General features: G+C 36.6%; 1 protein-coding gene across 3 annotated transcripts; it reads right to left on the reverse strand.

Moving 5' to 3' along the window:
* Positions 1-416: 416 nt before the first annotated feature.
* Positions 417-36304, reverse strand: LOC123564808 (phosphomannomutase 2-like). Of its 3 annotated transcripts, none has more exons than XM_045358635.2 (7): positions 36163-36304; positions 22886-23000; positions 20911-20987; positions 7562-7653; positions 5724-5823; positions 3839-4030; positions 417-3244 (listed from the first exon to the last, which is right to left on the reverse strand). In XM_045358635.2, exons 1-7 carry the CDS (start codon positions 36226-36228, stop codon positions 3131-3133), a joined length of 756 nt encoding a protein of 251 aa, XP_045214570.1. In that variant the 5' UTR covers positions 36229-36304; the 3' UTR covers positions 417-3130. The 3 variants fall into 3 exon arrangements, with proteins under 3 accessions (XP_045214570.1, XP_053393408.1, XP_045214571.1); XM_053537433.1 differs by lacking the exon at positions 36163-36304 and adding an exon at positions 30743-30883; XM_045358636.2 differs by lacking the exon at positions 36163-36304 and adding an exon at positions 24040-24117.
* Between the last annotated feature and the right edge of the window lie 35785 nt (positions 36305-72089).

A 72089-nucleotide genomic window follows, 5' to 3' on the forward strand; every position in this document is an offset into this window, starting at 1 on the left:
GGCCAAAATTGTGACCTTTAGAGTGTTAACAAGCTTTTCCTTTGATCTGATCTAGTGACCTAGTTTTTGAACCCAGATGACCCAATATCAAACTTGTCCAAGATTTTATTGAGGGTAACATTCTGACCAACTTTCATTAAGATTGGGCCAAAATTGTGACCTCTGGAGTGTTAATAGTCAAATTGTTGATGGAAGACGGACACAAGGCGATTACAAAAGCTCACCTTTGAGCACTTCGTGCTCAGGTGAGCTAAAAAGTGAAGCATTGAGGTTGATCTGTAAACTTTATTACATTTTCTATATTCTGAAGATGTATTTAACTTCTATTTCTTAAATTTGACCATTTTAATTAACAAGACACATTTCTGCATATGGCATCTTTCAAAGATAATGAAATAAAGACAAGATGACGACCATAACCGTTAATAAAGTTTAATATAAAAAATTCAACTGTGCTTGTTTAACCACAAAATTTCACCACACCAGAAATGGTAATGCAATGCCCTAACCAATGACCCTACCCCACATAATGCACATCCAACATTAGACTGTGTGAATGAAACTGGTACACAAAGAACTTCATTGTATCACTGTTGGTACTTTCTTACGAAAGCTTGTAGGTGGGGTAGGCTGTCGTAATACAATTACTCCCATATTTAAAGTTACCAATCAGTCGTGGTCCTGGTAAAAAGTCAAACTAGCTCCCACCCTGCTTATTTTGTGCAAACTTTACAAGCTGGGAGCCTGTCAGCCGTGCCTAAAAGCAGTTGCTGGTGCTAAGTAATCCCTCACTGGACTGGTGAGTAATAATTAAATAAGGATAGGAAGGCTTTTTCATGTTGCAACATCGCACAAATGTTTAATTCCACACAGTTTTCTTTAAATGCACTGACACAGGATATTTTGGCTCTGTGTTGTCCAGCAACAAAATGTATCGCTAAACATATTTGTGAGTAATACTTTATAAAGGGCCTAAACTTATATCATTCTTAATTCCTTTTTTTTATATGAAAATGGCCCATAAATAGGGATAAAAAAAAATTTTCACAAGTAAATTTTCATCTTGTAAAATACATCCATTTAGTATATCACTATCAATGTATGCTCAGGATGCTTGGATATGATAAAACCAGAAACACTATACAATTCCCATTTTATATAAATAAACTGCAACAAATTGGACCCTACTTTAGTTAGTTGTTACATGTATAAAAGAATGTTAACACAATGTATAGCATACATAATATCCACACTATGTCAAGTATAGAAATTATTTTTAAACGCATACAATCCTTGTAACAATGTATAATTAATAACTTACATTCCAGCATATATTGTAGACTGTATCACAGGCAACAGCTCATGAGAGATATTCCATTATATGTTTTCTTTTTATTTCCCAGAGTATATACAAATATCCCCTTTTGACACCAGATTACAAAAACAGAATTTGCAACAAGAGCAAGATGTAATTACCTCCCCTGGTATATTGTAGAAATGCATAGCTTCAACAACAGCTATCACTGAGGACAGGTTCCATTCACATGCAACAAAACTAGTTGAAATACAAAGTCCTCTTTACTCAATGATGGCAAATATTGACTTGCAAATAAATGTTGTTAATACTAGTTAACCTATATAATTATATAAATTTATCACTGGTGTCTAAATGATATACAATATAAAAATCTATACAGGTTGTCTATTTGGGGAGAAAAAAAGTATCAAACTCTTTTTGAGATATTTTCTCTTCAGCGGTGTCAATAACATTAGTTCTAGTGTATCTATTGCAACCTTAGTACTTTCAAACAATACTGAGTAGATGCCCTCTAAATCATAAAGAACAAGCAAATTCAATGAATTGGTATCCCCCGACGAAAGGGACTGTGGTGAGGAACAGCAAAAAAATATATCCAGCAAAACGTTAAGAATGTTACAAAGAAGCAAATAATTTCATTAGTCAAATCAAATTAACAGAAAATGAATGGTTTTTTTGGTAGGGGTGCCGGTACAAAACTTCACATGTTGATTATAAATATTGATGGAAAATTAAAAATTAAAAAAAAAAATGGGGGGTGGGGGGGTGGGTGGGTTGGGGAGGGAGGGGGAGCGGGTGTGACCAAGGCAAGGTGGCAACCAGGTGTGGGTACACAACTTCACATGTTTATAATAAATGTTCATGGAAAAGAATGAAAGAAGTTTAATGAAATTCTTCCAATTGGTTGGTTTGTTATGTACAAATCTGTGGATTTTTAAACAAAGGGCAATAACTGTATGGAAAATCGACCAATAAAAAAAGAAAATGACGAGCATCATCAAAGTATGTTGGTTCACATTTATTTCAAGTTTCATGAAATTCTACAAACTTGTTACTGAGAAATGGCTGCAGACGTGTATTTTTCATTAAATCAAGGGCAATAACTCTATGTTGGCTCATGTTTATTTCAAGTTTGATGAAATTCTACCTGCTAGTTACTCAGAAATGGCTGGAGACGGACATTTTTGTGCATTTTTCATTTAATCAAGGGCAATAACTCTAAGGGAAATTGACAAATCGAAAAAAAAACTTGAAGGGCACCATCGCAGTATCTTGGTTCATGTCTGTTTCAAGTTTGATGACATTCTACCAGCTAGTTACTGAGAAATGGCTGCGGACGGACATTTTTCATTAAATCAAGGGCAATAACTCTTAGGGAAATTGACCAATCCAAAAAAAACTTGACGGGCATCATCGCAGTATATTAGTTCATGTTTTTTTTTAAGTTTCATGAAATTCTACCAGGTAGTTACTGAGAAATGGCTGCGGACGGACGGATGTACTGACGGACGGACAATGCCATTTCAATACCCCCCTCACGATTTCATCGGCGGGGGATAATAACAACCAGACGAACACTTTGGAGGAGTTTTGACCTTAAATAAATTTTGAGGCAGACCAACAATGGAAGTAAAACATTTAGGGACAAGACAGACTTATAGCTCTATTTTTTAATGAAAAATTTGATGGTCAACTTGAAGTTTCATTGAATTTGAACATGATGGACAGAAGGAATTCAAGACCAGATAAATAGATGTACACAGTCATGTGAAGATGCAATAATTCAATATAAAATCCTAGGATCAGTTATTGTTAAAGTCCAAGCCCGTTAAGGGTTTCTGTGACTTGTTTTATTGTATCAGCTGGGCTTGTCACTGTATGTCCGATTGTTCGTGCATCTTCAAAGATTTCATGATCATTCCCTCCCTGAAATAAAGATATTGAATCATTTAACTGCTACAGCAGTTTGCAACTAAGAATCTAAAACAATCATAAACATATACTTGTGATAAAGAGGGTCAATATCAGCTGGCATATAAAGGCAAAAGACTACAACATCTTCAGTTCTGCAGACAAATAACCAAACAACAATCCTTTAAAAATGACTGATTTCTCAAGATTATGTGAGAAATTGTTTTCGATTACAACTTGTTACAACTGCTGGTTATGACTGCTATTACGATTACGATTACTGATTATGATTACTATTACTGAATATGACTGTCATTACTCCATTACTGATTGTGATTGTTATTACTGATTGTGATTAGTATTATTACCATTACTGATTAATTACAATTACCATTACTGATGATTACCTCAGATTTGACAAGGGAAAAGACTTGTACACTTACTTCAAGACTGGAAATTTCCATACATTACCCACCATTTAGCTTATGGAAATAACACAAGAACATTTACTTTTAGGAATTCTATCAGTAAAGCAGGCTTTTCATGGTAAAGGTTTACATATGTATATTTCAAATACATTGCAATACAGAATAAATTCTCATCAAGTACCTTTGCAGTTTTATCACCAAAGAAATGCATTGTTTCAAAGCTGTCTTTCTCTAGAAACTGTAAACAGAATGTTTTATTCCATCCTACTGGAAAAATATCGAGACTGATTTGTCCTCCTATTGCAAACTGAAGCCCAGCATTACCAAACTCCTTCTCCAGGGCTGCTTTAAACTTCTCGCGTATTTTATGTTCCTGAAAGAATGACATTAATAAATCTATTTACCTTACAGCATAAAGCTACAGTTGAAATTACATTGCAAAACTATTTGCTTGTAAGTCCCTTTTGACCTAGTCAGGGCCAATTTCCATACCAAGTTTGAGGGTCCTAGGCTCAAATGCTGCATTTTTGTACTAGCATGACTATTCCTTACCCTGGAAGACTTAAATAACATTTAAAACCAATCTCATTAGATGCTGCTGAGATATATTCATTTACATAAAATAAAGGGAGGTAATTTGTCATAAATGCAGTCAAAAGTTACCTACCCTGATTGTCCGAGTCCATCTGATGGCATAAATGACATTTCAAATCAGTATCTTCATTGGTTACTGAGATACACCCATTTTAATTTGAAACAAAGGAAGGTAATTTGACACAATATCAGTCCATAGCTATCTACCCTGATTGCCTCAGTACAACTAAAGACAATAATAAAATTTAAAACGAGTTCTATAAATATTTACCGAGATAAATCCATTTTTATTAAAATCAGGGGAGATAATCATGCATTGGTATATGCATGTAGAAGATACAGAGTACATCAATATATACAACAATATATTAGAAAAGTATTTATATCGATAAATGTTCAATCAAGAGTTATCTAATATGACTATTTCTTACCGTGGGAAACAACCTATGATTGGATCTGACAGATTCGTCATGGAATCCAAGATTTATTGTTGTCGAAGATATTTTGCAAGTTTGTATCAAATCAAACCATAAATGAAGTCTCTATATGGCTGCAAAAGCCAAAATAGCAAATTTTGGACCTTTAAAGGGCCATAACTCTGGAACCCATGATGGGATCTGGCCAGTTTTCGAAAGGAACCGAGATATTATGCCAGTACAAGTTGTGTGCAAGTTTGATTAAAATTGATTGCAAACTGTGGAGACTATCGTGTTCACAAGAAATTGTGGACGGACGGCGGACGGACGACGGACAATCACAAAAGCTCACCTTGTCACTAAGTGACAGGTGAGCTAAAAAGGGGTAAAAATTGTAAAGTAAGATCATTTGACCAAACTTCTGACATTAAATTATTATATACAGTCGTTGGGCTTCCTGTTCTTGTGGTAGGGTCATATGGAATGATTTGTAAATCAGTTCAATACCTTGATAAAATTATTCTGTTTTCTTGTTTTATTAGCTGGAAACTCAAGTCTCTCAATTAAAGGAATGGTGTTTTATTCATACATTTTTTTGCCTCAAATGACATAACATACATGAATTCTTAGGGATAAAAACTAGGTTTCCACTGAAAGGGAAACTTATTTTCTTCCCATCAAATGCATATTCTTAAATCTTATTGCTACTGTTCCATTATATACATATTTTTTCTATTCCTTTCTTTTACACTGGGGCCTCCGTGGCCGAGTGGTTAAGGTTGCTGACTTCAAATCACATGCTCCTCACCAATGTGTGTTCAAGCCTGGGACAATGAATTCTTCATGTAAGAAGCCATCCAGCTGGCTTACGAAGGTCTCTGGGTTTACCCTGATGCCTGCTTGTGAATAAACAATGCAAAGAGTGGCACCAGGGGTCTTCCTGCAACATCAAAACTGAAAAGTTGCTATATGACACATGTGTCGGTGCAACCTTAAACCCAACAAAAAAAATCTTTTACACTGTTTTACTTTGTATAAAATTGATAGAACCATTACCTGGTCATAAGCTGAAAACTCATCTCTCTCAGCCTGACTACAACTTCTCCCCACTGGACAAATATTTAACATACTGCTGCGGAATTCTACAAATGTCCCCCTGGAATGTTTCAATAATATCAATACATTAGTTCCAACTGTTCCATTTGTATAAATAGGACATTTCTAACAGAAAAACTAACTGGTAAACAACTGGCAAAAATTTCTGAATTGAAATGGGTTAACAATTTTCACAAAAAGAAACATTTTAGAGATTTCCAATCAATACAATAGGAGGGTAGATAAAAAAGCTTGCAAAAAATTCTGTTAATAATTATTAATAATACTGTAAACAACACTGCTACCACATAGCTGGAAATTATAAGGTATGTATTTTATTTTATTTGGCACATTACCACAATTTAATGTAATGTTCTATCAGGCTTTTGATGTTGAAGGAAGACAGTCACCACAGTTGCCCCTTTAGGTACTATTTCAGGCACAAGCTGTCACCTGGGTAAATTCTGTCAGCTAGCTAGAAGGCTTCAACAAGTGAAAAAATTCTACACCCCATGTGAGGTTTAAAACATACAGCATGTATGATCTCTGCATCAACTTACACTGCGAATGTGCTTCTTCCCCTACTCTGCTACAGAAGTCAAAATTTCCTTAGCCCAGGGCAAAGATCTAGATCTTTAACTTGATCAGCTGCATGCCGTCTTAAGGTGTTAGATCACTAATAGTAATGTTTACAAAATGGCCTTTGCCTGGTATATTCTGAAAGGTAACCGTGTTTTGCACTATTTTGCAATTTTTAAACAACTTTTACTGTGCCGTTTTTTATAAATTTTGTATAACTTATGGTATCTCCTCAAGCTCAAGTAGAGACAAATTTCAAAGTGATAGCCACTATCCAAAACGTTTGCAGAGAACTCATTTTACCATTAATTTTAATAAAAGAAACATCAAACTATTGGTAAACAATTATAAAACACAAAATAAAAATGTCAATATCATTTTTTCTATGGTGCCTCAAGTAAACGGATTTAATGAAACAGAATTCATACTTCAACATTGAAAAAATAAGGTCGAATGCTGTGTTTCTGTTTTGAATTTTGCTGACTCCATTTTAAAAATAACCTTAGGGCAGACGTAAAACCTACATAAATTTCTTCCACAATATATAATCTAAGAGTGAAAGCAAAATAGAGAACTTTCACTGCATGTAACTCTATATTTTTAAAGATGTGTAACTCTACCCCTTCTGTTTAAGTAGTAAATTCATTTTGAACACCAAGAAATCGCTTATAAGATCTTTTTCCATTTTTGTACAAGAAATCAATAATAAGTCTTGAAAGAAGTAAAAACTTACTAGAAAAAAAGGAAAATAAGGAAAAAAAAGTTTGGTCCCAGTAGGGCTTGAACCTACACCCCCTAAGAATTGCAGTAAAAGTAGGTTTATGGTAGGAATTGAATACTCTTCAAAAAGGAGGTTCTCTATCAGTGATCTAATACCTTAAGGTCAAGAAAACTCCATTTTTTTATTTGACTAAATGTGCACACATTGATATTTATACAAAGCTGCCATGGTCTAATGAATAAAGCATCTGCCCTGCAATTGGGAGGTTGAAGGTTCGAGCACTGTCAGTGACGGGTCTTGTAACTGGGATAGACTGGTTGGTGAGCCACAAGCAACTTAAATAATGGTTCCTGGCATTAAAAACTAGAAATCGGGAAGTAATGTTGTTCAATGTATGTAGGAGTCTCATTAGCCAAAATGACTGGTCCTTTCAGAAGGGGTGACACTATAATAAACAAACACTTTACTTTTTTTAAGTTTTATACCAGAAAGTAATTACCTTTTAACTGGAAGTGTTAACTGCGACATGTAATGTAGACAAAAATTGATGACTTTTTGTAATATATCATCTCCCATATGTTTTTGCAAATTCTGAAATTGAAATAAAGTTATATTATAACTAAGTCTTTATCTGTATCTTTTGGGTTTTATTGTAACTGTTATGAAATGGAAATTTATACTAAAAGATGTAATTTCTTATGTTGATTCAGTGGGTTTTTTCCCCAATGATTTGGGAATGGGGCTGGGGCCTTTATAATTGGGAAAAATATGTCGTAAAACATCTTAATTGGGAATTGTTAAGATTGTTAAGTCATATATTTTTTTATTAAAATATTACATTTAAGAAACAAGAGGGTCATGATGACCCTGAATCGCTCACCTGAGTAATATCAGCCACATGTTTAAAATGGCACACTGATGCTAAAATATTAGAAAGTAGGTCAGTAGGTCACAGTCATGGTCACTGAAAGTCAGTTTTAAGATCGGTGTGCAAAACTGTACATGTCATCCAAATTTCAAGGCTGTATCTTAAAGAACAAGAAAGTAGGTCAGTAGGTCAAGGTCACAGCCAAGTGACCCCTAATCGCTTGTGGTCATCAGGTAATTATAATCAAACAGTTTAGGAAATGTGATCTGATAATTTGTTAAGTATTTATTCCTATATAACTCATAAAACAAGTGACCCCCAGGGCCTCTTTTCACCCCAGGGGCATAATTTGAACGATCTTGTTAGAAATCCACTAGGCGATGCTACATATCAAATGTCAAAGGCCTAGGCCTTGAACTTTCAGACAAGAAGATTTTTTTTCTCTCCATACATATGTCTATGTTAAATTTGGGACCCCCAGGGACAGGCCCCTTTTCACCCCAGGGTCATAATTTTGAACAATTTTGGTAGAGGACCACAAGGTAATGCAACATACCAAATATCAAAAGCCTAGGCCTTGCAGTTTAAGGCAAGAAGACTTTTTAAGTTTTTTCCTATTTAAGTCTATGTAAAACTTGAGACCCCCCTGGGCTGGGCCTCTTTTCACCCCAGGGTTATAATTTGAATAATTTTGGTAGAGGACCACAAGGCAATGCTTCATACCAAATATCAAAGGCCTAGGTCTTTTGGTTTTAGACTAGAAAAAGTTTTTTCCTATATAAGTCTATGTAAAACTTGTAACCCCCAGGGACAGGGCCTCTATTACCCCAGGGGCAAAATTTGAACAATCTTTATAGAGGACCATTAGATGATGTCACATGCCAAATCTCAAGGCTCTATGCCTTGCGGATTTGGACAAGAAGATTTTTAAAGTTTTCTCCTATATAAAGCTATGTAAAACTTGAGACCCCCCGGGACTTGGCCTCTTTTCATCCCAGGGTTATAATTTGAACAATTTTGGTAGAGGACCACAAGGCAATGCTACAAACCAAATATCAAAGGCCTAGGTCTTGTGGTTTCAGACAAAAAGATTTTTTTTAAAAATTCCTATATAAGTCTAGTATGTAAAACTTGTGACCCCCAGGGGCACAATTTGAAAAATCTTCATAGAGGACCATTAGATGATGTCACATGTCAAATATCAAGACTCTGTGCCTTGCAGTTTTGGACAAGAAGATTTTTAAAGTTTTTCCTTTCGGTTGCCATGGCAACTAGAGTTCTGCATGGAATTCAATTCCTTGAACAATTTTGAAAGGAGGCCACCCAAGGATCATTCCTGTGAAGTTTGGTGTAATTCTGCCCAGTGGTTTTCAAGAAGAAGACTTTTTAGAAATTGTTGACGGACGCACGACACACAACTGACGACGGACATTGAGCCTTTGGCTCAGGTGAGCTAAAAATGGCCATAAATGCATCAAGTTAGCATACTGTCTTACATTTCAAATGTTTAAGACTTCATAGATACGATCTTGGTTGAAAAAGTAAAAAAAAAAAAAATTGAGAAGGGGGTGGGATTGGGGCTCAATATCCACCCCAAATTGGCCTGAGAACAAGCAAATTCGATGAACTGGTATCCCCCGCCGAAAGGGTTTGTGGTGAGGAATGGCAAAACAGTATATCTGGCAAAAGTTAAGGATGTTACTAAGACGCAAGTAATTTCATTAGTCAAAATCAATTTTACAGAAAATGAATGCTATTTTTGGTGGGGGGGGGGGAGGCAGCGAGGGTGACTGGGTGTGGGTACAAAACATCATATGTTGATTATAAATATTGATGGAAAATTAAAAATCAAAAAAAAAAAAAATAAATGGGAGGGGCGAGGTGATGCATGCTTTGGGTGGAGGGCATGACTGGGTGGAGGAGTGAGGTGGGGGAATGGAACAACTTTGCATATTGCAACTTTGCATATTGATAAATATTTATAGAAGGTTTGAAAAAAAATTAAAAAGGAATGAAAAAGTATCTCTTTTTTTTTTATTGGGGGGGGGGGGGAAGGGGGTGTGACCAAGGCAAGGTGGTGACCAGGTGTGGGTACACAACTTCACATGTTTATAATAAATGTTCATGGAAAGAATGAAAGTCGTTTAATGAAATTCTACCAATTGGTTGGTTTGTTATGTACAGATCTGTAGATTTTTAAACAATTAAAGGGCAATAACTCTAAGGAAAATTGACTAATTAAAAAACAAGAGGACCATGATGGTCCTGAATCGCTCACCTTTCCCCACATGACCCAGTTTTGAACTGAGTATGATGTCGTTTTTTCTATTATTTGACATAGTGACCTAGTTTTTGAGCTCATGTGACCCAATTTTGAACATGATCTAGATATCATCAAGATAAAAATTCTGACCAATTTTCATGAAGATCCATTGAAAAATATGACCCCTAGAGCGGTCACAAGGTTTTTTATTATTTCACCTACTGACCTAGTTATTGCCGGGACGTGACCCAGCTTCGAATCTGACCTAGATATCATCAAGGTGAACATTCTGACCAATTTTCATGAAGATCCATTCAAAAGTATGGCGTCTAGAGAGGTCACATGGTTTTTCTATTTTTAGACCTACTGACCTTTTTTTTCATTGCAGTTGACCCAGTTTCGAACATGACCTAGATATCATCAAGATGAACATTCAGACCAACTTTCATACAGATCCCATGAAAAATATGGCCTCTAGAGAGGTCACAAGGGTTTTTTTATTATTTGACCTACTGACCTAGTTATTGACTGCACATGACCCAGTTTCAATCTTGACCTAGATATCATCAAGGTGAACATCCTAACCAAATTTCATGAAGATCCATTCAAAAGTATGGCTTTTAGAGAGGTCAAAAGGTTTTTCTATTTTTAGACCTACTGACCTAGTTTTTGACCGCAGTTGACCCAGTTTCGAACCATACCTAGATATCATCAATATGGCCTCTAGACAGGTCACAAGGATGTTTTATTTTTTGACCTACTGACCTAGTTATTGATGCCACGTAACCCAATTTCGAACCTGACCTAGATATCATCAAGGTTATTATTTATGGTTGGGTTTAACATCGCACCGACACAATTATAGGTCATATGGCGACTTTCCAGCTTTGATGGTGGAGGAAGACCCCAGGTGCCCCTCCGTGCATTATTTCATCACGAGCGGGCACCTGGGTAGAACCACCGACCTTCCGTAAGCCAGCTGGATGGCTTCCTCACATGAAGAATTCAACGCACCGAGTGAGGCTCGAACCCACATCGCTGAGGGGCAAGTGATTTGAAGTCAGCGACCTTAACCACTCGGCCACGGAGGCCCCATCATCAAGGTTAACATTCTGACCAATTTTTATGAAGATCCATTCATAAGAATGGCCTCTAGAAAGGTCACAAGGTTTTTTATTTTTAGACCTACTGACCAAGTTTTTGACCGCATGTGACCCAGTTTCGAACTTGACCTAGATATCATCAAGATAAACATTCAGACCAATTTTCATACAGATCCCATGAAAAATATGGCCTTTAGTGAGGTCACAAGGTTTTTCTTTTATTTGACCTACTGACCTAATTTATGAAGGCACGTGACCCAGTTTCGAAGGACATTTTTGGGCATTTTTTCATTAAATCAAGGGCAATAACTCTAAGGAAAATTGACCAAACAAAAAAAAACTTGACAGGCATCATGGCAGTATGTTGGTTCATGTTTATTTCAAGTTTTATGAAATTCTACCTGCTAGTTACTGAGATATGTCTGCGGACGGACGGACGCATGCACGGACATGACAGACGGACAACGCCATTTCAATACACCCCTCCCGATTTCATCGACGCGGGATAAAAAGCACTGTGATTGTCTAGGCTATGTTATGAAATGTGACCAGTTGGTTCTACATGTATATTTAGTTCAACACCTTTACAGGTGGTTATTCAGATTTCAATGTAGTAATGGATCTGTTCCAAACTTCAGCAACTGACCTCTTACACTTTTTTATGTTCATTGAGTGCTTAATACCAGTTAGACTTTCAGAAGAGGTATTTTTAAAATTTTCATATCATATGATTTTCCTATCCTGGTTACCAGAACAAGATAAGTTATTTTAGCATATGTATAAATTTATTTAAACAAAAAAAGGAATGATATGAATATAAGATTACAATTTACTCGTCAAATTTTTTTATTGACAAATAATTATAATATTCAGCCAAAAAATTTAAGAGATGCATGTCTGTTAAATTATCTTAACATCCCTTTACCTATCAACCAAAATAGCTTGGAAATAAATAAATCTAGCAGCTACATGTCATTTTAAAATTTGCTTTAAGGTTCAACTTGTTGAAATACTATCTATCAAACACAAATGTAAAAGAAGAAATTATACTGAAATTAAACAACATAGTCCCCTTTTTGAATACTCTCATATTAAAGGGGGAGTAATCAAATATTATACTTTCATTAAAAAAAGACGAGGGCCATGATGGCCCTATATCGCTCACCTGAGTATCTGTTTGCTTGAACAAATTTCTTAGCTAAAGCTTTAAAAACAAGAAAATTAGGAGAGTCGGTCAATGTAAAGATTATGCAAGATTACTTTTGAAATCTGTAAAAAGAATATTACAAGTGGTCCAAATCCTTTTGCTATAGCTTAGAAAACAAGAAAGTAGGTCAGTAGGTCATATTGATGGTCACTGAAAATCTGTTTAAAGATCGGCATGCAAAACTGTACATGTCATCCAAATTTCAAAGCTGTGTCTTAAAAAACAAGAAAGTAGGTCAGTAGGTCATATTCAAGGTCACTGAAAATCAGTTTTAAGATCGGTGTGCAAAACTGTACATGTCATCCAAATTTCAAGGCTGTATCTTAAAAAACAAGAAAGTAGGTCAGTAGATCAAGGTTACAGTCAAGTGACCCATAATTACTTGGGGTCATAAAGTAATTATAATTAACCAGTAAAATCAAAATTAAACAGGAAATATGATCAGATAATTTTTGAAGTATTTTTTCCTATATAACTCATATAAAAACTATGTGACACTCGGGGCGGGGCCTCTTTTCACCCCAGGGGCATAATTTGAATAATCTTATTAGACACCTACTAGGCAATGCTACATACTGAATATCAAAAGCTTAGGCCTTGAACTTTCAGTCAAGAAGATTTTTTTTTAAACAATTTCTATGTAAGTCTATTTAAAACTTGGGACCCCCAGGGCAGGGCCTCTTTTTACCCCAGAGGCATAATTTGAACAATCTTGGTAAAGGACCACTAGGCCCTGCAGTTCCAGACAAGAAGATTTTTTTTAAATTTCCTATATAAGTCTATGTAAAACTCTATGTAAAAGACCCCCGGGGCGGAGCCTCTTTTCACCCCAGGGACATAAACTGAACAATCTTGGTAGAGAACCACAAGGCAATGCTACATACCATACATCAAAGGCCTAGGTCTTGTGGTTTCAGACAAGAAGATTTTTTTTTTAAATTCCTATTTAAGTCTATGTAAAACTTGAGACCCCCGGGGTGGGGCCTCTTTTCAACCTAGGGGCATAATTTGAATAATTTTGGTAGGGAACCAAAAGGCAATGCTACATACCAAATATCAAAGGCCTAGGTCTTTTGGTTTCAGACAAGAAGATTTTTAAAAGTTTTCTCCTATATAAGTCTATGTAAAACTTGGGACCCCCGGGACAGGGCCTCTTTTCACCCCAGGAGCATAATTTGAATAATTAGAGGACCATTAGATGATGTCACATGCCAAATATTGAGGCTCTATGCCTTGTGGTTTTTGACAAGAAGATTTTCAGAGTTTTCCCTGTATAAGTCTAAGTAAACCATGTGACCCCCAGGACGGGGCCATATTTGACCCTAATGGAATAATTTGAATAATCTTGGTAGAGGACCACTAGAAGATGCCACATACCAAATATAAAAGCCCTATGACCTGTGGTTTTGGACAAGAAGATTTTTAAAGTTTTTCCTTTCGGTTGCCATGGCAACCAGAGTTCTATATGGAATTAAATTCTTTGAACAATTTTTAAAGAATACCATCCAAGGAACATCCCTGTGAAGTTTCATCAAAATTGGCCTGATGGTTTAGGAGGAGATGTTGTTCAAAGGAAAGTGTGGACAGACGGACAGACAACAGACAGCGAGCGATCACAATAGCTCACCCTGAGGCTTTGGCTCAGATGAGCTAAAAACATAACAAGAGGGCCATGATGGCCCTATATCGCTCACCTGAGTAGAGTTACTTGCTTGAACAAATTTCTTAGCTAAAGCTTTAAAAACAAAAAAAATTAGAAGAGTGGGTCAAGGTAAAAATTATGCAAAATTACTTTTGAAATCTATAAAAAAAATATTACAGGTGGTCCAAATCCTTTTGCTGTAGCTTAGAAAACAAGAAAGTAGGTCAATAGGTCACACTGATGGTCACTGAAAGTCTGTTCAAAGATCAGCATGCAAAACTATACATGTCCTCAAAATTTCAAAGCTGTATCTTAAAACAAGAGGGTCATTGACCCTAAAGCACTCACATGTGTACAAGGCTTCAAGTGTGTTTGTATAAGTACAGAGTTAGGTTTCTTCTGTGTTAGCCTATATTATATACATGTCACACACACTTTTGAACCTAGGGCAATAACTTGAACAATTATGGTAGGTTTTACAAATCTGATATCACACGCCAAATATCAAGGCTCTAGCTATTATTGTTTAAGAGAAGAAAAGTGACCACGCCCCCTGACAGCCATGTTTTTGACAAATCGAAATAATCTGAACAATCTTGGTAGAGGCTCACACAAGAACCATTTGTGAAAAATTATTTTAAAATTGGGCAAGCAGTTTCACACAAAAAAGATTTTAAAAGTTTCCACTATATACATATAGGGAAAAGTGACCACACCCTCTAGCGGCCATGTTTTTTGACGAATCAAAATAATTTGAACAATATTGGTAGAGGGTCACACAAGGACCATTTGTGATAAATAATTTTAAAATCAGGCCAGCAGTTTCACACAAGAAGATTTTTAAAGTTTCCACTATATACATATAGGGAAAAGTGACCACGCCCTCTGGTGGCCATGTTTTTTGACAAATCAAAATAATTTTACAATCTTGGTAGAGGGTCACACAAGGACCATTTGTAAAAAATTGTTCTAAAATCGGGCAAGCAGTTTCACACAAGGAGATTTTTAAAGTTTCCACTATATACATATAGGGAAAACTGACCACGCCCTCTGGTGGCCATGTTTTTTGACAAATCAAAATAATTTTAACAATCTTGGTAGAGGGTCACACAAGGACCATTTGTGTAAAATTATTCTAAAGTCGGGAAAGCAGTTTCACACAAGAAGATTTTCAAAGTTTCCACTATATACATATAGGGAAAAGTGACCACGCCCTCTGGCGGCCATGTTTTTGATGAATCAAAATAATTTGAACAATCTTGGTAGAAGGTCACACAAGGACCATTTGTGTAAAATTATTTTAAAATTTGGCAAACAGTTTCATACAAGAAGATTTTTAAAGTTTCCATTATATATAAATATAGGGAAAAATGACCATGCCCCCTAGCAGCCATGTTTTTTGACGAATCGGTATAATTTGAATAATCTTGGTAGAGGGTGACATAAGGACCATTTGTGTGAAATTATTTCAAAATCGTACCATCGGTTTAGGAAGAGATGTTGTTTGATGTTTTGTCTATTTTAAGCTCTGGCAGCCCCTATGTGCAACAAAGCAGAACTGTTTGAACAATTTTGGTAGAGGACCACCCAAGGAACATCATAGCCAAGTTCCATCAAAATCCATTCAGTGGTTTTGGAGGAGATGTCATTTAAACACAAATGTTGACAAAGGACGACTTAACGCACGGACGGACGCATGGACGGACGACGGATACAGCGTGATCACAATACCTCACCATAAGCACTTTGTGCTCAGGTGAGCTAAAAACAAGAAAGTAGGTCAGTAGGTCATATTCAAGGTCACTGAAAATCAGTTTTAAGTTGGTGTGCAAAACTGTACATGTCATCCAAATTTCAAGGCTGTATCTTAAAACACAAGAAATTAGGTCAGTAGGTCACATTCATGGTCACTGAAAGTCAGTTTTAAGGTCAGTGTGCAAAACTGTACATGTCATCCAAAGTTCCAGGCTGTATCTTAAAAACAATAAAGTAGGTCAGTAGATCAAGGTTACAGTCAAATGACCCCTAATTACTTGGGGGTCATTATGGTAATTATAATTAAACAGTCTAGGAGATATGATCAGATATTTCTTGAAGTATTTTTTCCTTTATAACTCATATAAAAACTATGTGACCCTTGGGGTGGGGCCTCTTTTCACCCCAGGGGCATAATTCGAACAATCTTGTTAGAGAGCCACTAAGCAATGTTACATACTGAATATCAAAAGCATAGGCCTTGAACTTTCAGTCAAGAAGATTTTTTAAAGATTTTTCCTATGCAAGTCTATGTAAAACTTTGGACCCCAGGGCAGGGCCTCTTTTTACCCCAGAAGCATAATTTCAACAATCTTGGTAAAGAACCACTAGGCAATGCAACATACCAAAAATCAAAAGCCTAGGCCTTGCAGTTTCAGACAAGAAGATTTTTAAAATTTTTTCCTATATAAGTCTATTTAAAACTTGGAACCCCCTGGGAGGGGCCTCTTTTTAACCCAGGGGCATAATTTGAACAACCTTGGTACTGAACCACAAGGCAATGCTACATACCGAACATCAAAGGCCTAGGTCTTGTGGTTTCTGACAAGAAGATTTTTAAAAAAATTTCCTATTTAAGTCTATGTAAAACTTGAGACCCCCGGGGCGGGGCCTCTTTTCACCCCTTGGGCATAATTTGAACAATTTTGGTAGGGAACAAAAAGGCAATGCTACACACCAAATATCAAAGGCCTAGGTCTTTTGGTTTCAGACAAGAAGATTTTTTAAGTTTTTTCCTATATAAGCCTATGTAAAACTTGGGACCCCCGGGACGGGGCCTCTTTTCACCCAAGGGGCATAATTTGAAAAAGCTTTATAGAGGATCATTAGATGATGTCACATGCCAAATATTGAGGCTCTATGCCTTGTGGTTTTGGACAAGAAGGTTTTCAAAGTTTTCCCTATATAAGTCTATGTAAACCATGTTACCCCCAGGGCGGGGCCATATTTAACCCTAGGGGAATAATTTGAATAATCTTGGTAGAGGATCACTAGATGATGCTACATACCAAATATAAAAGCCCTATGACCTGTGGTTTTGGACAAGAAGATTTTTAAAGTTTTTCCTTTCGGTTGCCATGGCAACCAGAGTTCTATATGGAATTCAATTCTTTGAATATTTTTAAAGAAGACCATCCAAGGAACATCCCTGTGAAGTTTCATCAAAATTGTCCAGATGGTTTAGGAGGAGATGTTGTTTAAAGGAAAGTGTGGACGGATGGCCGGCCGGACGGTGAGTGATCACAAAAGCTCATCCTGAGCCTTTGGCTCAGGTGAGCTAAAAACCCATAAATTTCTAATAGGGATAAAACTCTATATAACTGGTATTTTTTATCATTAAATAAATCTTTAACAGAATATACAAACAAGAGGGTCATTGACCTAAAGGGCTAACTTGTGTACAATACTTCAAGTGTGTTTGTATAAGTACAGTGTTTGGTTTCTTCTATGTTAGCCTATATTATCTACATGTCACACTCACTTTGAACCTAGAGCAATAATTTGAACAAATATGGTAGACATTACAAATCTGATATCACACGCCAAATATCAAGGCTCTAGCTATTATTGATTCAGAGAAGAAGTGACCATACCCCCTGGCAGCAATGTTTTTTGACAAATCGGAATAATTTGAACAATCTTGGTAGAGGATCACACAAGAACCATTTGTGTAAAATTATTTTAATATCGGGCTTGCAGTTTCAAACAAGAAGATTTTTGAAGTTTCCACTATATACATATAGGGAAAAGTGACCACGCCCTCTGGCGGCCATGTTTTTTGACAAATCAAAATAATTTGTATAATCTTGGTAGAGAGTCAAACAAGGACCATTTGTGTAAAATTATTCTAAAATCGGGCTACCAGTTTCACACAAGAAGATCTTTAAAGTTTCCACTATATACATTTGTACATATCTATGGGAAAAGTGACCACGCCCTCTGGCGGCCATGTTTTTTGACAAATCAAAATAATTTGAACAATCTTGGTAGAGGGTCACACAAGGACCATTTATGTAAAACTAGAAAATGCTTTTGTAAAAAAGCGCATGTCTCCCCCAATGCAAAGTCCTATAGGCAAGAAGTCAATAGGGGTCAGGAGCAAAAGTCAAAGAGACACTGATGGTTGGCTGCAATAGGGATCATCTACTTTGCATGTCCAATCATCCCGCTAAATTTCAACACTCTTGGCCTAGTGGTTCTCAAGTCACTGTTCAGGCTTCTGTGACCTTGACCTTTGATCAAGTGACCTCAAAATAAATAGGGGTCATCTACTCTGCAAGTCCAATCATCCTATTAAGTTTCAACATTGTAGGTCAAGTGGTTCTCAAGTTATTTCCAAAAAATAATTTTACATGAACAGGCCACTGTGGCCTTGACCTTTAATAGACTGACCCCAAAATCAATAGGGGTCATATACTCTGCATGTTCAATCATCCTATGAAGTTTCAACATCCTGGGTCAAGTGGTTCTCAAGTTATTGATTGGAACTGGTTATCAATGTTCAGGCCCCTGTGACCTTGACCTTTAACGGAGTGACCCCAAAAACAATAGGGGTCATTTACTCTGCATGAACAATCATCATATGAAGTTTCAACATTCTGGGTCGAGAGGTTCTCAAGTTATTAATTGGAAATGGTTTTCCATGTTCAGGCCCCTGTGGCCTTGACCTTTAACAGAGTGACCCTAAAATCATTAGGGGTCATCTACTCTGTATGACCAATCATCCTATGAAATTTCATCATTCTGGGTCAAGTGGTTCTCAAGTTACTGACCGGAAATGGTTTTCAATGTTCAGGCCCCTGTGACCTTGACCTTTCACAGAGTGACCCCAAAATTGTTAGGGGTCATCTACTCTGCATGACCAATCATCCTATTAAGTTTCAACATTCTGGGTCAAGTGGTTCTAAAGTTACTGACCGGAAATGGTTTTCGATGTTCAGGTCCCTGTGACCTTGACCTTTAATTGAGTGACCCCAAAATCGATAGGGGTCATCTACTTTGCATGTACAATCATCCTATGAAGTTTCAACATTCTGGGTCAAATGGTTCTCTAGTTATTGATCGGAAATGGTTTTCGATGTTCAGGTCCCTGTGACCTTGACCTTTAATTGAGTGACCCCAAAATCGATAGGGGTCATCTACTTTGCATGTACAATCATCCTATGAAGTTTCAACATTCTGGGTCAAATGGTTCTCTAGTTATTGATCGGAAATGGTTTTCCATGTTCAGGCCCCTGTGACCTTGACCTTTAACGGAGTGACCCCAAAATCAATAGGGGTCATCTACTCTTCATGACCAATCATCCTATGAAGTTTCAACATTCTGGGTCAAGTGGTTCTCAAGTTACTGACCGGAAATGGTTTTCAATGTTCGGGCCCCTGTGACCTTGACCTTTAATGGAGTGACCCCAAAATCGATAGGGGTCATCTACTTTGCATGTACAATCATCCTATGAAGTTTCAACATTCTGGGTCAAGTGGTTCTCAAGTTACTGACCGGAAAAGGTTTTCAATGTTCGGGCCCCTGTGACCTTGACCTTTAATGGAGTGACCCCAAAATCGATAGGGGTCATCTACTTTGCATGTACAATCATCCTTTGAAGTTTCAACATTCTGGGTCAAGTGGTTCTCTAGTTATTGATCGGAAATGGTTTTCCATGTTCAGGCCCCTGTGACCTTGACCTTTGATGGAGTGACCCCAAAATCAATTGGGGTCATCTACTCTTTATGACCAATCATCCTATGAAGTTTCAACATTCTGGGTCAAGTGGTTCTCTAGTTACTGATCGGAAATGGTTTTCAATGTTCGGGCCCCTGTGACCTTGACCTTTGACGGAGTGACCCCAAAAACAATAGGGGTCGTCTACTCCAGCAGCCCTATAACCCTATGAAGTTTGAAGGTTCTAGGTCAAATGGTTCTCCAGTTATTGCTCGGAAATGAAGTGTGACGTACGGACGGACGGACAGGGGGCAAAAACAATATGTCTCCTGGGGGAGACATAATTATTCTAAAATAGGGCTAGCAGTTTCACACATGATTTTTAAAATTTTCACTATATACATATAGGGAAAAGTGACCACGCCCTCCAGCAACCATGTTTTTCAAGTGGTTCTCAAGTTATTGATCGGAATTGGTTTTCCATATTCAGGCCCCTGTGAGGGGAGAAATAATTACTTTTGATTGACATTCAAACTGACAATGACAACTCAAAGAATCTGATTGGTGCACTGATTGAAGAATCGGTATAATTTGAACAATCTTGGTAGAGGGTGACATGAGGACCATTTGCGTGAAATTATTTCAAAATCAGATCATCGGTTTAGGAGGAGATGTTTGAAGCTTGAAGTTTCATCATAATCCATTCATTGGTTTTGGGAGGAGATATCGTTTAAACACAAATGTTGACGATGGATGGACGACTTGACGCACGCACGACGGACACAGCATGATCACAACAGCTCACCATGAGCACTTTGGTAACTGAAGTGTTGTAATATGTTGCTCAAATATGATTCACCTACATACAGGGTTTCCATGGCAGAGTGGTTAAGGCCGCTGACTTTGAATCCTTTGCCCCTCCCTGATGTGGGCTTTAACCTCGCTCGGGGCATTAAATTCTTCATATGACGAAGCAATCAAGCTGGCTTACAGAAGGTCAGTGGATCTACCCAGGTGCCCATCTGTTAAATACAACTGAAATTTCCTAAACATTGAATCTAGTAACTAACCTCTTGTCCTATCTGTTTTCCATCTTTAAATGCAACCAGGCCATTCTCAGCAAATACATAGTCAAACTTATCTATCACTGAAAAAAAAGAGTGGAATTGTTACTGAACTTTGTAGAAAAGCACATGTCTCCCCAAATGCAAATTCGTACGGGCCAGAAGTCAATAGGGGACAGTAGCAAAAGTCAAAGAGACACTAATGGTTGGCTGCAATAAGGATCATCAACTTGGCATGTCCATTCAACATTCTGGGCCTAGAGGTTCTCAAGTTATGTACTGGAAATGGTTTTCAATGTTCAGGCCCCTGTGACCTTGACCTTTGATCGAGTGAATCCAAAATCAGTAGGGGTCATCTGCTCTGCATGTCCAATCATCCTATTAAGTTTCAACATTCTTGGTAAAGTGGTTCTCAAGTTATTGATCAGAAATAGTTTTCCATGTTCAGGCCCCTGTGACCTTCACCTTTAACAGAGTGACCCCAAAATCAATAGGGGTCATCTACTCTGCAAAACTAATCATCCCATGAAGTTTCAACATTCTGGGTCAAATGGTCCTCAGCTTACTGACAGGAAAATGTTTTCCATGTTCAGGCCCCTGTGGCCTTGACCTTTAACACAGTGACCCTAAAATCAACAGGGGTCATCTAATCTGCATGTCCAATCATCCTATGATGTTTCAACATTCTGGGTCAAGTGGTTCTGTGGTTCTCAAGTTATTGATCGGAAATGGTTTTCCATGTTCAGGCCCCTGTGACCTTGACCTTTAACAGAGTGACCCTAAAACCAATAGTGGTGATCTTTTTTTTTTTTTTGGGGGGGGGGGTTTAACGTCGCATCGTCACAATTTTAGGTCATATGGCGACTTTCCAGCTTTGATGGTGGAGGAAGACCCCAGGTGCCCCTACGTGCATTATTTCATCCAGAGCGGGCACCTGGGTAGAACTACCGACCTTCGGTAAGCCAGCTGGATGGCTTCCTCACATGAAGAATTCAACCAATCATCCTATGAAGTTTCAACATTCTGGGTCAAATGGTTCTCAAGTTACTGAGCGGAAAATGTTTTCCATGTTCAGGCCCCTGTAACCTTGATCTTTAACAGAGTGACCCCAAAATCAATAGGGGTCATCAACTCTGCATAACCAATCATCCTAAGAAGTTTCAACATTCTGGGTCAAGTGGTTCTCAAGTTATTGATCCAAAATGCTTTTCCATGTTCAGGCCCCTGTGACCTTTACCTTTGATGGAGTGACACCAAAATCAATAGGGGTCATCTACTCTGCATAACCAATCATCCTATGAAGTTTCAACATTCTGGGTCAAGTGGTTCTCAAGTTATTGATCGGAAATGGTTTTCAATATTCAGGCCCCTGTGGCCTTGACCTTTAACTGAGTGGCCCTAAAATCAATAGGGGTCATCTAATCTGCATAAACAATCATCCTATAAAGTTTCAACATTCTGGGTCAAGTGGTTCTCAAGTTATTGATCGGAAATGGTTTTTCATGTTCAGGCCCTTGTGACCTTGACCTTTGCTGGAATGACCCAAAAAACAATAGGGGTCGTCTACTCCATAAGCCCTGCCAGCCTATGAAGTCTGAATGTTCTAGATCAAATGGTTCTCCAGTTATTGATTGGAAATGAAGTGTGACAGACAGATGGAAGGAGTCAGGACAGACGGACAGGGCAAACACAATATGTCTCCCCCTGTGAGGGGAGTCATAATTACTTTTGATTGACATTCAAACTGACAATGACAACTCAAAGAATCTGATTGGTGCACTGACTGATTACATAAACCTCGTGTGACTTTTACATATTTGTTGAAACACAACTCAAAGATTATTTCCAACAATTATTGCTACAAGTATTTGGTAAGAAGCAAGGATTATTTTCGAAATTCCCCTTTCCAAAATTGTTCTTACATTTCTTAATTGTACTTAATATGTAAGAATATAAAAGTTTCATGAAGATCAGCACATACCATCATCTCCACCCATCTGTTCAGCTATTTTATGAAGGTCAGATCCTCCAACCAAAGCAACCTTCACCTTTGACCTCAACTTCTGCAGGAACTGCTCCATGTCCGACTCCACTCTCTGAGGTAAAAAAAAAGCAAATTAATACCAACTTTTAAATATTCAAAACATTTTAGTAATAGGATGTATATATAGAAGATATTTGTTTGTTTCAGTGTAAGATTGAAAAATCTTTTACGAGCGAACACCAAATGCAATATTTTCACGAGTGGCATAGCCACGAGTGAAAATGTAATATACGGTGTTCATGAGCGACAGATATTTTGATCTTACATGTAAAACAAACAATCTTTTTATTTCATTTTAGACTAAATTTACCCATTTTATCGTTTCTTACCAGTGGAAAATATATCTGATATTTTTCTCTGTGAAAATACGAGACGTATTTCATAATTTATTTCAATAATTCACTGAAAAACATTAAATTTTAACACATCTATTGAATACTCTAGACTGGGTCATTTTGAATCACTTTTAGTTCAGTGAGAACAAACTTATTCCTTTTATTATGAAATTTGTGCTTCATAGTAGCTAATATTATTCGAGATAATGCTTCATGGAGTACTGTAGTCAAAATCATTCGACAGTCAGACTGTTTAATATTTGTGACGGACGAGTGGAGATATTGCCCATATGAAAATATTATCTCAACATTTCCTAGGATCGTGTCAAATTAGTTTGACTAGGAGTACTGAATCTGAGTATTGCTCAGACAGTGAAAACTTGTGAAAATAAACCCTCACAAATATTAATCTCTCTACATTAATTGTTTATGACTCAGAAATACATGTAGCATTTAACCCTTACCCTGCTAAACTTCTATCATGAACTTGTCCATCTTTCAATTTGGACAATACCATTAACTGTTCAAAGGAGTGCTTACCAAAAAGATACTGACTGAATGGCGAACAGTGCAGATCATGATCAGATTGCATGGATGTGCAGGCTGACCATGATCTACACTGGTTGCAATTAAAGGCAGACTCGGTCGTGTCCATCATGATAAGGGTTAAGAATAGTTGTAAGAAATCTGAAATCTATTAAAAAGTATTGAGTTAGAGTTTAAACCTATCTGAAGAGTTATTTAAACCAGCCATACCTTTCTATGAGGAGTTAAAGTGGTGTCAACATCAAACATAAATATCATTTTCTTTGACTCCATGATTAGGATGCTAGATGAATATTAAACTATACTGCAAGTACTGGTATATACCCAAATAATGACCTAAATCAGAATATCTTAATACACCGGTCAATATATTCAAGTCTCTACCTCACTGATAACAGCAATGTCACATATGGTACATCTCATTGATTTTCTCAGATCAAAAGATATTTGTGCAATTTTGCAAAATAATGTTCAACTCTACCATTGTATAAGTATTGATGCTATATTTTTTTCTTGTCTGGAAAGTGGCATGATCGAATCTGGCTGAGTGATTCAGGTTGCAGCCTTCAAGGTTATTGGTGAAGAATAGTAAAGGTATGACACAGAAATACATTCTTTTAGACAGGCATAGTTTAAAATTTACTCCTGCAGTCTTCTCCTTTTATGTGACTACTGATAATGTTCAATTTATTTCAGATGTTTTTCAATGACTCAGTTGCTCAAAAGCTGAATTGAAAGCAGGAGTAACAATGAAACTTGAATATTAAGATATCTTTTAGCTTTCTGCTCAAAAATATTTGTCAAAACAAGAGCTCTGCCAAGCGGGACAATATACGCCCGAAGGATTACATCAGAGGATGGGAGCAAAATTTAAAGAACTTGACTGTTGAAGCCCAATGCACAGGAACAACAAAAGGAAAAAATTCCAAAAAAAATTCTAACTCCACAAAAAAAAATCCTTACCAGGTATAGGTATGTCAAAATACACCTAAAAATTGGAGGTACCATCCATGTTGTATCACAGAAAAGTGGTCTCGGTTTTTCCCTACGGCCAATAATAAAAAAGTTTCAAAATAAGCTATTTAATGTAACATTAAAGGGAAGTAATTCAATTTTTTTTATTGTCAGTGAAAAAAAAAGTGATCTGCCAAGTAAAAACAAGAGCACTGCAATGCAGAGCAATATTATTAGTAACACAAAGCAAAGTGATCTGCCAAATAAAAACAAGAGCACTGCAATGCAGAGCAATATACACAAAGCAGACCTTTGACCTCTAAGTGTGACCTTGACCTTAAAGCGAGTCATCCAAAACATGCGCTCTGCACGTCGTTTCGGTGTGGTGAACATTTGTGCCAAATTTCTTTGAAATCCTTCAAGCAATTCAAGAGTTATAGAGCAGACACAAAACAAACTTATATGACCTTTGACCCCTAAGTGTGACCTTGACCTTCAAACGAGACATCCAAAACATGCCCTCTGCACATCATCTCGGTGTGGTGAACATTTGTGTCAAGCTTCTTTGAAATCCTTCAAGGGGTTCAAGAGTTACAGAGAGAACATGAAATTGCTAACAGACAGACGGACGGACATCCGGGGTATAACATAATACGTCCCTTCGGGCGTATAAAAAGTACTTGAAGGGACACATGAAGTTTGTAATATCGGCTTAATAAAAAAAAACTGCCCCAGAATCACTTATTCTCAGATTAAATCTGTAAAAGGTGCTGTTTGAGTGGTTCAATTGGAATTTATATTACAAAATATAGTTATTTCACTTGTACTTCTAAGTGCTGAGGCTCCAGTTACATTATTTGGGCATTCTGAGGATCAAATGAAAGTCTATGGTGTGCTGTTTTGATGGATAGAGCTGGAAAAGTATTTGTCATTTTAACAAAATGATTTCTTTATAGGTTCATGCATATCTAAATAGCTTTCGAGCATGATGCACCTGTTTTATAACTTATTTTCAGTGCTAGTAATAGTGAGTAGTTTTTCAGAATTATCTCCCTTTAATTGTTTATAATTTTTATATTTCAACTTTTAATTGTTTCAGTAAGGTGTTTTGGAATTGACAATTATATTTTCATCGAAAAGTAGTTTGACAGGCATTCTTAGGTATCAAGTCAACTCATCCCCTAGTCAACTCATCCCCCAGTCAACTCGTCCCCGATTTGGTCATTTCGTCCCCCAAAATTGGTCATTTCGTTCCCCTCATCATAAAATTTGGTCGACTCGTCCCCGATTTGGTCATTTCGTCCCCCAAAATTGGTCATTTCGTCCTCTCATCATAAAATTTGGTCAACTCGTCCCCCTTAATATTTTAAGAATTTTTGCTTTTTCATGATATTTTTTACTTTAAAAACTTGTATTTAAAATCATCATGTTTTGAAGGAGTTATATGGAAATAGTTAACTTTAAATAATTAGGTTTGATAAAATAATAAAAGAAATATACTGAAAATATAAGACAATTAACTGAAATAAAAAAAATAAATAAATACAGTGTCCTTAGTATTAAAAATATAATATAATAGGAAATCTAATTAACTTTTTAAAAATCATAGTAAGAGAGGGAGAGCAATAAATCCTTACCCCTGGTCATAATAAAAGAAAGTTTTATTTAGAAATACAATAAAGAATAAATAAAATATCTGTCACATGCTCTATATTAATTTTTGTCATTAAAATAAAAAAGAAATACTTCAAAAGTAGGGAGACAGTGGTTTCTAAAAAAAGTAGAATGAGCATATACCTGCATTCGAAAGGTGTTAAAGGTTATTAATCACATTAAAAGGCATTGATTGGGCTGACTGGAAGGTGTCAATGGTATTTAATTGCATGAGAAGTTGTTGACTGACCTGATGGAATGTGTGAAAATTTTCCCCAAGTAGAATTAAATGTGTTAGTAGTTGATTGGAGTGAGGAAATTATTTATTTAATTTATAAAAAAAAAAACGTTTAATAAAAAGTTTAATCTTATTCAAGAGTTTGAAAATAAGCAGCATCAAATACGGACATTTAAACAGCTATCATGTTGTCCAACATAGCAGACTTTCAAAAACAAAACAGAAAAAAAACCCTGAAAATCCTCCTTGTTAAATCAATCACTTTTAAAGCAAAAAGTTCTTAAAACAAACAAAAACGTATGTATATTTTTAGCATAAATATACTTATTTGAAAGAAAAAACAGACTAAATTTATCATACTTTTATATTTTTTTCAAAATATGTTTTAAAAAGGGGGCCGAAAAAGGGGGGACGAAATGACCAATCTGAAATCACCGAGGGGGACGAAATGACCAAATCGGGGACGAGTTGACTGGGGGACGAGTTGACTAGGGGATGAGTTGACTGTAAATCCATTCTTATAACTGTAATTTAGTGTACATGTACCAGAAAACGTTCCCAAAGGATTTCACTGGGTATTTCCTAACAGAAATATGCAGAATTAATTTGGACTTGATAGGACAGAGATAGTCAAAAGTGATCATGCTGTCTAAAACGTCCAATCATTTGGACTAACAGGTTTATAGGTCCTGTTACCAAAGTGCTAGTCACTTCTGAGCCAAGAAAAAAGACCGCTTACTAAATTGGTAGTCCAAATAATTGTACTTGAGAGTTGAATATCGTTATATTTTTTTGACTTGTCGATATCCGCCTCCGGGTACAAACCAGAAAAGGAAAAGAATGTGATAGCACTGTCCCCTTCTTTGCGTAAATAACACCCAACTGAATCCGTTGGGCGGGAACTGTGTTATAATAAAGCGACGAATCAAAAAAAGAAATACATACATAGAAAGCCTGTAATTTTTCCTTTCCAATGATATATATATTATCTAGATTCCTTAAAAAACTTTCAAACTATGGCAGTTAAAAAAATTCAGACGTTTAAATCGCGTGTACTACATATTGGAAAATGGCCGATACAGGTAAACACATTACTACACGAAGCGTTTTCATTGGTCACGCCTCCGACCGCCATTACATGAAGACGATTGAAACATTAGAGGTTTAAATTTTTTACAACAGAAATTCTTGATAAATATGGGTTATTAATAAAACCCGGCCCGGCCCGGCCCGGCCAAAACCACGGAAATAGCCGATTCTGATTGTACAGAAACCACCGGAAACTTACGGACGGAAGGCTAATATAATTACGAATGATATCGTGTCGATATCAACTTACATATTTAGAATTTAGTAAAAAAAAACCACTGAACTTTATGGTGCCCGTGAGGAACTTCTTTGATGAATGGGTTAAAACTGCGTGTTCTTTCTGGTTGCAAAAACGTCTTAATAGAATTTGTAAACTTGTACACAGGAAGTCGTTATACATAGCGTTGTTTTGACGAGCCTTCTAATTAGTTCCCGATATTTTGTATCGTTATCATTATATACTATTTTATAATCACGTTTTGTCCAAAAAGTTGTTATATTTCGAAGAAAGGAATTCCTCTTGGGCCTCAAAGAGTTTTTGTTTCACCTGTGCATTCCCAAAGCCTAAATAATTCTTTGTGTCCGGTAACATGCCTAAAACAAGAGGACCATGATGGTCCTGAATCACTCACCTATCCCCACATGACCCAGTGTTGAACTGAGTATGACATCGTTATTTCTATTATTTGACACAGTGACCTAGTTTTTGAGCACATGTGACCTAGATATCATCAAGATAAAAAATTCTGACCAATTTTCATGAAGATCCATTGAAAAATATGGCCTCTAGAGAGGTCACAAGGTTTTTCTATTATTTGACCTAATGACCTAGTTTTTGAAGGCACGTGACCCACTTTCAAACTTGACCTAGATATCATCAAGGTGAACATTCTCACCAATTTTCATGAAGATCTCTTGAAAAATATGGCCTCCAGAGAGGTCACAAGGTTTTTCTATTTTTCGACCTACTGACCTAGTTTTTGACCACACATGACCCAGTTACGAATCTGACCTAGATATCATAAAGCTGAACATTCTCACCCATTTTCATGAAGATCCATTGAGAAATATGGCCTCTAGAGAGGTCACAAGGTTTTTCTATTTTTAGACCTACTGACCTAGTTTTTGATCCCACGTGACCCAGTTTCAAACTTGACCTAGATATCATCAAGGTGAACATTCTGACCAATATTCATGAAGATCTCATGAAAAATATGGCCTCTAGAGAGGTCACAAATTTTTTCTATTTTTAGATCTACTGACCTAGTTTTTAACCCAACGTGACCCAGTTTCGAACTTGACCTAGATATCATCTAGGTAAACATTCTGACCAATTTTCATGAAGATCCATTGAAAAATATGGCCTCTAGAGAGGTCACAAGGTTTTTCTACTTTTAGACCAACTGACCTAGTTTTTGACCGCACGTGACCCAGTTTCGAACTTGACCTAGATATCATCAAGGTGAACATTCTGACCAATTTTCATGAAGATCCATTGAGAAATATGGCCTCTAGAGAGGTCACAAGGTTTTTCTATTTTTAGACCTACTGACCTAGTTTTTGACCGCACGTGACCCAGTTTCGAACTTGACCTAGATATCATCAAGGTGAACATTCTGACCAATATTCTTGAAAATCTCATGTAAAATATGGCCTCTAGAGAGGTCACAAGGTTTTTCTATTTTTAGATCTACTGACCTAGTTTTTAAACCCACGTGACCCAGTTTCGAACTTGACGTAGATATCATCAAGGTGAACATTCTGACCAATTTTCATGAAGATCCATTGAGAAATATGGCCTCTAGAGAGGTCACAAGGTTTTTCTATTTTTAGACCTAATGACCTAGTTTTTGATCCCACGTGACCCAGTTTCGAACTTGACCTAGATATCATCAAGGTGAACATTCTGACCAATATACATGAAGATCTCATGAAAAATATGGCTTCTAGAGAGGTCACAAGGTTTTTCTATTTTTAGACCTACTGACCTAGTTTTTGATGGCATGTGACCCAGTTTCGAACTTGGCCTAGATATCATCAAGGTCAACATTCTGACAAATTTTCATGAAGATCTTTTGAAATATATGGCCTCTAGAGAGGTCACAAGGTTTTTCTATTTTTAGACCTACTGACCTAGTTTTTGATGGCACATGACTCAGTTTCGAACTTGACCTAGATATCATCAAGATGAACATTCTGACCAACTTTTATAAAGATCCCACGAAAAATGTGACCTCTAGAGTGGTCACAAGCAAAAGTTTACGGACGGACGGACAGACGGACGCACAGACGACGGACGACGGACGCTGCGTGATCACAAAAGCTCACCTTGTCACTATGTGACAGGTGAGCTAAAAATAGGTAGTAAAAAGGCAGGATTTTTTATACTTTTTTGTTCAATGAGACTTTACGGAAATTATTTTTATGTCCAAAAAAATGAATACGAATAATTTCTAATATCACTGACAATTTTTAAAGAATAGAATGAGCAGTTTTTTAAAACTTTTTATTAAAAAGTTTTTAAAAAATCTCAAAGACCATAAAACATTTAGGGTCATGTAAAAAAAATAGGATAGGTTGGGATACCGATTACGCGCGAAGAATGCAGCGTTGAATATTGAAAAGTTTTACACACGGTACCCCATATTTTTAAAATATTCCTGTATAAATATATAGAAACAAATACTGAGATAGGTTTGTTCACGCAGTATTCTGAATATCTCTTGAACTTAGTCAACTGAACTGACGTACGATGAAAGTCACAAATTGAATATACTGTGGTACATTGCAGTTTGTGGCATAGCCTTTGCACTTTTGATAATCGATTTCATATTCGGCAGGTTGCTATAATGTTTTAACATATTTGTTTTTCTTTTTCTTTTTTAAGTTTGCAAGTAATCTCTGAATAAACTGACTTACTTAAGTTATATTCAAATTAGTTCAAAACTATATAGAGTAGAATCGAGATACAAATTTTACCTTTTTTCATTTTTGTACAGATGTCTCGTAAACCGGAGGTCGCGGGGTCGAATCCTGTCAGCGGATTTTGACCGTGACTCCAACAGTCCCTTCTTTCGGTGCGAGTAGTGGTTACTTTCCAGGAAGCAGTCATCAAGTGTATTTCACATTAGTTGGTGAACCAAAATCGACAGGAAAAAGAAATCTTTTAAATGGGAACAAAATTACCATTTAACTGCACTCAATATATACAACGATTCACACTGTTTCGTGAAAAAACGACCAAGTAAAAACTTGTTAAGGTTCGTTTGGATATTTACCAATGCTCTACACTTTCAGATTATGCATTTAGATACTTCAAAATTAAACTTCAATGGTTAGACGTATCTTGCAAAACTTTGCAATTTATTTAGGTTGATTTGATATATTATTGTATACAGAATGCCTTTTCAGTCAGTTTGCTAGTGCTCGGCATTTTTGATACAGAACAACTGAAGAATCGTTTGAGCCCGCTAATCATAATTTACAAATAAGTCTCGAAAAAGCAAAATAAAACTTTGAACGGATGTTGTTTCTTCAAATCTCACAAATTTCTTCATTAAGATTTTTTTTGTAAATTTATCAATATCACAATGTACTGCAGATGATTTACTCTAACACTGCTTACTTTACTATGGTTACGTGACCACACCGGAAGTGAACTGTACTTGGATCTATATTGAGCAGCTTTAATGCTGTCGCATTCTTGTGAGTTTTTCATTGGTAGAACCAAACCTATTGTAATTATGCAAATAAAACTGTTGCTCTTCTTTTGTATATACCGAGTACGATAGTATGCAGTTTTTTACGAAAGATCTGAGTGTAATTCTTCAGCTATAATTGGTTTGTTAAACTGCCCATGTGTGGCCAAATCCATAAAGCATCTCAGAAAAGTTTTAACCTTACAATTTTTTTTTTCAACTTTACGGTAAAGAAAGTGTAATGAGCGGGATTTTCCAAAAACAAGTTGCATCCTTCATAACTTGTTTAAATAATAGTAAAAGTTGATCTTCACCCGATATTACATTGTATTGAAAAGGAAAAATTCGTACTCCTTACGCAAATCGCGTTGAGAAATCACATTTTAGCTCAACCCTAAATATATATATTTGTGACGTTTCTGTTTTACGGAGATTAATTTATTTTTTGGGTTTCCATTATATCCAAAAAGTAATTATGTTTCATTTGGTATAACAGGCCCATTGAAACCTATATGTTTTCAAATGGAATGACTAAGTAGTGTACGTGTTCTTTTTTCACAAATACAATTATGATAAAAAAAAATTGAATTGTAATATGAGCGAAAAATAAATAGGGATCTCCTTCTTCGTTTTCGCCGTATTGTCTTAATTTTCTCTTACCCTATTTTCACGCGCAGCTATTGCACACTCAATTTTTACATACAAATGCTGTATCTAAGGGAAAAATAAGTTAATCACCACAAAAAAGTTTACAACAGCATAAATTTCATTTAATTATATTCTTATTTTGTTAGCCATTTTCGATTTCTTTCCGATCTTTATTGTTACGCGTGTATCCCTGAATACATGTTACACACAAAAGCGGCGTAATGAAAAACATAATATAGTACTTCTTATTAAACATTTTACTGATCGTTCGCCACTAAGTGTGTATCTTTTATTTTCTGAAAATGTTCCTGAAATGTTTTTGAATGAAATAAAATTATAAAATGACTATCAGGTTCATTTTTATGCTGTGGTGCTAGGAAAATTTTGATTGTGCATATCAAAGTCCCGACCAACTTAAAAGTCAGAATTAGCCGGGAAGAATTATTTCCTGTTGTGGCCTTTTAGGATTTTAAGCCCATTTTCGTCAACATTTTATTATACATTTACATTTTAAATACTAAATTCTTTCTCTAAAGTAACTTACAATTGTCGCATTGAAAAATATTAGTCATGGATAGAGTTATTTTGAGGGATCACTCTCTCAGGAATACATTATTTATTTTATTATACCGAAAAAAATAATGAAATGATTTATTTAACATTAAAAAAGTCATTACTTACCAAATAATGAAGACAGAATTAAGGAGGCTTTACTAGTAAGCACTTAGAAATTGTCGCGACTTTGCTGTATAAAAATCATTACTTTTTGATAGGTATCTATAGTCTTGAGGTTACATAACGCTGTATTTATAGGCATACTTCAACAAAATCAGCAGCAGTAACATTCGAAAAGCGGCGATAACTACGGAACATATAATGAGAGCACTCATTTTCTTAGTAGTTAGCAGTTAGTTAATTTCCAATCTGATGGTGATAGTTTCAGTTTGATATTTGATGAAAAATTGTTTTCAAAATGTTGCATGTAGAACAAATCATTCAAAAGCAGAAAAGAAAAATAGGCCGGGTTCACACATGTATGAACACAAGATAAAGTAATTTAATCCTATGTATAAATAAGCGCATCGTCTTTTAATCAGTACGAAAGTATGGATCTCTCATAGGGAGACATGAAAATGTAATATCACATGCGCAGAAAAACAAAATAGCGTTGTTGCGCATGTGATATGAAATTATTGTTTTTATCATTAAATCTATATTTATAGTCCTTTCCATTGTTCTAGATGTAGTCACATGTTCAACGATAAAAAATCGTATTTTCTCGAAGGCGGAGCCAAACACACATATTGACCTCCAGCTGTGACGTCCACGCGTTATTACGTTAAAACAATGCGACGTCGTATACAATTAACCACGAAAGATGACCTAAGGCTGCAGACATTTGTATCTAATGTTTATACTTATGAGACTCATTGAGTAGGCTGGATTTGATAATAAAACAATTTTCGTTTTTATGTGTGGTCGATATGTGGATTTATCAACCTGTTAAAGCGATATCAAGTCGATAAATTCGCTCAAGGTTGATACTGCTTTTATCAGGCCGATAAATCCACCTATGAGCCAAGCCATGAGAAAACCAACATTGCCTATTGCGATTAGTTTTTAGTTTATACAAATTTGTTTTAGCTCGATTGTGATGAAAGCTTCAAGCTTATTGTAACCACTCTCGAGTCCGCTTCCTGGAAAAACCAGTACTGGTGTCATATGAGAAGTCAAGGTCGTGACCCCAATGGGGCTCGAACCCACGGCCTCTGGATTGAGCGGCCAACACCTTATCCACTAGACCACCGCTCCCTATTGCAATTAGAGAAACCGTTAGCAAACAGCATGGATCCTGACCAGACTGGGCGGATGTTGGTTTTCTCATGGCGTGGCTCATATCGACCTCACCAAATGGCAATTATTGTATAATATCACATGCGCAGAAATTGAAAATAACGATTTTGCGCACGAGATATAAAAACGCTTATGATATATTATTCAAGCTAAACTAATGGGAAAAGTGCATTGGACATTGTGTGGGGTATAATAATTTAACATCTGAATTGCACACATTTGTAATCCTTGCTTTAAAATGTTCATTTTAAAAACAAAAAAGTTAATCTTGGGTGAATAGTTGTATAAGCATATAGCAAAAGCATAGTTCGTAGTCCGACCGGACCGGTTTTTTTTTTAATTCTGTGTTAAAAAGATATGCTAGTATTATTTCAAATATAAAAGAAAGAGAAATCAAAAATTAAATAATCTAAAAACAAAAATAACGTTAGCAGTAAATTGTTAAAACATGAAAGTTCATTGCTATCACTACCCTCCCATTTATCCGTATTAGATATTTACCATTCTTTATTGTTTTGTTTTAAACAGACTGAGCGGACATGTTTCGGGGTGTGTGTGTGTGTGTGTGTGTGGTGGGGGAGTCCGGGTTCGAAACTTTGCGACCGATCTTTCATATTTTATACTCCAGTTCATTCATTTCTACAACTTACTGTAACTCCGGGTATCATCTCCATACAAAATCACCCGGTTTTGTTTAAAGCTAAAACATATGATTTAACATTTGAGCAACATTTTATGATTTTTTTTTTCAGTTTTCTTGTATTTCAGGAACAAAGACCTATTACATAGAGTTATACCTCTTCTGGAAATGTTTACTTTGATATTTTTTATGAAATTTTGTAATTGTCTCCCTTTAATATGAAAAAAATGTAAAAAGTGGACTATGGTTTTAGATTTTGATATAATTTATTAGTTTGTTTAGTTTTATATTCAAATTTGAATACTTCAACAACCTGAAACAAATGGCAAGTATGAAAACAGCACATAGCTTCGTAGTTCATCTATTTTCGATCTATCTTGGTTGCGCAACCGAGATAGGCAGAAGGAGTATAATAATAATTTCATAAACTTACATTTCTAGTTAATTTTCACAAAATGTGTACTTATCAATGCAAATCTTTGACAACCTTAATATAAGAGTGTTTATATTCATATGTTCCCTAAGACAAGATATTTTCATTAAATTAATACTTAATATGCTAAAACGCTATCTTGGTCGGGCAACCAAATTTTATAAATACTTCCAGTGCACGGTATAGACCCCTTCGCATTACTACACAACCTAGTGTCACATCGTTAGGTGTGAAATAACGACGTACATTTAACTAGCCTGTCCAGTTCTGCTGAAAGTATCCTGCAAACTGCTATCTCGTGTCTGTCCGGTACACAAAATGACACATCGACTGCCGAACGTATTACTTCTTTGACTGAGTGTGATTCAAATATCTTGTTATTTTAGGTCTTTGCTTATGTCAAGTGCAATACTTCGTCAAACATACGTATCATCAATATTAAATACTTTGCTTCTACTTTTGTAATAATGAAATAAAATACACATAATTGCCTTGATAAAGATGACGGTATCACCATTCGTAATTATATTAGCTTTCCGTCCGTAAGTTTCCGGTGGTTTCCGTACAATCGGAATCGGCTATTTCCGTGGTTTGGGCCGAGCTGGGTTTTATTAATAACCATAAATATGTCCTGTTCTTATGTTTTTTATTTACTATTTATGATTTAAAACAACAGGTAAGTTGTTAGGGCTAAAGAAAAATCATGACTACTGATAAATCGTAATTTCAATCGACCACAGTTTCCACCACAGTTTTGATTTTTTCTGGTTGAGACCTCTAGGTAGACAACGTAAAATATCAAAATGTTAAATCGGTCTACCCGAGGTCTCATTATTTAGACTAACTAAATTGGCAAAATAAAATGCTTCCTATATGGTTTAATGCTGGTTCAGATAAACAAAGAGAACTTCACATATATCCATTAATCATTCTACAGATGTCTGCAGTATTCATACGTCGCACAGCCATCTATTTTATTTGTGACAAGCATAGGCCCGGTGCCGGTGGTGACAGGTATGATGCAATTTTTTTATCGCTCAAAATTACATTTTGCACAGAATTGTAATGTAAAATAATTACGTCAATGTGATCAGAAATAAAACAATTAATTCTGGATAAAAAATACCTTCCGAGGAGCCGTGAGAGTTCCATCAACATCAAAGATAAATATTGTTTGCGTGTCACGTTGCATTTTGTAAACAATGATCTGTATCACACAAAACGCTTGAATGAGCAGTCTAGATCCCGTGCTGTACCCGTACCGTATACCATATTATTGTTTAGCGCGGAGAATTTTCAGAAACGCTGTTCAGTGTTTCCCTTCCAACAAGAGGTGTACTGGTCAGAAACATAGGCTATCCTTGCGTGTATCGGTGCTATACACTGGGTACGTTAAAGAACCAAGGGTCTATTCAGAAAGAGCTAAGGTTTGGTACCCGGATTCCCTTGTATCTGAATAATTGTCTCTTCAACTTAAGTATGCACCTTTCAGACACTTGTATATATACACGTAGTGTGCACTTGTAAATAATAGCACTTAGTGAGCACAGTTCATATAACTAGAATGTGTCTGTAGGACACAGGGTGTGCCCCCACTTGTACATTTGTCACAATTAAGGGGCAATAATTAAAATGTTTGCAGTCTTAATGGGGTATAGCCTCAACAAACATTTTATGAAAAGGGCTCATTATTCTAGGCCCTATACTTTTTGAGCTATGAGCATCACAAACAAAAAATCTACTATTTTGGCTATTTCAAGGGCCATAACTCTGTAATAAGAGTAAGATTCTCAAGAAGAATGCCATGTGTGCAATGCCACATCATGATAAAGACTCCTGCAAGGTTTCCTGAATTTACATCTAATACTTTTTGAGCTAGGCACATAATTAGGTGAAAAAGTGCATTTTTTTACTATTTCAGGGGCCAAAACTTTAAAAATAGGGGGTGGAACCAGCCAAAAAATTAGAGGTGTGCAAGTTTATATCATGATAAAGACCTATGCAAGTTTTCAACCATTTATATTAAATACTTTTTGAGCTAGGTACGTCACAAGGTGAAAATGTACATTTTTGACTATTTCAGGGACCATAACTCTAAAAATAGGGGGCAGACCAAATGAAAAATAGGAGGTGCGCAAGTTCATATCATGATTAAGACTCATGCAAGGTTTCATAAATCTATATCAAATACTTTTTGAACTAGGCATGTCACAAGGTGAAAATGTGCATTTTTTACTATTTCAGGGGCCATAACTCTGAAAATAGGAGGCGGACCAAAATGAAAAACAGGAGGTGCGCAAGTTCATTCATGATTAAGACTCATGCAAGGTTTCATGAATCTATATCAAATACTTTTTGAGCTAAGCATGTCACAATGTGAAAATGTGCAATTTTGACTATTTCAGGGGCCATAACTCTGAAAATGGGGGCAGAGCCAGAATAAAAATAAAATAGGAGTCGTGCAAGCTCATATCATGAATTTATTAAGACTCATGCAAGGTTTCATGAATCTATATCAAATACTTTTTGAGCTAGGCGTGTCACAAGGTAAAAATGTGCATTTTTGACTATTTCAGGGGCCATAACTCTGAAAATAGGGGGCGGAGCCAGACGAAAAATAAAATAGGAGGTGTGCAAGCTCATATCATGAATTGATTAAGACTCATGCAAGGTTTCATGAATCTATATCAAATACTTTTTGAGCTAGGCGTGTCACAAGGTAAAAATGTGCATTTTTGACTATTTCAGGGGCCATAACTCTGAAAATAGGGGGCGGAGCCAGACGAAAAATAGGAGGTGCGCAAGTTCATATCATGATAAAGACTCATGCAAGGTTTCATGAATCTATATCAAATACTTTTGAGCTAGGCGTGTCACGAACTTCGGACGGACGGACGCACGCACGCACGCACGCACGCACGCACGGATGCACGGACGGACAGATGCACGGACAAGACCAAATCTATATGCCCCCACCACTCGTGGGGGGGGGGGCACAAAAATGAAAATACCTTTCCAGAGGGTGCGCCTATACAGACAGAAGTTACTTGTAATACAATACAATGGCGGAAAAGTATACACTTTTGTGCTCGTCAAGCCACAAAGATTGTTAATAGAAAATAGAAGAAAATCGGGACAAATAAAAGGGACAGGATAATTTGTTAGTGATTTAAAAGATAAAGCAGAGGTAAAGAGCAAAGTATTGAATTGCTCAAGGGTTTAAAGGAAGGAATGCGAGTATGTTGCGCAAGCAGCGATGCATCGTCAATAGAAGAAGAAGAAGACTGTCAGGTGGAAAATTATAGTCCTGCGGAAAATGTGTATTTATAGTAGATAGTGGTTGCAGACATTAACCTGACGGATGATAATGGCGTGATTGCCTTGTAAGTGGGTGAGATAATCTTCCTCCGGGATTGCAACCAGTTGATTTGAGATTTATACATAAGAGAGAGAGAGAGAGAGAGAGAGAGAGAGTCGGGAGTCAATGTGCTGGAGATCTAACCTAAGCCATTTTAAGCTGTATAGCATGTCAGTGACACTGGAAGTGCAGTCAAAGTCGGACATAGCCTATGCCCTGCTCATCTTTAGACCACTTCTATTTAGTCTACTTGGGTTTGTGTGTGTGGAGACTAGACTTAGGAGCTATATTCCAGCTGTGGTCGGACGAGGGTCTGATATGCCATGGACTTAAGAGGTTTTGAGTTGACCTTTATATCCCTGCGAAGAAAATCTAGAGTTTGATTTGCCTGTTTTGTTGACCTATATATGTGGGCGTCCCACGAGAGATCGTTTGAGATATTCACGCGAAGTTATTTTGCTGAGGTGACATATTTTCTAGCAGTGTATTGTGAGGGAGTAGAATGTTTCCTTCTTTTGACGTGGATAACTTGACACTTGGAGGGATTGAATTCCATATCCCAGTCCAACTACCACTTTTGTAGTGTTTTAATGTCGTTTTTGAGGGTATTTGATTGTCTGACAGGGATAAGTGATATGTATATTGTAGTGTCATCTGTAAATAGACACATTTTAGACTGTATATTTTGTGCGAGATCATTGATGTATGCAAGAGCAGGGGCTCAAGCGTAGTCGTAGGTAATTGATTTTTGTACTTATAACATGTGTAAATATCGAGTTCTGCTCAACCCGGAGCTAGAGGGCACGGACAGTAGCATGCATTTCCACTACCGCCCATGAACAGGCTCAATCAAACCCAGTTTGTACATACCACGTGGTTTGTGACGTCATTTTCGGGTATTACGGCAAGAAAATTAATAAACAAATCCGTCGATTCAAAACTTAAAAAACACCGTAAGTATTTCATTTTTTCACCGATTTTAATAAATCTTTTACGAGGCTCATTGTTGTGTCTTTCGCCGCTGTTTATTTCGGTTCCAAGAAGACCTGCAAACCACTTTACTTGAAATAAAATGGTAGGTTTCTCTTAGAAAAATGTGTCTTCTGAAAATGCGAAAACGGCAAAAATAATACGTCGGCAAGCAGATTCATGAATACACCTATTGTTCCTTTACGAACAGTTTCGCGGATTATTGAGTTTAAGACTCGTTTCCTCATGTGTAATACCTGTTTGCAGATTTCTTTAGCTTTTAAGATGTGATATGAAAGAACGGTTTTTTTTCAATGCTTCTTTAAGATCGTTTAGTAGATCTATTAAAAATTTTCTGTTTCATTACTTGTTATCTAATAATTTAGAGCTTTCAAGAGAAGTTTCCTAATTTCTATTTTATTTATAGTCTCGAGTCTCTAAATGAGACTGTTGCATCCGCGGTCGCTAACAACCATCTTAAAAGATTCAAACTGCCAAAATGTCTACAAAAAGTTTTTAAAATTGAAAATACATCCTACTTGTTCACATTATTTGTATACTTATCAAGCATTAGTGAAAATAATAAAATAAAATAATTGAATATGTATCGAAACTTTATATAGGATTAACTCTTTGAGATTTCGTGATTATGGTGGTAGATCTACTAAACTTTGATAAAATAAAGCCTGATGTTAGCAAAGACAAATACTGGGATGACGTATTTTAACTTTTTCAGAGTAGGCCTAATGACGAGAACAAAGACTAAACTTAAACTTGGGAAACGATCTAAGACGTCAGTGTTCAGACACAGAAACCAACAAGCGAGTTCAAATGTAAAGTTTGTTACATCGTGGATACGTACAGAAGATAAAATTTTCAATAAAACTACTTATTAACATAAAATTAACACATTAAATTATAGTACATGTATATGCAGATAGTAACAAATAAAATTTATTAAACGTTTGAAATGTAAAACATAACAGTGAAATATAAGTAAAATTGGAAATATTCATTTTATCAGACCCAACAAAGCAATGGCGATATAACAAATGCAAAATCAATAAAAGGTCACCAAGCTAGTTTTGTAGTTTCCATATATGCATATTGAAACTTAGTAATCAACGTTCATAAATGAAGACTGTGCAGCATCTTTTTGTGATAAATTTGTTTTTATGCCCCCGAAGGGAGGCATATAGTTTTTGAACCGTCTGTCAGTCTGTCGGTCTGTCAGTCTGTCCGCAATTTTCGTGTCCGGTCATATCTTTGTCATCGATTGATGGATTTTCAAATAACTTTGCATGAATGTGTACCACAGTAAGACGACGTGTCGCGCGCAAGACCCAGGTCCATAGCTCAAAGGTCAAGGTCACACTTAGACGTTAAAGGTCATTTTTCATGATAGTGCATTCGTGTCCGGTCCATATCTTTGTCATCCATGGATGGATTTTCAAATAACTTGGCATGAATGTGTACCACAGTAAGACGACGTGTCGCGCGCAAGACCCAGGTCCTTAGCTCAAAGGTCAAGGTCACACTTAGACGTTAAAGGTCATTTTTCATGATAGTGCATTCGTGTCCGGTCCATATCTTTGTCATCCATAGATGGATCTTCAAATAACTTGGCATGAATGTGTATCACAGTAAGACGACGTGTCGCGCGCAAGACCCAGGTCCGTAGCTCAAAGGTCAAGGTCACACATAGACGTTAAAGGTCATATTTCATGATAGTGCATTGATGGGCGTGTCCGGTCCATATCTTTGTCATTCATGCATAGATTTTAAAATTATTGGGCATGAATGTGTACCACAGTAAGACGACGTGTCGCGCGCAAGACCCAGGTCCGTAGCTCAAAGGTCAAGGTCACACATAGACGTTAAAGGTCATATTTCATGATAGTGCATTGATGGGCGTGTCCGGTCCATATCTTTGTCATTCATGCATGGATTTAAAATTATTGGGCATGAATGTGTACCACAGTAAGACGACGTGTCGCGCAAGCACCAGGTCAGCTCGTTAAAGTTCATTTTACTCAAAAAATTTACTGACGTTAAATCATATGTTTAATAGATTGTAAGTGCATTTATGCGTTCGCATATCTTTGTCATTCATGCATGGATTGTAAAATTATTGGGCATGAATGTGTACCACAGTAAGACGACGTGTCGCGCATAGCATCCTATGGAGACAGCTCTTGTTTAAAATTATCTTTTACTCAAATAAAAATTTTACTGACGTTGGGCAAACTAGCATATGTATATGATATAAAGTTATTGTAAGTGTAAAGCATTTCCATCTCGACTTTCCATTTGTCGTATCGTCCAGTAATCACAGTTCAATCAATGTAAACCATATATAAATAACAAAAATATACATGTGTATGCAATACTTCTTGTATGTCATACTAGCGTGTAAAATGCAGATTCACCTTTAAAAATAAAAACAATATACAAAAGGTAATGTGTTAAAATATTTTCTCAAATATCTGGACACTTTCAACGCGTAAACCAACGACTAGAAGAATATAATAAATTGGAGTTTGAGTAAAACTTCTTTGTATCTCATAAAGACCACAACAAACGTTAGAGAAAGAATATATTGCATAACCTATGAGTAAAGCCTTAGTGATTAGTCAAAGAGCACACATAAGTGCGATATTGATCTGCTCCTGAGGCATGCCTATCTAACATAGTTATCACAGATGGAATCAAGGGTCGGTGTAACATCTTCCAAATATAGGTCATGTAATGAAACAGTTGTCTATTTCTAAATTATGAACCTAGTTATGGTAAGGGTCGCAGAATCATGACTGATGATAACTTGGGCTTATCATAAAACTTAAAAATCATATATCCAATCATATAATGATGAAACCAAAAAGTGCTAAAACTTTGTGCCCTAAAAAGGGGGCATAAAAGTTAAAGTATGAAAAGAAAAGCAGGTTTATCCTGTTTGATAAACGTAACATTATGAATTTGAATTTTCTTAAGCTTTTGCATAATCTAATTGTACAGTATTACATGCATTCTTCAGACCCCTATACGTATGTTGTCATAGTATCAAATTATTTTTGACAAACGATAAATATCTTTTATGAACAATATAACAATCGTTAAAAATATCGTTTCATAATCATGGTCGTAAAATGGAATGTAAGACTATGCCTACACAATCACTTTACTTGCCAACATTATTCGTAAAAAGTATGTTCAAGTTGTGTTAACAGGCAGGCTTTAAAAATAATCTCAAAGCGGCTACGACAGTCCTTTATCGCTCACATAATACAACTGCTTATACAGCAAAGCCCCCATCCTTCCTATGGACTGAAAGTGTATGAAAAGGAAACAATAATTTTGAAAAAAGACAACTGAATTATTCTTTCTAATAAAGGCATACGGAAAAATGTTTTGTCAACACTTCAAAAATGAAACAGGGCTTTACTGTTTATAAACGGTTACCGTCTAGTTTAGAATACCACGCACTAAGTAGGTAGACACTGTTTACTTACCTGCTGACAGAAGTAAGTAGTTTTAAAGAACCAAGTCTCAACTGTTAGGGACAATCTGTGTATTCTCTTAATCTGCTTGCCGTCATATCATTCTTGCCGTATTAGCATTTTACGAAGACATATGTTTTCACAGATAAACCCACCATTTTCTTTCCAGTAAAGTGATTCGCTGGCCTTCTTGGAAATAAACAGCGGTGAAAGACACAAAAATGTAAAGGAAATCAATTCTGTATTATTTTGTAAAACATGGGTTTTTCTTGCCGCATTACCCTACAAGAATTTGCCGAATTTCAGTGTTGGAACGGACCTTTGCAAAAACTGCTTAGAATTTCAGAAAAACATTACCTTGTGTTTATAGCCCACTATCTTGGCTTGAGCCTCGTAAAAGATTTATTCAAATCGGTGAAAAAATAAAATACTTACGGTGTTTTTAAGTTTTGAATCGACGGATTTATTTATTAATTTTCTTGCCGTAATACCCGAAAATGACATCACAACACACGTGGTATGTACACACTGAAAATACAATTTAGAGGCATCCGCAGATGTGTTCATGCAGCGGTACACATGGAACCTTCAATTATACACTAGTGTGTAATTCCATGAAAAGCGGTGTATGGTCCCCATGCAGTTAAAAAATACAAGAGGAGGAATTTATATTCCAGAGTTCTATTTTCCAAAGTGAAACTTGTCTTTAGCGGTGTCTTTTTAGCTTCTTAGTGGTCCTGAGCTGATCTTTAATTTAATACTCAAAAATTGCACTAAAAATAATAATTATTATATTATTATTATTGTTATTATTATTATTATTGTTATTATTATACCAGATTTGTTGAGCGCCCTTTTCATATGGAATATACGTTCAAAGGCGCTTTACAATTAAACATGTGACACATCGCAGATATGTAGGAAAATAACAAAACATGACACATGTAATCACAAAACTGAAACTGAACAATTTGATTAAACGCCTTTTTTATAAATGGCGTTGTACATAATAATAAAAAATAATAGTTATTACAACAATATCATAAATAAACAATGATAATATTTACAGCCTTATTGTAACAAACAGCCATGACCGCACCCCCCCCCCCCCCCCCCCCCCCACTCTCTTGAGGTCGTTTTACCCCTATTGCTAATACCAGTGCTTTAAACATTATACTAATATATGACCAGTAAGTGTGCTAAAAATGTCCTTAGTGCCTTATTAGGTCATATTTTCATCGATTTTATCTCTGTATTAATCAAGTTAAAGTCACGGTGCTTTGTTGTGTGAAAAATGCGTGCTGAATCGCAACCTCACTGGGGCTAGAGGACATGGACGATAGCATGCATTTCTACCTACCGTCCATAAACAGACTCAATCAAAATAAGCCTGCAACATTTTCATTTTTATGCCCCCGAAGGGAGGCATATTAGTTTTCAACTGTCCATTTGTTAGTTAGTTCGTTCGTTCGTTCGCCACAATGTTAACTTTTTGCATGAAGGCACTTTACTCGCGAACCACTGCACCCAGTATCTTCAAACTTCACATGCTGATGGTACTTATTGAGTACACGACCCCTACTGACATTAGGGTCACCAGGTCAAAGGTCAAGGTCACAGGGGCCAATGTTATCTTTTTGCATGAAGGCGTTTTACTCGCGAACCACTGCACCCAGGACCTTCAATCTTCACTTGCTGATAGTACTTACTGAGTACACGACCTCTACAGACTTTGGGGTCACCAGGTCAAAGGTCAAGGTCACTGGGGCCAATGTTAACGTTTTGCATGAAGGCACTTAACTCGCGAACCACTGCACCCAGTATCTTCAAACTTCACATGCTGATGGTACTTATTGAGTACACGACCCCTACTGACATTAGGGTCACCAGGTCAAAGGTCAAGGTCACAGGGGCCAATGTTATCTTTTTTGCATGAAGGCTTTTTACTCGCGAACCACTGCACCCAGGACCTTCAATCTTCACTTGCTGATAGTACTTACTGAGTACACGACCCCTACAGACTTTGGGGTCACCAGGTCAAAGGTCAAGGTCACTGGGGCCAATGTTAACGTTTTGCATGAAGGCACTTAACTCGCGAACCACTGCACCCAGGACCTTCAAACTTCACATGCTGATAGTACTTATTGAGTACACGACCCCTATTGACGTTGGGATCACCAGGTCAAAGGTCAAGGCGCTGCGGGGGCATTTGTCACCATTAGTGACAGTTCTTGTTGTCGTATTCAGCTACAAGTACAGTAGTGTTTCCACTTTTTCTGTTTTTAATCCCCTGCCACGAGTGGTGGGGGTTATAGGAATGGTCTCCGTCTGTCCGTCTTCTGTCCTTCCATTCATCCGTAACATTTTGTGTCTGCTCTGTATCAGCTAAACCTCTTGAAGGATTTTTATGAAACTTAGGTCAAATAATCACCTCATCAAGACAATTTGCAGAAATCATGAGCCGGCTCAAGGTCAAGGTCACAACTCAGCGTCAAAGATTTGAGCTCTGTATCTCCTAAACCCCTTGAATTATTTTCATGAAACTTGGATCAAATGATCAACCCATCAATACGATGTGCAAAACTCATGAGTCAGCCATGTCAGCTCAATGTCAAGGTCAAACCTCAAGGTCAAAGGTTTGAGGTATGTATCTCCTAAACCCCTTGCAGAATTTTCATGAAACATAGGTCAAATGATCATCTCATCAAGACGATATACTGAACTTACGAGTCAACCATGTTGGCTCAAGGTCACGGTCACAACTCAATGTCAAAGGTGTGAGCCTTCCATTTAGTGTCTGCTTCCAGACTCTGTATCTCCTAGTCATACCATCAACCCTTTCACTATTCATAACAGTGGCGGGATATAGTTGTCTTTCAGACTGCCTTGCATCATTAATTTTGGTCTACAAACTATGTGCATAAACTAGATTTGATAACACTTTAACTTCTACATGAATTACAAAAAGGATTTTACAGTCTATATCACTATTTCCAAAGTGAAACATGTTCTTAGCGGTCATCAGTGGTAATGGATTAGTCCCAATCCGTAACTCTAGTTACCTCCCCTGATGGTCCGTCTAATGACAGAAATGAAATGAAAGTGATAATTACGTCACGAGTTGGACTAGTACTGGATGAACTGAAAACTAAATTTAAACATTTTTGCACTATTTAACCGCTTAGTAGTCCTTATATAGTGTCTCTTTAGTGATCCTTACTGCAATAGTGCTTCTTCAGTGGTCCTTAGTTCTTTCTTAAGGTAGTTCTGCACTTTTGATAAACCGGAAGTGATGGCGTAACGTCATTTATCCGGAAAACGTAGAATAAAGCCTGGATTCGGCGTACGGAAATGAAAATCATTTCCTGAATTAATTGAAATCTGTGATTAAATTTATTACAATGGCAACTTTGCTATATTTCTAAAGTCAAAATATGATATTAAAACATATGACACGTTAAAATAATCAAAATAATGTCTTAAAATTAGCGTGAAATGTCCGGTTTACTTTAATCATGGTCAAATGTCTCAAAAATCAGCACACGGACCTATACATTTTATTTCACCAAATTATAGGCCATGTGTTTATTTACAACTGTGAGAAGTTTCATCAAAATCTACATTGTAGAAAAATTTCTATTCGCGAAAATGTTATGAAAGCAATGAATTTCCTATAGACTCCCATTATGAATTATTGCGTGAGGTCCAAATTTTTCAAATCAGTCTAGCAAAAAATCCAGCACACGACCCTATCTTTTTTATTTGCTGAATTTTCTAAGTACAGTATATTCTAAAATTTTGAAAAATCAGAGTTTAATCAAATTCTACATTGTAGAAAAAATATCGACCCAAACGTGCATAACTACCTTAATGGTCATTAGTACTCCTTAGTGGTCTTTATTGTCCTTAGCGGCCTTTAGTGGTCCTTAGTGGTATATTGTAGACCCGTGTTTTGTAATGTGATTTCGCGATAACAAAATTCGAGGTCAAACTGAAAATTTTCTTTCAATCTCCCTAGAGTGTAATGTTTTAATTTTCCAACGTGATGGTGTAAATGGGTTAATGGTTTATATTAATTTTACTCAGTTAAAGTATAACGGAAGATCATGCCACAGCTGACAGAGACATTGTTCAAAAGTGGAGGTGCAAGGAACACAAAAGTTAATTTTAAGAAGTTTATGAACTATACAAAGACATATCAAAACAATAAAATTTATCAAGCAAATGTTCTTGGCAATCGTGTTTCAGAACAAAATCCGAAGAATAAGGAAGGCAAGTACAAGTAGCCTTAGTTTACCTAAAGCAGGTAGAACCGCAACATCGGCGCATCACAGGAGTCTGAAATGCTATCAATAAGACCCTACGGCTACGGAATGGAACACAGGGTGATCGCAATTTAGCAATAACAACAAATACAGCGCCGGGACAAATAATATAAAATATTTATTTTATGCTTTAAAATTTGTACATCGAGTACATTAGTATTAGAATATTTATCTGCTTATATCAATCTATAATATCCACTAGATTCCTTTTGCAATAAAAAAAACGAACAAAATTTGACTGGGAAAACATGTAAGGAGTAGTTACTCTTGGGAGAATTTATTTTTTGAAGAGCGGAAAGTTGGAATTTCAGTAGTAATATTTAGTACTTGTTGAAATATGACTTTATATAAATAGTGCAATATGGTAATGTCTGTTATGTAATATGAAGGTAAGAAAGTAGGGGAATTGCTACATTTATAATATATTATATTTTATCTTAGCACTGTAATTGTTGTTTAAAAATATTGTTGTGACATCAGCGAATGGCTTCGGCAACAGATGAAGACCAATATACGATATAATCTGTCATATTTATGACTTGTAATTGTGCAATACTCGAATGTAACTCATTAAGCATAAATGTGCATTTTAAGAATTGCGCAGGCTTACAAAGCTTAGGTAACATCCAGCGAAAGACAAAAAATAGTTCCACAGGGCTCCAGATAAGATGCGTATTAGCGTAAATTATGTATAGAAATAATGCAAATACACATGTCTAATAATTTCTAAGCGTATAAAAATGTATATAAAATTACAGAAACGCACACAATGCTTTTTTAAAAACAAAATCTGAATCGTCTGGATGCGTTAGGTAACATAGCCGATCAGCCTTAACTCTCCCACATTGAACGTAAACACGCATCGTATGATTTCTATAAACTTTGCGTGGGTTGAATTTTGCAGTCAGTAAACGGATAAATTATCGGAAGAAGAAGCTCTTACTGGTTTGTTTAGTTACTACTGATATTAAAAATGATTTTAATTCTTATTTTTCGAGAAATAAACAAATAGGCGAAACATTAAATTGTATTTTCTTGTAGTTTTTGAAATCGAAAGTAGATCGTCTATGTTTGGCTGCTTTCACGTAACGAAACAACTTTTTTATGAAAAGATTTAAATAAGAGGTAATTTAACCGTAAACTTCAATGTCAGATACTGCCAATTGCTGCTAAATGTCTTCGTATCATCACAATTTGTAAAATATATTGTTGAAACTGGAGAAAAGTGTAATCGTATCCAGATATAATATTTTGGGTAAATATCGAGCTGTGTTATGAAATTTTAAGAAAAAAAACTAAAAACAAACTGAAACTGGTAGACTATACTGAGTACATCAGTCATTAGCCGACTCAGGCCCTTCAGGCCTTTGATTGATGAAACTTTACAGGGGTGTTCCTTGGATGGTCTTCTTTAAAAACTGTTCAAAGAATTGAATTCCATACAGAAAAACTTTAAAAATCTTCTTGTCCAAAACCACAGGTCATAGGGCGTTAATATTTGGCATGTAGCATCATCTAGTGGTCCTCTACCAAGATTGTTCAAATTATCCTCCTAGGATCAAATATGGCGCCGCCCTGGGGTTGACATGGTTTACATTGACTTATATAGGGTAAACTTTGAAAATCTTCTTGTCCAAAACCACAAAGCATAGGGCCTCAATATTTGGCATTTGACATCCTTTAATGGTCCTCTATAAAGATTGTTCAAATTATGCCCCGAGGGTGAAAAGAGGCCCAGCCCCAGGGGGTCCCAAGTTTTACATAGATTTGTATAGGAAAAAACAGAGAAACAAGCTGACTAAATGCCTCCTTAAAAATGCTTAAGTTTAAGGAACAACCAAATAAATAATTATGTCTCCCCCACTTTGGGGGAGACATATTGTTTTTGCCCTGTCCGTCCGTCCGCCCGTCCGTACGTCACACTTCATTTCTGAGCAATAGCTGGAGAACCATTTGACCTAGAACCATCAAACTCATAGGATTGTAGGGCTGCTGGAGTAGACAACCCCTAGTTTTTTGGGGGTCACTCCGTCAAAGGTCAAGGTCACAGGGGCCTGAACATTGAAAACCATTTCCGATCAATAACTAGAGAACCACTTGACCCAGAATGTTGAAACTTCATAGGATGATTGGTCATGAAGAGTAGATGACCCCTATTGATTTTGGGGTTACTCCGTAAAAGGTCAAGGTCACAGGGGCCTGAACATTGAAAACCATTTCCGATCAATAACTAGAGAACCACTTGACCCAGAATGTTGAAACTTCATAGGATGATTGGTCATGAAGAGTAGATGACCCCTATTGATTTTGGGGTTACTCCGTCAAAGGTCAAGGTCACAGGGGCCTGAACATTGAAAACCATTTCCGATCAATAACTAGAGAACCACTTGACCCAGAATGTTGAAGCTTCATAGGATGATTGGTCATGAAGAGTAGATGACCCCTATTGATTTTGGGGTCACTCCATCAAAGGTCAAGGTCACAGGGGCCTGAACATTGAAAACCATTTCCGATCAATAACTAGAGAACCACTTGACCCAGAATGTTGAAACTTCATAGGATGATTGTACATGCAAAGTAGATGACCCCTATTGATTTTGGGGTCACTCCGTCAAAGGTCAAGGTCACAGGGGCCTGAACATTGAAAACCATTTCGGGTCAGTAACTTGAGAACCACTTGACCCAGAATGTTGAAACTTAATAGGATGATTGGTCATGCAGAGTAGATGACCCCTAACGATTTACAGTTCCGATCAATAACTTGAGAACCACTTGACCCAGAATGTTGAAACTTCATAGGATGATTGAACATGCAGAGTAGATGACCCCTGTTGATTTTGGGTTTAGTCTATTAAAGGTCAAGGTCACCGTGGCCTGTTCATGTAAAATCATTGTTTGGAAATGAATTGAGAACCACTTGACCTACAATGTTGAAACTTAATAAGATGATTGGACATGCAGAGTAGATGACCCCTATTTATTTTGAGGTCACTTGATCAAAGGTCAAGGTCACAGGAGCCTGAACAGTGACTTGAGAACCACTAGGCCAAGAGTGTTGAAATTTAGTGGGATGACTGGACATGCCAAGTAGATGATCCCTATTGCAGCCAACCATCAGTGTCTCTTTGACTTTTGTTTCTGACCCCTATTGACTTCTTGCCTATAGGACTTTGCATTGGGGGAGACATGCGCTTTTTTACAAAAGCATTTTCTAGTTATGATTGGTTTTGATTGAAAATTACAAGAATTCACAGAAAAATCATAGAACTTGAATACATGAATTATCTTTAAGCTCCAAAGTGCAGATGCATCATTTTAGCAACACTTATTCTTATGCTTTATGGAACTTGTACAATCTAGTGATGTTGTCAATAATTATTATACCCCCACAAAATGAAGTTTGAGGGGGTATATAGGAGTGAGCTTGGCAGTCGGTCGGTCCGTCTGTTCGTTGGTATTGCATGGTTTCCGGATGATAACTAAAGAAATGCTTGACCAATTTAAATAATTTTTGGTACACAGATGTAACATCAGAAAATACAGGTCAAGTTCGAATTTGGGGTCTGTAGGTCAAAGGTCAAGGTCACAGTGACCCTGAATAGTTAAACGGTTTCCGGATGATAACTTGAGAACGCTTGGGCCTAGGATCATAAATTTTGGTACACTGATGTAACATCATAAAATGCAGGTCAAGTTCGACTTTGAGGTCTGTAGGTCAACGGTCAAGGTCACAGGGACTCGGAACAGTTAAATGGTTTCCGGATGATAACTTGAGAACGCTTGGGTCTAGGATCATAAATTTTGGTACACAGGTGTACCATCATGAAATGCAGGCCAAGTTTAACTTTGAGATCTGTAGGTCAAAGGTCAAGGTCACAGGGACTCGGAACAGTTAAATGGTTTCTGGATGATAACTTGAGAACGCTTGGGCCTAGGATCATAAGTTTTGGTACACATGTGTAACATCATGAAATGCAGGTCAAGTTTGACTTTGAGGTCTGTAGGTCAAAGGTCAAGGTCACAGTGACTCGGAACAGTTAAATGGTTTCAGGATGATAACTTGAGAACGCATGGGCCTAGGATTATAAATTTTGGTAGACAGGTGTAACATCATGAAATACAGGCCAAGTTCGACTTTGAGGTCAGTAGGTCAAAGGTCAAGGTCACAGTGACTGGGAACAGTGAAACAGTTTCCAGATGATAACTTGAGAATGCTTGGGCCTAGGATCATGAAAATTGATAGGGAGGTTGGTTATGACTAGCAGATAACCCCTTATGATTTTAAGGTCAGTAGGCCACAGGTCAAGGTCACAGTGACCCAGAAGTTTTCATACAATAACTTGAGAATGCTTGGGACTAGGATCAGGAAACTTAATCTGGAGGTTGGTCATGTCAAGCAGATGACCCATATTGGATTTGAGTGTCAAAGGTCAAAGGTCATTTAAACCTTTTTACAGACAATAACTTGAGAACGCTTGGGCAGAGGATCATCAAACTTCATAGGGAGGTTGATCATGTCTAGCAGATGACCTTTATTGATTTTGTGGTAAGTAGGTCAAATGTCAAGCAAGTTCGGCTTTGACATTGGCTTAGTTCTGTGACAAGGCCATATTGTTGGGGTATAATTCGTCGATCTTGTGACGACTCTAGTTGTTTTTGCCCTGTCCGTCCGTCTGTCCGTCACACTTCATTTCCAATCAATAACTGGAGAACCCTTTGACCTAGAAACTACATAGGGTGGCAGGGCTTATGGTGTAGATGACCCCTATTGTTTTGGGGGGTCACTCCGTCAAAGGTCAAGGTCACAGGGACCTGAACATGGAAAACCATTTCTGATCAATAACTTGAGAACCACTTTATCCAGAATGTTGAAACTTCATAGGATGATTGGTCATGCAGAGTAGATGACCCCTATTGATTTTGGGGTCACTCTTTTAAAGGTCAAGGTCACAGGGGCCTGAACATGGAAAACGATTTCCAATCAATAAATTTAGAACTTGAACCACTTGACCCAGAATGTTGAAACTTCATACGATGATTGGTCATGCAGAGTAGATGACTGCTATAGGTTTTGGGGTCACTCTATAAAAGGTCAAGGGCACAGGGGCCTGAACACGGAAAACTGTTCCAATCAATAACTTGAGAACCACTTGACCCAGAATGTTGAAACTTCATAGGATGATTGGACAAGCAGAGTAGATGACCCCTATTGAATTTGGGGTCACTCTATTTAAGGTCAGGGTCATAGGGGCCTGAACATGGAAAACCATTTCCAGTCAGTAACTTGAGAACCACTTGACCCAGAATGTTGAAACTTCATAGGATGATTGGACATGCAGAGTAGATTGCCACTATTGACTTTGGGGTCACTCTATTAAAGGTCAAGGTCGCAGTGAACAGAACATGAAAATCCATTTCCAGTCAGTAACTTGAGAACCACTTGACCCAGAATGTTGAAACTTCATAGGGTGATAGGACATACAGAGTAGATGACCCCTATTGTTTTTGGATTCACTCTATTAAAGGTCAAGGTTGCAGCGAACAGAACATGGAAATCCATTTCTAGTCGATCACTTGAGAACCATTTGACCTAGAACCTTCAGATTTCATAGGGTGATAGGACTTACAGAGTAGATGACCCCTATTGTTTTTGGGGTCACTCCATCAAAGGTCAAGGTCACAGGGGGCTGAACATAGAAAACTCTTTTCAATCAGTAACTTGAGAACCGCTTGACCCAGAATGTTGAAACTTAATAGGATGATTGGACATGCAGAGTAGATGACCCCTACTGATTTTGGGGTCACTCGATCAAAGGTCAAGGTCACAGGGGCCTGAACATGGAAAACTGTTTCCAACTCATAACTTGAGAACCACTAGGCCCAGAATGTTGAAATTTAATAGGATGATTGGACATGCCAAGTAGATGATCCCTAGCCCGACCGCTTAGCTCAGTAGGGAGAGCAGTGGTCTATGGATTGCAGGGTCGTGAGTTCAGTCCTCGGGCGGGGCATATGTTCTCCGTGACTATTTGATAAGCGACATTGTGTCTGAAATCATTAGTCCTCCACCTCTGATTCATGTGGGGAAGTTGGCAGTTACTTGCGGAGAACAGTACTGTACTTGTACAGAATCCAGGCACACTCGTTAGGTTAACTGCCCGCCGTTACATGACTGAAATACTGTAAAAAAGCGGCGTTAAACCCAAAGCAAACAAACAAAAAATGATCCCAAATGCAGCCAACCATCAGTGTCTCTTTGACTTTTGCTCCTGTCCGCTATTGATTTCTTGCCTATACGACTATGCAGTTGGGGAGACATGCACTTTTCTACAAAAGCGTGTTCTAGTTATCCATATTAAAATTCATTGAAATATTAATAGTCCAAAGTTCATGCATTCACTTTTGTAGTCGTCGTAAAGAGTGTAAGAAAATGGATTAAATATTCTGATGATCGCACTTCAAAGGCAAATGATATACAAGTGAACAACAGACAAACATCATGTGTTTTTTTTTCACCAAAGTGGGCAGAGAATAAGATAAACAAAGATAAATGACAAGATGTAAATCCCGGTGTAACAGTCAGATTTTTCCCCAGTCAGTTCTTTCCCCGGGGAAAAAATCAACCAGTTGGGTTTTTCCCCCGGGGAAAAAACTGACGGGGGGTGAGAAAAGCTGGGCTGTTACACGGATATCACTGTATATTAATTCTGCCCAAAAATTTTACCAAAAATTGCAGTAACATGAGTACTTGTATAGCATCAAAATTTAGCCCTGTAAATAAGAGGGAGGTTTCAATCAAATGTCCATCTGTGTGAAAACTTGAAAATTCTCAAAGAAACTTGGTAATAAGTTTCTTAAAACTAAAGCTGAAAAAGGTATGAAAGTTAATAAGAAATATTTTTTATAGAAATAAGGTCAATAATTTGGTAAAAAAATAAGCTTCCATGGTATAGTTGAAGGAAGTCTAGAGTAAATAGTTCCTTATTTTTCCATTCTGTGCACAATTTTGTTACAATAGGTGTTTTAATAACACTTTTTCATTGCAAGAATGTATTCTGCATGAAATAAGACAGTTTTCATGTTTATACTCCAATGATGACAAGTGTCAGCAATTTAAAATTTATAGTAGGGATTGAATTTGCAGACAAGAGCAAATATGTGGCTTTTTAGCTCACCTGTCACGAAGTTACAAGGTGAGCTTTTGTGATCGCGCAGTGTCCGTCCTCCAACTTTTCCTTGTGACGTCTCTAGAGGTCACATTTTTCATGGGATCTTTATGAAAAATGGGTCAGAATGTTCATCTTGGTAAATTCTAGGTCAAGTTCGAAACTGGGTCACGTGCCATCAAAAACTAGGTCAGTAGGTCTAAAAATAGAAAAACCTTGTGACCTCCCTAGAGGCCATAATATTCAATGGATCTTCATGAAAATTGGTCAGAATGTTTACCTTAATGATATCTAGGTCAAGTTCGAAACTGGGTCACGTGCCTTCAAAAACTAGGTCAGTAGGTCTAAAAATAGAAAAACCTTGTGACCTCTCTAGAGGCCATATATTTCACAAGATCTTCATGAAAGTTGGTCAGAACGTTCACCTAGATGATATCTAGATCAGATTCGAAACTGGGTCACGTGCCTTCAAAAACTAGGTCAGTAGGTCAAATAATAGAAAAACCTTGTGACCTCTCAAAAGGCCATATTTTTCATGGGATCTATATGAAAGTTAGTCTGAATGTTCATCTTGATGATATCTAGGTCAAGTTTGAAAGTGGGTCACGTGCGGTCAAAAACTAGGTCAGTAGGTCTAAAAATAGAAAAACATTGTGACCTCTCTAGAGGCCATATATTTCATGAAATCTTCATGAAAATTGGTCAGAATGTTCACCTTGATGATATCTAAGTCAAGTTCGAAAGTGGGTCACGTGCCATCAAAAACTAGGTCAGTATATCAAATAATAGAAAAACCTTGTGACCTCTCTAGAGGCCATATTTTCCATGGGATCTGTATGAAAATTGGTCTGAATGTTCATCTTGATGATATCTAGGTCAAGTTTGAAAGTGGGTCACGTGCCGTCAAAAACTAGGTCAGTAGGTCAAATAATAGAAAAACCTTGTGACCTCTCTAAAGGCCATATTTTTCAATGGATCTTCATGAAAGTTGGTCTGAATGTTCTTCTTGATGATATCTAGGTCAAGTTCGAAACAGGGTCATGTGCGGTCAAAAACTAGGTCAGTAGGTCTAAAAATAGAAAAACCTTGTGACCTCTCTAGAGGCCATACTTGTGAATGGATCTTCATAAAAATTGGTCATAATGTTCATCTTGATGATATCTAGGTCAAGTTCAAAAGTGGGTCACGTGCCATCAAAAAGTAAGTCAGTAGGTCAAATAATGAAAAAACGTTGTGACCTCTGTAGAGGCCATATTTTTCATGGGATCTGTATGAAAGTTGGTCTGAATGTTTATCTTGATGATATCTAGGTAAATTTGAAACTGGGTCAACTGCGGTCAAAAACTAGGTCAGTAGGTCTTGAAATAGAAAAACCTTGTGACCTCTCTAGAGGCCATACCCTTGAATGGATCTTCATGAAAATTGGTCAGAATGTTCACCTCGATGATATCTAGGTCAAGTTTGAAACTGGGTCACGTGCCTTCAATGGATTTTCATGAAAATTGGTCAGAATTTTTATCTTGATAATACCTAGGTCAAGTTCAAAACTGGGTCACATGAGCTCAAAAACTAGGTCACTATGTCAAATAATAGAAAAAACGACATCATACTCAAAACTGGATCATGTGGGAAGAGGTGAGCGATTCAGGACCGTCATGGTCCTCTTGTTTTAGAGTGGAATGCCACCACTGACTAGCATTTATTTATATCCTTTCATGCATACATGTACTCTCTGTGGAGTCATTTTGTTCTTGTGATCCAGTTAACTTTCTGGGAAATGGTATACAGCTTCTCTGGACCCAATCCGTTAAACAGAATAAAACATGACTGTTACTTTGTGAAACATGAAAGCAGAGATTTCAGTGTATATACAAATTTTTTATGTTGCATCAGTACCAGTGTGCAGTGCAGTTTGGGCATGTGTATAAAGCAGTATTATAGAGGTTGCGGATTTGTTGTGGAATATGCACCTTGGTCTCTACATAAATGCATATATATTATGTCTGTTTACGTCTATTTACAGCACTACTAACAGAAGAAATGTGCGGTGCATTTTAACTATTTTTCACATAATTTTGCAGTATTATGTTTGTCATATTTTAACCAATATGTATTTGTTTTTATACAGCTGTCTGTCGAGAGGAAATGTTGATACTGATGGCATGCTGGAAGAGGCATGAATTCAGAGAAAATACATGTGCTGAAGAATATAAAAACTTTGCCAAATGCTCATCAGAAATCAGGGTGAGTATTTTTACATTTTACAATTTAGGGATGTAACGATACACTAGTCTCACGATACAATGCATATCAGGATACAGATGCAATGATATGATACATATCGCGATACAAATGTATACCATAAGCAGGGCTCCGGAAATTTTGATAACTCAGTCGGTCCGAAACGAAAATCGTGACATCGGCGTTACCCGACCCACCGCATTCCCAAAATTACATATTTTGTAAAAGATGATAGAGTAAAGAAATAAGCATGTCATGCATTAAAACTGAGCTACAGGTCACCGGGAGTTACCATACAATGAAGACAGTTATTCAGCGTTATGTGTGATCGTTACTTTGTTTAAATTTCGATGTTTTTCCTGCAAGGATAAAATTGCCGGCATTGACACCGTGTACGTAACTAGTGTAAAAGCCAACGCACGTGACTTCGGTACCGTATACAAGGCAGATACTTTGTGATGTTTCCTCATTCTTTGACGGAATTCTATAAAATACAATGCGTCAAAGTGAATTACACGACACATATTCTCTGCAAAACAGCCTAAGTATTTTAAGAATACTCTGCCGCGGACCGAATGTGTACGTTATGTGAACGCTGAGATCGAATTTATAGTACCAAAAGGTCACGCGGGTTGGCCACGTTGTACTTCAATAAGCAACTATTCTCCATGACTATTTGATAAACGACATTGTGTCTGAAATCATTAGTCCTCCACCTCTGATAATTCATGTGGGGAAGTTGGCAGTTACTTGTGGAGAACAGGTTTGTACTGGTACAGAATCCAGGAACACTGGTTAGGTTGACTGCCCGCCGTTACATGACTGAAATATTGTTGAAAAACGGCGTTAAACCCAAAACAAACAAACAAATCAATAAGCAACTACATTTTATAAAGTTATATGTCTCTTCTGATGTAAACAAAATTTCATTTTGAAACGTTTTTTAAAAGACCAATTTGATAAATGCGCCACTCCGGTTTTCTTTATCATTCATGTTTGTCAGTCCACTTTTTTTCTTTTTTGTACAGTCGGGTTGCAATGACGATTTTCTGCACTTGTTTCAACTGGAGCCCCAACAAATGAATCATGTAATTTTTTCAAATCAAGTAATTATAAAAAAAAAATTTTTATCGGTTTTCCGTGTGATGTCTATTTAAATCAAAGAGTACATGATTAAATGCAGTGACCATTTATTTTTTACCCGTGATCGAACATAACCTTTTGAAATAAACCATCCGTCTGATTCTAAATAAAAGAAGTGGATCCCCATCGAAATGATTTGGATCCAGTCAGAAACAGTTGGAAACCAGTCAAAAATGTTTAATACATTGCAGTCGGCTGTCTGCAAACATTAAAGGATGTGCCGCGCGAGCGCTGATTGCGTCACATGCTAATTACAGACCGATTATCAAAGTGACAATCAGACCGATTGACACGTTCATTGATTATCTGAAGGTGCGACCAAGTATTCCCTGCTTGGCAGGTGATCGTGTATTGAGATATCAGACCGAAATTTATACTTTTCTCCATTTTTATGGGGCTGATTTTTTTCGTTTTTTCACTTCACGAATTGGTCTGAAAAGTCAAAAATCGGTCCAAAACCGACAAACCGGCAAATTTCCGAAGCCCTGACCATAAGTAAGCATTAAGCATTTTCATGTGACAAAATGAAAAAAAATTCAATGTTCCTACACTTTGAAAGTACTTGGAAATTTTGCTTAAATATTAAATAAACTGTTATAAATGAAATATTTGTTTAGTTACTATCTTTAACACTGATTTTATGAAAGTTTTCATTCAATGTTTCTACTTTTCACAGTATCGTTCTGTATCGTGAAACAGGCCTACAATACGATACACGTATCGACAGACTAATGTATTGTAATATGTACAGTGAATTTCGATATATCATTACACCCTTATTAGCTCACCTGTCACATAGTGACAGGGTGAGCTTTTGTGATCGTCCGTCGTCCGTTCACAATTTCTTGTCTGCACGATAGTGGTTTCATTTATGATTTTATTTTAAATAACCAAACTTGCACACAACTTGTATCACCATAAGATCTTGGTTCCTTTCTTGAACTGGCCAGATCCCATCATGGGTTCAAGAGTTATGGCCCCTGAAAGGGCCAGAATTAGCTATTTTGACCTTGTCTGCACAATAGCAACTTTATTTATGATTTGATTTTTACCAAACTTGCACACAACTTGTATCACTATAAGATCTTGGTTCCTTTCTTGAACTGGCCAGATTCCATTATGGGTTCCAGAGTTTTGGCCCCTGAAAGGGCCAAAATTAGCTATTTTGACCTTATCTGCACAATAGCAGCTTCATTTATGATTTGAATTTAATCAAACTTGCACACAACTTGTATCACCATAAGATCTTGGTTCCTTTCTTGAACTGGCCAGATCCCATTATGGGTTCCAGAGTTATGGCCCCTGAAAGAGCCAGAATTAGCTATTTTGACCTTGTCTGCACAATAGCAGCTTCATTTATGATTTGATTTTAACCAAACTTGCACACAACTTGTATCACTATAAGATCTTGGTTCCTTTCTTGAACTGGCTAGATTCCTTATAGGTTCCAGAGTTATGGCCCCTGAAAGAGCCAGAATTAGCTATTTCGACCTTGTCTGCACAATAGCAGCTTCATTTATGATTTAAATTTAATCAAACATGCACAAAACTTGTGCTGCCATAAGATCTCAGTTCCTTTGTTGAACCGGCCAGATCCCATAATGGGGTCTAGAGTTATGGCCCCTGAAAGAGCCAGAATTAGCTATTTTGACCTTGTCTGCACAATAGCAACTTCATTTATGATTTGATTTTAACCAAACTTGCACACAACTTGTATCACCACAAGGTCTTTATTCCTTTCTTGAACTGGCCAGATTCCATCATGGGTTCCAGAGTTATGGCCCCTTAAATGTCCAAAATTGGCTATTTTGGCTTTTGCAGCCATATAGAGACTTCATTTATGGTTTTATTTGATACAAACTTCCAAAATATCTTCAACAACAATACATCTTGGATTCCATGACAAATCAGATCCAATCGTAGGTTCCAGAGTTATTTTATATCTGATTACCTCCCCTGATTGTAGTCAAAATGGATTTACATTAGTAAGTACTCATAGGACTTATTTGAAATTTCATTATTGTCATTAGTTGGACTGAGCCAATCAGGGTAGATAACTATGGACTGATTTTATGTCAAATTACCTCCCTTTATTTCAAATTAAAATGGGTATATCTCCGTAACTCATGAAGATACTGATCTGAAATTTCATTTATGTCAACAGATTTATTTGGCAGATCCTTCTTTTGATCACTTACAATAATTTTCTTTTTAATTACTTCCCTTTTACGTTAATATAAATAGCTTATTTTTAGTAACTTTTTTATTATTGGCCGTAGGGAAAAACCGAGACCACTTTTCTCTGGTACAACATGGATGGTACCTCCAATTTTTAGGTGTATTTTGACATATCTGTACCTTGTAAGATTTTTTTTCTTTTTGGTTAAATTTCTTTCCTTTGTTGTTCCTGACCTTTGGACTTAGATATTTTTTCTGAGGACCTTCTTGTCCTCAAGTGCAATGATAACAGGTGAGCAATTTAGGGCCATGATGGCCCGCTTGTTTTACATTGTTATGACGTTTAACTTAAGTTAGTGGTTGGTAATTTCCGTTTAATTACATGTCCTAGGTGATGTGTTTGTTAATCCCCCGCCTTGGCGGAGGGATTATAGGAATGGTCTGCGTCCGTCCTTCCGTCTGTAACAAAATCGTGTCTGGTCCATATCTCCTAAACCCCTTGAAGGATTTTTATGAAACTTGGGTCAAATGATCACCTCATCAAGACGATGTGCAGAACCCATGAGTCAGCCTTGTCGGTTCAAGGTCAAGGACACAACTCGAGGTCAAAGGTTTGAGCCTTCCATTTCGTGTCCGCTCTATATTTCCTAAACCCCGTGAAGGAATTTTATAAAACTTGGGTCAAATGATTACCTCATCAGAACGATGTGCAGAAATTATGAGTCAACCATGCCAGCTCAAGGTCAAGGTCACAACTAAGGGTCGAAAGTATGAGCCTTCCATTTGGTGTCCACTCTGTTCATCTCCTAAACCCCTTGAAGGATTTTCATCAAACTTGGGTCAACTGATCACCTCATCAAGAACTCATGAGTCAGCCATGTCAACTCAAGGTCAAGGTCACAACTGAAGGTCAAAGGTTTCAGCTCTGTATCTCCTAAACCCCTTGAAGGATTTTCATCAAACTTGGGTCAAATGATCACCTCATCAAGACATTGTGCAGAATTCATGAGTCAGCCATGTCAGTTCAAGGTCAAGGTCACAGCTAAAATCAAAGGTTTACCCTTTCACTATCCCTAGCAGTGTGCTTCAGTAGAAAGGGTATGTCAGTGCGTGTATGTATATTATGTAGCAGCAAAATCAAAAGATCGAAGAAAATGCTTTTTTGGTATGACAGTTTGATAGTGTAAAATTACAACGTAAAAGTCCCATCTGGTTTTCAGTCAGAAGAATGTGCATATAATATATGTATCATGTTAGTGTTTGTATAAAAATTTCATAATTATAGTTTTCCTTACAACAGCAGACAGATTTTTCTTTTGAATTGGTTCATTTAATGATTTCAGTCAGTAGTTTTTTTACCTAATCGGCCTGTCATTTTGGTCAGAAAGAATCTTTCAGGTATGGAGAAAGGGGAGTAACTGCTCCTGTCATATTTCAAGGTGTAATCCACCAAGTCTCTAATAAAGTTGTTTTGGGGCTTTTTTTGCAAATGTCTATTACAGATATTAGTTATATATCATTCTCCATGTCCTAGGGAATAGTATAAAGATATTTTTTTTTAATTTGGCCATTAACTTGAATTATTTTAAGTGCAAAATGTAATTTTAGTTGGGAAAAAATAGAGTAAAAATTTAAGTCTTGCTTTATAATTCTATCTAACATCATGAAGATGTTCTGAAAGTCATGTATGTAGGTTTACAAAGAAGTATAAATAATCTGCACACTTATTGTGAGCGTTGGGGTCTCACTGTGAACACTGATAAAACTAAAGTAATGATTTTCAGGAAAGGTTGTCCTGTGCGTAATTACGAAAGATGGACTTACAATGGAACTTTATTAGGTGTCTGATGTTGTTGATAATTTCAATTATCTTGGTGTTGTTTTTGATTCAAATGGTAAATTTAGTCACAATACTCAAATGCTCATAGGTAAAGCATTAAAAGCAATGAATTGTTTGTTAGCAAACACAAAGGAATTTAACTTTTCACCAAAAACTGTTAGGTTTGTTTGATTCTTTTGTTTCGTCAATTCTAAGTTATTCAGCAGAAATATGGGGTTATTCTAAGATTAGAGATATAGAAAGAATTCAATTGAAATTCTGTAAAAGAATTTTGAATGTAAAACTTTCAACGAGTAATGTTGCAATATATGGCAAATTGTGCCGCTACCCATTGTATATAAACCGATATGTGAGAATATTGAAATACTGGTTTAAAGTGATTAAAGCTAATAATTGTGTTATAAGTACTATATATGAACAACTGAAAACCGATATGTATAATAATAAAGTAAACTGGTGTTGTTAAGTAAAGGACATGCTATATGTAAATGGTTTTGGCTATGTATGGGAAATGCCTGCTGTAATAAATGTTCATACCATTATTCAGGCAAAGGCTTATTGACAATTTCGTACAAACCTTAACCTGGAGAAACGGTATGCAAAGTAATAAATCAGTTGCTAATTGTATATAAGCATCTGAAACAAGACTATGAATATGCAAGTAAATACCTCAGTATCGTAAGTGATAAAAGATACCGAACATTGTTTACCAAGTTCAGAGTCTCTGCACATTATTTAAAAACTGAAACTGGACGCTATGGTCAAAACAGAATTGCCAGAAATGAAACTTGTGATGTCTGTGGTTCTAGAGACATAGAAGATGAGTTCCATATGATATGTGTTTGTCCGCGTTATAAAATGTTGAGGAAACGTTATATTGACAGATATTACTATGAAAGACCAAATATGTGGAAATTTATTTTTACTTTTGTCTTGTACAAACGAAGAGACACTTAATAATTTAGCCTGTTTTATCAACTGTGCTTTGAAAGTAAGACGAAATACATTAGAAAATTAAAATTTAATATGTATTTCAAATTGTATATACCAAGATCATATTATTCATCTATACCTTCTACTGATGATACCTGAATTTTGTAATTGGTAAATGTTTTTGTTTTTTTTGTAAAATAAAACATATAATTGACACTTATAGTGATAACTATGTTTTAAATGCTTTGTTAATATGTTTAAATGCGATGACCTTGTTTTAATATGTACATGTTGTAGTGATGAGGAGCTCATGGCTCAAATCTGAATAAAGCTTTCTGTATTCTGTATTATGCAGTTTTAAAAAATGGCTTAAATTTACAGTCATTGAAAATGCCTCGTAAAATCACAATGTTTCTAAGGACATGTCACTTTATAATATCCTGTATAGCATGACATTGTTTCCCATTAAGGCAGAATTCAGCTCATTCAGTGCCTTAGAGACTGCAAATTAAATAAATTTTATCATAGAAGACATTGCAAATCCAAGCTTAAGATGCTAAACACAACCAGTTATGGATAAATAAGATACAGAAAAAATGTAGAAAGTGAGTGGTTGGGGTATACAATATAATAGACAATCTGAAAGAGAAACATAATAGTACTGATAATTACATTGTGCATAATAAAGCTTGAGTTGTTGTTTTTTTTTAAAAAAACAATGCTCATTATAAATCAGAATTTTGTAAAAGAAATTAATATAAAATAAATTTTTACAAAAAAAAAAGAGCTGCAATAAGCTATTACTGATAAAGGGACAAAAACGTAAAAGTACAGGCATTAGGAAATTTTCTAAATTGAAAAAAAAAAAAGAACTGAATCAAGCGTTATTGCAAATAATTTTTCACAAGCGTATGAGACTCGTCCATTTATGTTGCTTTCACTCATTTCACCAGCTGTGTAAAATGACGCGGTACTTGATATATATTTCGGGATTAAATTTTCTTAATCAAGAGTTTCTCTGTTTACTTTCAAGTAAGAATGATTATGCATACACTAACAGCTATTATGCATAGTAATGAATGCGGCAACAATGGTGTCAAGATATTTTAATACCCCCAAGTAGTGATTTGAGCCTAATTCAAACAATATAGACACAACAAGAAGGTAATAAAGTTATTTCATCATCTACTGAACACCTGGCCAAAGTGATTGCTAAAATTTGGTGAAGTTGAAAAATATATACACGTCTTCTAATTGAAATGTTACGCTACTTATGAGTTATTAATTTTATGTCATGCAGAATTTGATGTGGTGGTGGTTTTTATTTTAATTCATACAATTTCTTTCTTTTCCTAAAAACTAGAAAATGGTATGAACGATAGGATGTTGCAAAATGATTTTCAGCAGTTTGATAATTCTTCACTTATAATATCAGATTAGATTAAGTGAGAAATTCAATGATTTAAAAAACAGGACTTGAAAAATGGGTCAGCAATCTTAGAAGGGGGTGGTGTTAGGGTGGGGAGGGGTAATTCAAGAAACAAATTAAATTTTTGTATATTTCTGTTACTTGTTTTTTTTTTTTTCACCCAAGACTTTTCATGACTAATATATCTAATATATTTACCCAGCTGACGTGTTTACTTGACTCAGAAAATGCCCATTTTTTCTGAGATCTATTCCAAAAATTCATATTTAAAGGCAACACAGTTGTGGAAGCTTCATCTGTATATTGCACTACTTTCCGACTAAAAATTACCAACAATCTTCTGGAGAAGTCGCCCATATGGGCTACCAGTGGTGACTAGAAATATGGTTACATACACACACATGTAAGTCCAGTATTTCCAGTGAGACTCACAGTACAAACAAACTAAACAAAAAAACAGTTTGATGAACTGTGACTCCCTGTCTAGGCTCCGAAAAGATGTATTTTCTGGTATCTAAAGGTTCCGGAAAATATGGAGTGATGTTTGACAGATTTATAGCAATGTTGATCCCAAGATTCCCAGCAATATGTGGAAGCTCTATGATAAATGTTCCGACAATCTTTTCATATTATTGACAGTTCATCGTGAAATATGATGGGCCGTGTCTGACGAGTAATAACTCATTTTGTTTATTAATTACAAATCTAAATCTGCAGGCAGCAACCAAATCTTTCCATATCAGAGCTATCAATCTTTGAAAAGATAGCAACGATACTGTCTCACAAAAACATAGCAAACCTTCTGTTAAAATTAGTTTGAAGGGGATATTAATTATTATATATGATTCATTCACAAAAAGCATGATGATTTCATCATGAAACAGGATATTACATGACATCATAAGATTCATAACAAAAATAATTTGATGGGCTTTGGTCTTTCGTTTGCTGGTCATGTAACATTTTTAACCCTTACCCTGTTAAATTTCTATAATGAACTTGTCCATCTTTCAGTTTGGACAGTACCATTAACTATTAAAAGGGGTGCTTACCAAAAAGATACTGGCTGAATAGCGAACAGTGCAGATCATGATCACACTGCATGGATGTGCAGGCTGATCATGATCTACACTGGTTGCAAAGGCAAAACCAGTCGTGTCCAGTATGGTAAGGAACAGAACATATAACTTATTTCAACTTGTACATACGTACATCGTTGTAAGGGTTAAAGAAAGAAATTCATAGAACATGATTATCACCTTAATGAAGCTGCTTATTTAATACTTTATATATGTTAAAAAGTACTTTATATATGTTGAAGTGTTACCATTTTCATCTTCCCTGAACTGACCTGGAAGTTCTGCATTCTTTGTTAGTAATTATTATTTGCGTAACATAATCTCTGAAATTATTGATCAACATCACACCAAACTTGGTCTGTAGCATCCTGGCATGGAACTCTCCTTGTTCAAATGGTTCCACTTGGTCCTTTTCAGAGGCTTTCATCGCTAAAAGGAGAATAAAAAATCTTCAAACTACTTCACATGAATCTAGTTCTATAAAAGTGATAACTGTCAAAGGTAATCTGCCAGTGGATTTCAGTAATGCTGAAAAATATTAAAGGTCCAATACTAAGGAAAGTGAACATTTTAATTTCTTTTAAAAAGCACAGAAACTATTTCATTTTATTGGAAAATGAAAGTTGGTAAGCAGAAATTCGAAATAAATCGCAGTATATGTACAATTATTTTTCTATGAAGTATGAAGAAAGTTAAAAAGACCTGGGGGGTCATTCTGTCGATTCATTGAAATTTCAACATAATACACATACATTTCTTTGAGTTCCAAAGACCTTCTGTAAATTTTGACCTGCCAATCTTCATTATATAGTGTCTTGCAGAAGTCTATGCACTGACTATGAAAAAAATTGCCAACTCACTTTCCCTTAGTAATGGACCTTTAAAAGAAATCATTTTTATGCCCCCACAAAACGAAGTTTGGGGAGGGGATATATAGGAGTGAGTTTGTCGTTCAGTCGGTCCAGACAATAAGTCATGAATGGCTTGACAGATTTAAATAATTTTTGGTACACAGTAGTAACATCATAAAATACAGGTCAATTTCACAGTGACCAGGAACAGTTAAATGGTTCCCCAGATGAAAACTTGAAAACGCTTGGGCCAAGGGTTATAAATTTTGGTACACAGTTAAACGGTTTCCGGATGATAACTTGAGAATACTTGGGCCTAGGATCATAAATTTTGGTACACAGGTGTATTATCATAAAATACAGGTCAGGTTCGACTTGGATGTCAGTAGGTCAAGGGTCAAGGTAAGGGTGTAACGAAATAACGAAATCATTGTATCACGATACATTAGTCTGGCGATACGCGCATCGTATCATAGGCCTGTTTTACAATACAGAAACAATATAGTGAAAACTAGAAACATTGAATGATATCTTTCATTCAATCAGTGTTAAAGATAGTAACTAAACAAATGTATCGTTCATTACAGTTTCTTAAACTTAAAAGTAAAATTTCCAAGTGTAGTAACATTGATTTTTTTTTCATTTTGTCACATAAATGCTTACTTATGGTACTCAATTTGTACCGTGAGACTAGCATATCATTACACCCCTAGGTCAAGGTCACATTGCCCCGTAACAGTTAAATGGTTTTTGGATGATAACTTGAGAACACTTAGGCCTAGGGTCACGAAAGTTGATAGGGAGGTTGGCCTTAACCAGCAGATGACCCCTATTGATTTTGAAGTCAGTAGGCCAAAGGTCACAATGACCCTGAACAGTTAAACCATTTTCAGACGATAACTTGAGAACACCAATGGGCCTAGGGTCATAAAAGTTGATAGGGAGGTTGGTCATGAACAGCAGATGACACCTATTGATTTTGCGGTCAGTAAGTCAAAGGTCAATTTCACAGTGACCCAGAACAGTTATACCGTTTCCTGACGATAACCTGAGAACGCTTGGGCCTAGGATCACGAAACTTAATAGGGAGGTTGATCATGACCAGCAGATGACCCCTATTGATTTTGAGTTTGACTTTGACATTGGCTTACTTCTGTGACAAGGCCATATTGTGGGGGTAAAATTCGTCACTCCTATGACAGCTGCAGTTGCATTTGGCATAAATTTTTCTGATTTAAAAAAGCAAAATCATATTCAAATTTCAGGGGTTGACAATTATATGAAGAGCTTTGTTGCATTGTTACAGTAATTTTGTGAATTGTTTCTGTATTTTTGTGCTACATTTAATAAAGTTGTCAGTAAAAACAGTAAGTATTGTAGCTAATGAATAATATTTATAGTGATTAATTGGCCATGTTGTACAAGATATTACAGGTGATTAATTGGCCATGTTGTATAAGATAGAGGTGTGCATTCTTTGTGTAAGGTGCAGAGCTTCAAAGTACCCCTGCTTTGTGCTTAATGGGATATTTATGTAAAACACAATTGTAACCAGATTTTTACCCGGTTTCTATTCAGCACTGGAGTTCATTTAAAATCTGATGAGAAATAAGCTTCTGATGGATGTATGAGAAGAAATTTCACCCAGTCTGTGGACACTGGGAAAACGAAGGGTGTCTTAGTGCAAGACACTGATTGATTCATAGTGAAAGTAATGCCTGAATACAGATGAGAGATGATTTTGAAAATTGAGACATAACTACATGTTTGGTTATAACAGGGAGGCTGTGATTTCAATACATCTGTATGTTTGCCTATATACGGTACATAACAATAACTTAAGCATTTGCTAAAATTTGGTTGATGAATTTAACCAAGTTGTTTGATCTAGCTGTGATTTGTGCATTAAAAGTTTCAAATTTTAGCTCCCCTGAACCCTTGACCTTTAAACAACTACCACTTGATGGGTCTTCATCGAACTTGGTCTGTAGCCTCATTATAAGGTCCTCTCTTAAATTTGTTCAAATAGGGGTACTTGGCGACTTCTTTTCATGAAACGCTTAATGGACCAAACCTTACACAAGTAATCAATGACAAGCCTCATTATGCATATTATCAGCATTTTTAGGTTTGATGATTTCAGTGTAGTTATGGCCCTTGATTCATCAAATTTATATGTTGTTTTGGCTCCTTCTTTTACACTGTTAGACAGATTTCCTCCAAACCTTACAGGAGTTATCAGTGCCAAGCCTAGTTATGCATATCATCGGCACGTTCCAGTTCTGTTATTTTCAGTAGAGTTATTGCCCTTGATTTGTCATGTCTTACAGTGTTTACACTACTTGCTATAGTAGTCGCAACTTGACCGCGATGGTTGACCTTAGACTGATTATTCATATCGATTATTTCATTATAGAAATCAAGGGTGCTTAGGGTAGCCGTGTATATTTATATGGAATAAGTTTGTGTATACTGCAGTATCAAAGTATATATACTTACATTTGATCAGTTAAAGTTTCCAATACATTAATTTATATTTGCACAAACTTATATTTCCTTTTTCTCGTGCAGCTCGTGTTTTACGTACACTCCTTTTCAATAATAGGTTGTGCCTCATTACGTATTATAATGCAAAGGTCAACCATCGGGGTCAAGTTGCGTCCACTATACTTTACAGTTAGGCTGAATTTTAGCAGACATCACAAATAAATAGTAGTATAAATCATAGTAACTGTTGTGCATATTTTCTTTAAATATGTTCTGATTAACTTAGTTACTTTCAGTGGAGTCATGACCCCAATCTGACTAAAGTACATCAAGTATGCTTAGGATCTGAAGACGTGCTATTGATAGCCTTTGTTCTGACAAACCTTCCGCTAGCCAATCAGAGGCTTAATTACAACATTTTGTAAATCCATATTTAGCCTGGGTTGTTCATATTTACCTTTCTTATGACGAACACATCGCGACTACGCCCTCGTGTTTTGAGAGAAATCATATGTCATGGTACGGACTTAGTCACGTAAAGTATCAGACAGCCGGTTAGCTCAGTCGGTAGTGCACACACCCTGTAAGCGAGGGGTCCTGGGTTCGAGTCCCGGACTTACTGCACATTTTTCTTACTCTTTGACATTTGACGCTATTTTGATGGTTCAGTCAAATGCTTGTTGAAACAAGTCATCTGATTGGTTCAAATAAAAATAGATTTGCGAAAATAAAAATAGCAATATTGGAAATCCAAAATATACAGAAGACGAATGTGAATGGTTCATTCTCAGACCTTCGTTTAGAAGATCAAGTACTTTAGTCAGATTGGTCATGACCCTTGATTTGTAAAATTCCCTGATCAATGCTACTTCTCTGACATCACTGGTTGGAATTCCACCAAACATCACAGGAGTTACCACTGTCAAGTCTTGTTGTATATATAGTTGGAATGTTAAGGTTCAGCGATTTTCCATGGAGTTATGGCCCATTGTATGTTGCATTTTACAATTTGTGCATGGTAGTAAGTTGTGTGAGACATACATTTTTCAAGAAAAACAGTCTCTTGTTATATACTGAATTTTGACACCTGATGCATATTAAAATGGAGAATTAAATCATACAAGTATGTATACCCGTGTTTGGAACTGCAACCTCTCTGTTTTGTTAAAGATGTAAAAAGGTCAATCAGTATCTTAGAGGTCAATTTCACCTTTTGAGAGGCGTTTTTTTAGCTCCTTTGATCCTTTTATGCTAGACCTTGAACTTAAGCCTGCTGGCGGCGAGTTATTCAGCCTTTGTGACCAATGCAGACCAAGATGGTCTGCACTGTTTGCTATTCAGTCAGTAAATTTTCGGTGACCCCTTCGAATAGTAAATGGTATTGTCCAAATTGAATGATAGACCAGTCCATTTTAGAAATTTAGCAGGGTAAATGTTAAAAGCACATTCTGTAGTTTCTTTCTAAATAGACAGATTTTCTTATAACTTTCCTGGATATTAAAACTGCATGTAGCAATTCAAATGATTGGTGCAAATTTTTAAGATACCAACATTCAGGGTAGATGAGCCTCGTGTAAAATAGAAAAAGATAACACTTTCGTTTCAAAGCATGGAAACAACAATAGATACAGTAAGAATCTGTGTTGAGGAGCAAAAGCAGTATTTGAACAAATTATCCTATAAAGGAATCATGTTTTGATGTTACATGAATACCCTGGTTTTAAATACAAATTGAGGAATACAGCAATTTTTGAAAATTCTACTATTTTTTTGTTTTTTAGCCCACCTGAACAAGAGGTGAGCTATTGTGATGTGCTAGTATCCATCATTTGTTGTCCATCATTGTCTGGCTTTGCTTTTCACCTTAAAACAACTTCTTCTCATGAACTGCTGGATAGATCGTAGCATCCTTCTAAGGTCCTTGTTCAAATGTTTGTGCTTGACTGATTTAAGATGCCACCAGAGCTTAAGATAGAAAAACCTTTAAACATTTTCTTCTCATGAACTGCTTGAAAGACCATCACCGAACTTGGTCTGTAGCATCCTTGTAAGGTCCTCTCTCAGTTTTGTTCAAATGGTTCTGCTTGACTGATTTAAGGGGCTGTCAGAGCTAAAAACAAAAAAACCTTTTAAACCACTTTGCACTTTTTCAAAAGTAGTCTCTTGTTATTTATCCAGTGTTGAAACTTTTATGAAGACAAAGCCCCAGGAATTGCATTTGAGGTCTTTCAAGTGTAGGTCATTTTTACTGTAAAAAAAATGTTTTGGCTCAGTATCTTTAGTTATCCCCTGCCGATGAAATCGGGAGGGGGTATTGAAATGGCGTTGTCCGTCCGTCATCCGTGCGTGTGTGCGTGCGTGCGTCCGTCCACAGCCGTATCTCAGTAACTAGCTGGTAGAATTTCATGAAACTTGAAATAAACATGAACCAACATACTGAGATGATGCCCGTCAAGTTTTTTTTTTTTGATTGGTCAATTTTCCATAGAGTTACTGCCCTTGATTTAATGAAAAATGCCCAAAAATGTCTGTCCGCAGCCATTTCTCAGTAACTATCATGTAGAATTTCATAAAACTTGAAATAAACATGCACCAACATACTGCGATGATGCCCGTCAAGTTGTATTTTTTATTGGTCAATTTCTCTTAGAGTTATTGCCCTTGATTTAATGAAAAATCCACGTCTGCAGCAATTTCTCAGTAACAAGCTGGTAGAATTTAATGAAACTTGAAATAAGTACAAACCAACATATTTCGATGATGCCTGTCATTTTTTTTTAATTGGTCAATTTTCCTTAGAGTTATTGCCCTTTAATTGTTTAAAAATCTACAGATTTGTACATAACAAACCAACCAATTGGTAGAATTTCATTAAACGTCTTTCATTCTTTTCCATGAACATTTATTATAAACATGTGAAGTTGTGTACCCACACCTGGTCACCACCTTGCCTTGGTCACACCCCCTCCCCTCCCACCCCACGCCTCCCCCCCCATCCCCCCCCCCAAAAAAAAAGATAATTTTTCATTCCTTTTTATTTATTTTTTTCAAACCTTCCATGAATATTTATCAACATGCAAAGTTGTACCATTCCCCCACCTCACTCCTCCACCCAGTCATGCCCACCACCCCAAGCATGCATCACCCCCCCCCCCCCCCCCCCCCCCCCCCCCCCCCCATTTTTAATTTCCCATCAATATTTATAATCAACTGTACCCTCACCCAGTCACCACCGCTGCCCCCCACCCCACCAAAAAATAGCATTCATTTTCTGTTAAATTGATTTTGACTAATGAAATTATTTGCCTCTTAGTAACATCCTTAACTTTTTGCCGGATATACTGTTTTGCCATTCCTCACCAAAAACCCTTTCGGCAGGGGATACCAATTCATCGAATTTGCTTGTTTGGTTAGACCTGTTTTCACCAAACTTGGAGTTTCGATAGCCTTTATCCAGACAAAGTTTGGGATTGTATTAGGTCACTTTAGTCTAGGTCACTATTACAAAATGTACTATAAATGGAAAACAGTTTCTGCAAACATTGAATAGCTGGTTT

Source organism: Mercenaria mercenaria, chromosome 2 (assembly GCF_021730395.1).
Source record: "Mercenaria mercenaria strain notata chromosome 2, MADL_Memer_1, whole genome shotgun sequence".
Lineage (NCBI taxonomy): Eukaryota > Metazoa > Mollusca > Bivalvia > Venerida > Veneridae > Mercenaria > Mercenaria mercenaria.

Bases quoted from the DNA above. Each gene is read 5' to 3' on its own strand.
- LOC123564808 (XM_045358635.2), bottom strand. From the start codon at position 36,228: ATGCAACGTGACACGCAAACAATATTTATCTTTGATGTTGATGGAACT. The intron at 5,824-7,561 runs GTAATTACTTTC...GAAACATTCCAG, and splicing joins TTAACACTTCCAGTTAAAAG to GGGGACATTTGTAGAATTCC. The intron at 3,245-3,838 runs GTACTTGATGAG...TCTTTATTTCAG, and splicing joins TTGGTGATAAAACTGCAAAG to GGAGGGAATGATCATGAAAT.